The 61,840-nt window shown below is 34.7% G+C and overlaps 1 protein-coding gene and 1 long non-coding RNA gene across 2 annotated transcripts in view; one reads left to right on the forward strand and one right to left on the reverse strand.

Moving 5' to 3' along the window:
* The window catches only part of LOC145269665 (uncharacterized), an 18,949-nt gene extending 14,004 nt beyond the window's left edge, over positions 1-4,945 (reverse strand). The window contains exon 1 of the mRNA XM_080125375.1: positions 4,789-4,945. The gene's annotated coding sequence lies outside the window, so the exon portion shown is untranslated. The remainder of the gene's footprint in view (positions 1-4,788) is intronic.
* A 13,755-nt stretch (positions 4,946-18,700) lies between these two features.
* Positions 18,701-49,028, forward strand: LOC145269667 (uncharacterized). Its single transcript, XR_013865167.1, has 2 exons — positions 18,701-18,921; positions 47,614-49,028. It is a non-coding gene; the product is annotated as an uncharacterized LOC145269667 (long non-coding RNA).
* The last annotated feature ends 12,812 nt before the right edge of the window (positions 49,029-61,840 follow it).

Below are 61,840 nucleotides of genomic sequence, written 5' to 3' on the forward strand. Positions count from 1 at the left end.
CTTGCAAAAGTTTGAATTATTCCACTCAACCTACAAAACAACCTTCAGAAAACTAAAACTATACAGGCCGGTAGAAAATCAAATTTTATTGCATTTGATATAACAGTTATTTATTGTATATTTTATTTGTTTTTGAATTTTTGGTTGTTAATTATATTATATGATTGCCCTAAAATATAAATTATAATTAAAGCTACAGTAAAAATCAATCCAGTTTTCTTTTATAAAATGTATTACTTTTTAATTCTAAAAAATACAAGTCCATGGACCCCCATCCCCACATATATCACATGAAAACAACAAAAATATAGAAAATCATTTTAAGCAATTAATGGTAATTTTAAGCAATTAATGGTCATTTTAATGGTAATTCTTGAGCCTCACCATGCAAAAGTTTAAATTATTTGGAATTATTTCCCTTGACCGGCATCATCATTTAGTTATAAAATTTGATGTTTTCTTTTAAAAAATAAAACATCTGATAACCGCGACGGATAGGAACTCTAAATCTCCTAACTGCATTCTCAGCAATCACTGCCATCTGTAGTTGTTGTCGTCTCACCACGTTTTTGGCCAAGTAAACCTCTGGCCAGCTTTGGGTAGGATTGAAACCGCTATCTTCAGACAATGGTGAGATGAAAAAAACTACGCAATAAGCATATTACTAAATGTTAAAAATTTCAGTGTTTAGAGGAAATATTTTAATTTTTTAGCAAAGAATGCTATAAAATGAAAATAGCTGTTAACCTGTGCTTTAGTTTTCTTATAATAACTTTCTTATTAAAGTGACTTTCACTTTATTTGCATATCTCTTCACATGTGATCTTGCCATCTGTTTTTTCTTTATTTTCTTTCTTTTCATTTTATTAACACGCAGTCCTGGCCACTTGCCGCATTTTCATTGTAAAATTCAGTTGATTAAAGCCTCAGAAATAGGTCTTTCTGCTGCGTCGGTATTACATTAAAGTACATTACAATCTGTTTCTACTATTGTGACTTTATTCCTTTGCTAAACAAATGGCACTCTTCCCAAAGTTTTAATGGCATATAAAGTATTTATATTAGTACACATTAAAAACCGACCTTGTGTCTAACTCTGCCCTTGTGGAGAGGCAAGTAAACAAAAAATAATAAATAAAATAAAAGAATAACTTTCTTATTAAAGTGACTTTCTGTTTATTTGTATACCTCCTCGCATGTGATCTTACTGTTTTTTTTTTCTTTTCATTTTCTTATTTGAACACTTTTTTATTTTATTAACATGCATTCTTGACACGATTTTTTTTGTGTATGATATTTTGTAAACATGCATATTACCATATTCAAGCCTTGCCAACATAAATAGAAGGCCGTTCCATTAAAGCCACATAACCTGCTGATGTCAGAAAATAAAGTACAATGGCCATGGTTAGGTGATAGACAGCTATTAATTATTTTCTGTTTCAATTCTTCAAAGAATTGCCAAGAGATTTATAAAACTGGTTCGAAAGTGATTGTATTTTCTTTTCCGAAAGATAAAGAATTTATATATTATTTAATCGGAAGTCATTATTGATATGAGTATTATATATTAATTTATTTTTATTGCGGACAATTATCCCCATCTTTCTTAGTTATTGTTTCATGACGTTTTGGCCAACTATTCTTCTGGCCTTTGTCAGGTGGTAACCATGACAAAATAGGAACTCCGATCTCCTAACTGCATTCCCAGCAATTACTGCCATCTATAGTTGTTGTTTTCTCACCAGGTTTTTCCTATCCCGTCGCGGTTATCACCTGACGAAGGCCAGAGGAATAGTTGGCTGAAAGGTCGTGAAACAACATCTAAGAAAGATGAGAATAATAGTCCGCAATAAAATAAATTAAAAAATAATACTCATCTCAATTCCAATTAAATAATATATATACCATTCGGTACGGACCTGACAATGGATTGGTTGGTTGGTTGGTTGTTTTTGTCTTACGGCATATCAACCCTTATCGGGTTATTTAATGCCGAATCCAAAGATTCGGAAGAAAAATTTTTTTAATAGAATATATTTGTTGTTTTCACGTCGGTTTCTATTTAACCCATAGTTGGGACCCTAACAGGTACTACCACTCCGGGTCAGAGTGGACCTGGGAGCAATGGTAATTAAAGGGTGGCTTCACACTCCCTAAAGCCCACACGCTGGGGCCTCACCACTGGATATAGTTTAAGGTCATATCCAGGACCCCCATTGAGGGACTTTTACCCTCTGCAGGGGGGCAATTGGTGTATTCTAATGCCCCGCAGACATGGCCCCGACAATGGAAGATCAGATAATAAAATAAACGTGGATTTATGAGACCAGAAAAATTCAACCTTGATCGACCTTCGGGGCCCGTGGCGCAGTGGATAGAGACATTGAATTTCTACGGCTCCAGGTGAGAATTGTCTGAAGATAGCGGTTTCAATTTTTCCCAAAGCCGGCCAAAATCTTACTTGGCCAAAACGTGGTGAGACGACAACAACTATGGATGGCAGTAATTGCTGAGAATGCAGTTAGGAGATTCGGAGTTCCTATCCCGTCGCGGTTACCACCTGACGAAGGCCAGAGGAATAGTTGGCCAAAACATTGTGAAACAACAACTAAGAAAGATGATGAAAGTCTGCAATAAAATAAAAATTAATAAATAAAGAATTGTTTTACATTTGGACACGTGCAATTAAAAGAGATTTTTTTTTTGTCGTGAAGATACTGTAATGAAGTTTTATTTTTTTATATGGCGGACTTTAGGAAATAGCCCCCCCCCCTCTCTCCACCTCTAAATTCTACAATTTACACTTTTTTTTTTCTTTTTCACATTAATCTCATCAATTAAAAAAAAAAGAAATTTTTGATAACTTTTATCGTTTGGGATCAATTTTTTTATTTCATTTTAATGGTAGACGTTTAAGAAATCGCCTCCACCTCTAAATTCCACAACTTACCCTTTTTTTCCCCACATTAATTTCATCGATTACAAACATTAATTTCATCGATTACAAACATTAATTTCATCGATTACAAACATTAATTTCATCGATTACAAACATTAATTTCATCGATTACAAACATTAATTTCATCGATTACAAACATTAATTTCATCGATTACAAACATTAATTTCATTGATTGAGATGGCCACAAAGTAGGTGCTGAATTTAGTATAACGTTATAATTGAAAAATGATCCTCTAACAGTATTTTGCATAATCTTTTTTAGTTTGAACTCATTTTCCTAAACATAACGTATTCAACAGCGAGCATGCAGCCATTTGTTTTTTTCCCATATATTGATAAACACTGTATGTTTTTCAAATCGAATAAATATTTTACATTAAATAAAAAGGTACTTGTACAGTTTAATCAAGACATTAAAAACATGAAAATATTGAAAAAAGGTTAAATTATATCCGTTTTGAACTAAAGATTTCCGGAAAAAAAAATTTCACTTAATTTGATCGAATAGTTTTTTTTTTTTTTTTTTTTTTACAGCGGAAAAACACGTTTTTATGAGAGCGCGTTGAAGGCAGACGTCTTGGATTTGTTCTTAATTTTTGTTTAGAGTTTAGAAACGTCACGGGGAGATAACTCCATGTAAAGCGCCCACACCCCCTCCCCATCTTTAATACTAGCTTTTCTTCCTAAAAATCAAACTTTTTGCTCGGTATCATAACAAATTGTTTTTTCGCTGTGAAAAAAAAAAAATACTTGATGAAATTAAGTGAATTTTTTTTTTTCAGAGAACTTCGTTCCATAGCAGATACATAGAATTTAAACTTTTTTCGACATTTTCATTTTTCAATGTCTTGATTAAACTGCACAAGTACCGATAAAACCCCTAAAAACATATTTAGTTAAGTATAAAAGTAACTTATTTTGCCTTTGATAACATTTATTTGTTATATATTTGTTTTTTGACAATTTTTTTGTACTTTAACACGAAAAAAAAAGTAAATTGTGGGGGGGGCAATTTCTTAAAGTCTGCCTTAAAATGTATTTAATAATTAATTTTAAAAAATGCACCCGTTTTAAAATAATCCCCGTGCTAAGTCGTCTATAGTCGATATTTCCTACCGACGAGTTGGGGGGGGGGGAAGAAAAGACGTTTAGCTTGCAACGAAAAATTACCTCGTTGCTTACAAGCAAACGTATTCTTGTTAAATATAACGCGCTGTTAACAGCTGTCGTACCGGTCTGATAGATCTCTAACAACGACAAGAACAAACTACAACAACAAGCCTACAAAGGTGATTCTTTTTATAATCTCAATCTCTCGTTCAGCGAGATTGAAACGAGACTGGAATGTCTATTTAAGCTATAAGGAATAGACATCCTATTTTCTTCATTAACAAACACCAGGCCGGGCCGTTCACAGCCATGAGTGTCTTTCCCTTCCCACTGACGAGCCACCCTCGGTAAGTCAATCAATTTAATTATCACACTATCCCTTAACCGTGGCCATTAAACTTTATTCTATGATGTCAGCAAGTTACGTGACTTTCTATTTATGTTGGCCACGTTTCAATGCGTGTTTGCTCGATATTTTCTTTCCAGCTCGTGTACGTGTACAATAAAGATTTTAGTTTATTTTCAATATTTGTAACTGGGGAGGGGGGGGGATATGAACTTGCATCAAACCATGAATATCTCGGTGATTTTACATACACGCGGTCTCAACTGCAAAACTGCATCAATAAGGTATTCGATATGAGTATCTAAGATTTTCCTACAACTTCATCGATCCATTCGAGAATCTCGTTAAAAATTAAATATAAAACTTACCTTCAAATAATACGCATTTTAAATCGTAAAACACGAATAACAATTTTGACATCAAGTTGAGCTCAATTCAAGATGACTTCTCATTATCGACTCGTTATCCAATGCAATAAATTGTCCATTGCTTTTTTTCTCTTTCTTTTTTATTATTATTATTATTATTATTATTATTATTATTATTATTATTATTATTATTATTATTATTATTCAATTAGTAAACTACTGTGATAAATAAAACGGGAAAGCATTTTATTTGTAATTATCAAAGAAATCGGCACTGTTTGCAAAATCATACTTTCCTTTAATTTCCGTTTCTAAAAAATTTCTGCGGACCTGATTTTCCTGTCGCCATCTTATTTTTTTTTTAGCTTTGACCTTCAATAGACCGCAATGATTTGTTTTTTTTTTTTAATCACATATTCATTTGCAGTATTTAACACATTCATTCAAAAAAGCGATCGATAAAAAATTGATTATCTGAACATTTATTGGATTAAAATAAAATTAAGAAAGGGTTTGTATTACTGCACTAGGTGTATCAAAACTTTTGTAGGAATTTTTGACACCCCTAAAACGAAACTGCGAATAAAATATAAAAAAAAAACTCGTAATTTCTCTTTTAAAAGTGGGTTGTTTATTTTCTTTATGGATTATACTTCCAAAATACACTATTAAAGTTGTTTTAAAAGTAATAGAAATATTTTTTTTATTTTTTAAAAAACTAATTAATTTTACGAACTCAATATTTTTTAATTTTTAAACTTTAAAAATCTATCAAAATTTTTCTATTGATTCTATTTTTACGATATTTTCAGGGTCAATGTGAAATTTTATGCTCTTTCCAATAACCTAATATAATATTTTGGACAAACGTTTTTTTTTTAATTCACGCCCCCCCCCCATTTTCAAGTGTCTATTAAAAAGTAAATAACTACTTTACGCACCAAATTGTTATATATCACAAATTGAAGAAAAAAGGTCAATAAATAATATATTCAAATTAAAAAAAACAGTAGTGTTTTTTTTTAGAAATTTACCTGTAAAGTTCGAAGTTTAAAACCTTTTTTTTTTTTAAACACGTTGTTTGTTTTTTTCTTTTGTGTGTGTGTTTTTTTAATGAAACCTTGGTCCTTGCTCCTTTAATTGAAAAAAAAAAAATTAGGGCTTGAATTACATGTTTCGAGTAGTTATAAGCTTGGAAAGACAGGGGGTCGAATAATTCACACCTCCCATTTTGAAATGTCTATTAAAAAGTAAATAATTAATTTACCCACCAAAGTGTTATATATCACAAATTGAAGAGAAAAGGTCAATAAATAATATATTCAAATTTAAAACAAAAAAAGTAGTGTTTTTTTTTTTAGAAATTTACCTATAAAGTCCGAAGTTTAAAACCTTTTTTTTTTTAAAAAAAACACGCTGTTTTTGTTTTTTTAATGAAACCTTGGTCCTTGATCCTTTAATTGAAAAAAAAAAAAAATTAGGGCTTGAATTACATTTTTCGAGGAGTTATAAGCTTGGAAAGATGGGGTGGAATTATTCACTATTTTTCACGAAATTTCTGACACACATAGATTCGAAAAAGTTGTCAAACAAATATATAACAAATAAATGTTATCAAAGTTACTTTTCTACCTAACTGGATATGTTTTTAGTGTTTTTATTTAATGTAACATGTTTATTCAGCTCGAAAAACACAGTGTTTACCGATGTTTTGAAAAATTCAAAATGGCGCCCGACTTTCTCTTTGACACGGTAAGTTTGGAAAAAGGAGTTATAAATAAAAAACTAGACAAAATACTGTTAGAAACTCGCTGAATATATGTTACCGTAACATAGGCTGACATATATTCGGTGGGTTTTTAACAGTATTTTGTACATTTTTTTAAATTTTAACTCCTTTTCCCAAACTTACCGTGTTATAGATACAGGCAAAATGAATGCTGACGCTCAAAATGTATAAACATTTTGACCCCTCACTTTACTTAAAAATTCACCAAAAATCAGAAAATTAACCAATTTCAATAAAATTTTCAGTATTTATCAAATAATGATTGCAGAGTATAATGAACTAATTATTTTTATTTAAATCTTAGTGAAAAAGCATTATTCTGTTTAAACAAAAAATACCTTTACTAGAGTTATGGTTTTCAGTAGTAAATAAAAAACGCAAGAATTTACTTTTGCTTTTTTTTTAATATATAAATAAAGCATCGTAATTTGTAATAATAAAAATAAAAAATTTTTTTTATATAAATAAAGCATCGTAAAAATAAAATAAAAATAATTTTTATAGGAACATTACGAAAAAAGCCCCTGAGGTCCGAATTAATGAATTTGATATAACTCGAAGAAAAATCAGTTTCTCGAACTACCGATATTACCATTGAATTAAGCATTGTTTATTTAATATTTTCACACAGGAAAAAAAATTATAATTGAAAAAAATATTTTTACTTTTTTTTTTTTTAATTACAGGTTTCGCATAATTTTTATATGCAAGCTTTTAATAATTTCCTTGCTCGCAAGAAAGTGAAACATAATAAACGCTTTAAAATAAGTGAAACCACTAAGAACTTAGCCAGTTAGGTAGAAAACGGACACTTAGAAAATTGATTTTATTTAAAAAAAAAACAAAAAAAAACATTAAACAAGTAAAAATATTTTTAAAAATATTATGGGGGGGGGGACTATAGTCTATTTTAAAAACCAATATCTACTTCTAGAACGATGATAAAATGTGTTTTCAATCGATATTTATTCAATAAGGGACTAGTTTTCCTACCTAGCGAAAGGGGACGAGTTTTCCGGGGTCAAGTTTTCCGGGACGAGTTTTCCGGGCACCGGCATTAGAATTGCCCGTACCGACAAAAAGAGAGTCGGGCGCCATTTTGAATTTTCCAATACATCGGTAAACACTGTATGTTTTTCGAGCCGAATAAACATGTTACATTAAATAAAAACACTAGAAAATTATCCAGTTAGGTAGAAAATAACTTATGTTGCTTTTGATAACATATACTTGTTTTTTGACAACTTTTTCGAATCTGTGCCCAGTAATACAAACCCTTAAGAAAATTCTAATAACACAAAATAAAATATTAATTATTTGAACATTTATTGAATTAAAATAAAATTAAGAAAATTCTAATAACACAAAATAAAACATTAATTATTTGAACATTTATTGGATTAAAATAAAATTTAAAAAATTCTAATAACACAAAATAAAACATTAATTATTTGAACATTTATTGAATTAAAAAAAAATTAAGAAAATTCTAAGAACACAAAATAAAACATTAGTTGTCTGAACATTTATTGAATTAAAATAAAATTAAATTATTCTAATAACACAAAATAAAACATTAATTATTTAAACATTTATTGAATTAAAATAAAATTTAAAAAATTCTAATAACGCAAAATAAAACATTAATTATTTGGACATTTATTGAATTAAAATAAAATTAAGAAAATTCTAATAACACCAAATAGAACATTAATTATCTGAACATTTATTGAATTAAAATAAAAATTAAAAAATTCTAATAACACAAAATAAAACATTAATTATTTGAACATTTATTGAATTAAAATAAAAATTAAGAAAATTCTAATAACACAAAATAAAATATTAATTATTTGAACATTTATTGAATTAAAATAAAATTAAGAAAATTCTAATAACACAAAATAAAACATTAATTATTTGAACATTTATTAAATTAAAATAAAATTAAGAAAATTCTAATAACACAAAATAAAACATTAATTATTTGAACATTTATTGAATTAAAATAAAAATTAAAAAATTCTAATAACACAAAATAAAACATAAATTATTTGAACATTTATTAAATTAAAATAAAATTTTAAAAATTCTAATAACGCAAAATAAAACATTAATTATTTGAACATTTATTGAATTAAAATAAAAATTTAAAAATTCTAATAACACAAAATAAAACATTAATTATTTGAACATTTATTAAATTAAAATAAAATTTTAAAAATTCTAATAACGCAAAATAAAACATTAATTATTTGAACATTTATTAAATTAAAATAAAATTTAAAAAATTCTAATAACGCAAAATAAAACATTAATTATTTGAACATTTATTGAATTAAAATAAAATTAAGAAAATTTGGCGATTCTACAGAATTAGGTCGAGATTTGTAGTCGATAAATGGAGTTTCAAATAAAAATCAATGGCTTCAACTGATTTTTTTTTGTCAATTTTAATAAATTATAAATGGTAGCTTCCTAATTATGCAGTTGAAATTACATGAATATTACTGAATTATTAAAAAGAACGACTTTTGTGTTTGCAGGTGAAAATTTCCGCCATCTTGTTTTAAACCAAAACGGAAAATTACCCCCTCCCCTTTGAATTCTCCTGTGTTTTACGATCGTTTTCATCAAATTCTATTTTTTATTTTCTTTAATAAATAATTTTCTACCTTTCGATTTTCGTAATTTTTTAATAAAATCATCTTAAAAATACGAGGAATACGTAGATACCATTGTTTTCATGTGATTTTGTTTGCTACAAGATTGGTGACTTCGCCCTCTATAAAGTGGTGACCTCGACATGATTCGAACATGCAACCTGAAGGTCGAACTGAGATAAAGGAAAAAGGTTCTTTTTGAGATCGTTGTTAGTCAGTACATTTCCTTTGTCATCCCCAGCTAATGGCAGTTGTCTCCAGTGTAGACCGTCAATGCTAGAGCAAGGTGTCCAGTGGACAGGGTATAAGTATAAGAGAGGATAGGTGCTAAGCGAGACAAAGTTTCATCCTCCACAATTTTACAAAAAACATTGACAAATTGAAAAAATAATTTTTATTTGAAGCGTGTGGATTTAAATGTTCATAGAATTCGAAAAATAAAAGTATGAACAAAAAGATGAAACGATGTCAGTTTGAAATATGAGGATCTTCATTTTGTGAAAAAATAAACAAAAAACTATCTTGATAAAAAAGGAAACTACACTCTGAAGATTGGGGGAACATGATGAGAATTGGCAGCCAACCGTCAATGCTGAAGGTCGAACTGAGATAAAGGAAGAAGGTTCTTTTTGAGGTCGTTGTTAGTCAGTCAGTACATTTCTTATATCATCCCCAGCTAATAGCAGTTGTCTCCAGTGGAGACCGTCAATGCTAGAGCAAGGTGTCTAGTGGACAGGGGACGAGAGAGGATAGGTGTTGCTTGGCTGAAGGTCCGGTCCCGACTGACTAACGAATCAATGCGCCCTGTTAGCTGATAGGTCCGCTTGTGGCCGAATAGCTCAGCGGGGGGGGGGGGGGGAGCATTGATTCACCAGAGAAAATAGTTCTCTGTAACTGATTCAATGGGATAGGCAATTTCTGGCCCTTAACAATGTTAAATACAGAGTTAAAGATTTTGGATGTTAGCAAATCTTCTACAACTTGTTTGCATCACGTCATATTAAGTTCTGTTAAGGGCCTGACATCTAGGATAATTTACTTATGATACACTTGATCATAGAAAAAGTTGAAACAGAAGCAGCGCTGATCAATTTAGTTCAGTCTAAACCTTTTCGATAGCAGCTTTTCTTTCCTCAGCTGGAGTGATTCCTCAGTTTCGCTCATGGATTCACTTCTTGCATGCAAAACCATAGTAGAGGTAGCACACTGGTAAAGATGACTATTATAATGTTTAAATCTTTCAATTTGTCTGGATTAATTCGTCAGGATTGTTTGCTTTCATCTAGGCTTTATGTGCTGACATTGGAACCTTTCCTTTGCAAGCTTAGAGTGAATCTGCTCCTTGGTACTTATTACTTTGCTTCCACTATAATTACTCCGCCGTGACCATGCATGACAATATGAACAGGGGACAGGGACCAAAATCAACTGTAACAAGTTTGTGGGCTTACACATTAGTGCCTGCAAGGGTCTTTTGTCTGGACAGATGGACCTTGCAAACTACTCGGCATATGGTTTGGTCTTGATCTCCTGTTGCAGGAAAACTGATCAGAAGTATTGAAAGTGGTTCAAGCCATAGATCATGTGTGGTTCTTAAGAAACCTTACTTTGAAGGGTCGAGCGGAGGTGTGCAGTTTGCACATTTACCTATCATCCATTTACCGTCTATCACTGCTTGTTTGTTTCCACTTTCAGAGACCTTACTAGTATTCTTAGTGTGTGTTATTTTCAAGTTTTTGTGGCATCGAAAGAAGGCCATGGTCTGTTGGGAGATCTGTAACCTACGTCCCTCTGAAAGTGGTCTGTATATGCCAAGTGTAGAGATTTATCAACATACACTTCGCTTAACCTACCTAAACCAAATGTGTACACCTTGGGAGAAAAGCGGTGAATTCTGGGAGGAAGACATCAAGAAAGCCTTCTAAGCTTTGAAAAGTTTACACTTGGCTGAAGAGGAGGCATACAGGTTGCCCTGAAACGAGTGCTCCTTTTATTGCGGGTGTCGGCAATCCTTGAAGCTCCTTCTACAAGTGAAAGAAAGTCTTTCTGACATCTGAGTGTTGTCCCATAAGGCACTGTATATATATATATATATATATATATATATATATATATATATATATATATAATATAAAGCTGAACGTCTGTGTTTGTGTCTGGTCACAAATAGACTCCTATATGGTGGACTATTTTAAAAAACTGATTACATATAGTGATAGAAGATGTATCAAGACACAGGAATGGGTATGTTTGATCTACCAGAATGGTGGTTCATAAAAATTGTGGGATCTGCATACACGCCTGGCACCCAAAGTATGGAAATAAAAAATTAAAAAATTAAAAAAAAAACGTTTACAAGTGTTTTTTTATATAGATGTACATAATAATACTTTGATAATATGTTTCAACTTAAATAGGGATGGTATAATAAAATTGTGGGGTCTGCGTTCGTGCCTGGCCTCCATAGAATGGAAATAGGCACAAACTTTAACAAAGACTTTTCATATCTATCTGAGTAAGTATAATTTGATAATTATGTTTCAGTTTGAAGAAATATAGTATAATAAAATTATGGGGTGTTCGTTCGCGCCTGACCTCCATAGAATGGAAATATGTCACAAAGTTTAACAAGGTTTTTTAATATAGATCCACAGAATATTGTGATAAGTGTTTCAGTGTGAACAGGTATAGTATAATAAATTATGGGGTTTATCTATTTTATTTTTACTTTCATCATATTTTGCTTTGGTTTTGATACCCCAAAATTCGAAGCTATCTCTTTACAACCCTTCCTTTTCATAACCTATCATACTTTCATAAATCAGAGTCCATTTTCTGTAGGCTGTTTTTGAACCCAGTCAACGACGGGTACTTTTGCTAGTATATATATATATATATATATATATATATATATATATATATATATGTACAATCATGTATATATTATTATTTTGGGTTTTTATTGATTGGGTGATGTATGTGGTGAGTGAATTGTCCAACGTGCTGACTTAGGGCCGCTAATTTCGAGGAGGAGAATGTTTGGTGCTAATTTGCTGGAATCAAGGCTGCCAGTTTGTGTGGAAGATCGTATTCACTGTAGTTGGAGCCTGATTCGTAAGAAAACCATGTTTGGTTTAATTTTCGATTTTTGAGCGATTATTAGCATGAATCGCTACTTTATTGAGACCAGTGTTGCTAGTTTGTAAGAAGGTTGTGTTGGTGCATCATTGATTTACTAACTTCGTATTAAATGATTGGAAAAGAAAGATTAGTTGTGTTCTTTTTTTCTTTTGAGTTGAGAAACCAAAGTGTAGACCTAAAAAAGGCAGGACTTTTACTAATGCAAGCGTAGGCGAATTTGATGACGGTGTAGGGGACTAAAAATTAGGGGACACCGGGGAGGAGTAATCTGCCCCTGCTCTAAGGCTGGTTGGTTTTTCCCTTTGGTCACGGACAGATGTGTGGACTTTCCCTCTCAAGAAGAGGAGAACCTTCGTTCCACCACGAGGTGAGCCCTGAGAACTTTTTCCATCAGTCGGTGAGTCTTATCGAACTGTCGCTATTGTATTGTGTTTTATTGTTGTTTAAATGTTTGTCAGTGTATAATAAATGTGTAAACGTAATTGGGCAATTGTGTTTATTCATATATTTCTTGTTTAGTTAAAACTAACAACTGTGCCATTTTCCATTCTTGTGCAATGCGAGTGTTCTGGTCCACTGTTCATCCGGTAGTTATTTGGTCACAGTCCGTATACTCCCGTAGTTATGATTTACTGAATTTTGCTGTCGTTATTTATTCCGTGTCGTTATTCAAAATGAGCAACAGTTTCCGGATTCGCGTGCAGAGTCACCAATTATTGCCGTTCCGTGAATTTATATAAAATGAACAATAGTTATGATCGTGTTATTAAGGCAATAAGTGTTTGTGAAGTAATGAGTGTTCATAATGCAGGATTAGCTAAATGAGGATTCCGGGAGAATTGCACGCAGCGTGGAGTTTAAAGTTACTGATTTTTAAGATTTTATGTCACACGTGGCTTGAAGTGAATGCAATTATTTTCTGAGAGAAAAACAATCATTAAATCATGTAATTGTCTATATTTTTTTTTTTTTGATTGAGATTGTCGGACTGACTTCCTCATCTTGGTTGTTATCGTCACAACATTTCGGCCGTTTTTGCCCTCTGGCCTTCATCAGGCATTTTGTATCGAACTAGGGAAACCGTTTGTTAGGAGTCTCGAACCCAACCCTTTATCATTATTACGGGGGTACCGCGTTCGGACTCCAGCTAGGCTCTGGGACATAGTTGCTGATTCTCTGTTTTGAATGTTACTTTTTCACTGCCTTCGTTCAGGATTGAACTCAGCACCTTTGGGTAACTGTAAACTTTGATACAACGTCTAGGATCACTTGGCCATATGTCACTAGGACAATTCTTAGTTGGTTTTTGTTAATGTTAAACCTATGTTGTTATTCAAGGTTTTCTCTCTCTATCAGAGGTGTCCAAATTGAATTCAGCTCTATGCTTGGTTTGCTCAGTAGGTTGTGATGTCCGAGCATGTGAGCTGTTTCTTTAAGTTTTCTCACTTTCCAGTGGGTCTCTCTGTTTATTATTTTTACTTCATCCCATAGGGGGCGATGGTCCCCCCTCTCCATCCAGACATGGTTGGCTATATCCGATTTTTCCGTCTCCCCTTTAGTTACCGCTTTTCGGTATTCTTCCACCCTTACTTTAAGGGGGCGGCATGTTTCACCCTTGTAAACCTTTCTGCAACTGCATGGGATGGAGCAAATCATGTAAGCGAAATGCGTGTGTGTCCATCGCATAAGAAACAGTAGTTTGAAATAACATTGTTTAAAAGATGAATTAAATTCTTGTTCGATGGGGTAATTTTCCATGATGAGAATTTAGATTCATGTGCATGGTGTGTAAATTCAAGACAGGGGATTTTAACACCTCCCAGTAGTGGGGTTATCCTGACATCCAGTCTTGGGGAAAACAAGAAAAAAACTGAAATAAACTGATTTGATTTTTAGCAGCAAATCCTTATATAATGATGTTCTTGAATATTCCAGCCTGTTTACTGTATGCACAGAAACAGAACATAGATCCTTTATATTTTTTGTGTGGCAATTAAATCGCAACAGTATGTGCTTACACATTCTAATACTCGTGGGCAGTGAAAATGATGATAGTTACAAAAATGTTCTCACCGAAAATTTGTTTCGGCTGTATGTAACAGTCGCTGCATAGTCAAAGTCATTGATTCTAACATTTCAATCACCAAAAGACCACAATTATACCGATCACTCTGTTATGTAAGGAGTCAGCTGCATCCGTGGGAGTTGCATCCTTTTGTTTAATGTAGTAAACGTAAAATATCGCACCAAAACATGAATAAAAAAGAAGTCAGCAATCTTGGTCTGAATGATGATTCGTCTTGTCCTGTTTTTACCGATAAAATCATAACAAAACATAGTGTAAGAACAAGGGATTTACAAATGCAAAATATGGAAAGAGTCAAACTAAATACCGAGCCCAAAAGCCATAAAAAAATGAAATTCAATAAAAACCCCTGTATGAACAGACACGTGAGCTCACCAGAACCGTTTCTGTTTAACTAACCCGAGTTATTGGAAAAATAGATCCCACTGTTCTGCCATTACTGGACAGTGTTCAGCCTTGATGAGAAACCAAGTCCTTGTCAGATGGACACCTTGATATATTGTATGGATGATAAAGCCAAAGACATGTTCACCACAAAGTTTCACCTGAGGAAGCTCAAAACATTGATATAGTGGTATGAAAGTTCAATGACCACTTCAAAGATGTGTAGCAGCCAACACTCGCTACAAACACAGGCAGGAGCTACTTCTCACGATTCGAGATTTGAAATCAATTTTCTCCCTGGTTTGTCCAATCACAAGCCAGCGATCTGTCATGTGACAGAATACATAAAACGAGAAATCTGAAATCATTAATTCTCTTTCTCGCCGCTTTGCCCAGAAGCATACATGGCGACCTTTCAAACTCTCATTTGTTTCCACATGCGGTACCTTAACGAACATTCTTTGTCATGCTAAAGAACACACACACACACACACACACACACACACCTCTTCTTTCTTACGACAAGACACTAAACCTTTGCCCTGTCTCTACTATCGGACGCATGCTCCTATGTACATAAACACACTGAAGTCTTTGCCCTTTCTTTCTCCTGTAACTGGCTTCCTTTGTCCTGGCGACTACTAGCTATAAACACATGCGTGCATGAACACTGAACTATTCTCTTCTTCAACTGGCCGGCATGATATTAAATCTATTTTTAAACACATTGAACACGTTTCTCTCATCTACTAACGCAAATGTTTGTTAATATAGAATGAAATTCCATTGCATTCTCTCATTTCTATATTTTGGTGAACTTTACGTGATGTTAACATGCAGACATTTTGTTGTCTCATTCATATATTTCTACCTGGAATGCATACACACACACACACACACACACATATATATATTCTACCTGGAATATATATATATATATATATATATATATATATATATATATATATATATATATATATATATATGATTTACTTGAATACTTGAAATGTACTTGGATTGTATCAACTAATGGGTTAAAAAGTCTTTCTCAAATCTTCGTAGCTGAGAAGGAGCGTAAATGTAATTTATGAATGGGCCAGATTCAATCAAAGACGTCAAAAAAGGTGATTCCATTGATTCTTTAACCACAGACCTTCACCTACTTTTTTTGAGACCTGCACAAGGAATAAATTCTGACAGCAAATCACTAAGCCTGCAAATGATTCCAGATCTGACCTTGGATGGGGCCATCAGACGTGCATGACAAATTGAGACAAAAAAGTCACAATAACGATGGTGTTGAGAGCAGGGGGGGGAGGAGTGTTAAAAGAGGAAGAGAGAAAGTCTAGGTGACTCCCCCTTATCACTCGAGGCTTGCAGGAGGACCGGGGTTAGCAGCTCAATCCTTCGTGAGGGGGAGAGCAGAAAGAGACAGAGACAGTCTTCACTCAGTAGACAGGGCACTGCTCTGCAATTAAGGGGAGAGAACTAGACCATTCCTACTGGAGGAGGTACGGCATGAAGAAAGTAAGTAACAACAAAACTGGAAGAGAGAAAGTGGGTTAGGGTTAATACAGTCTCGATCCCTCGTGAGGAGGAGAGCAGAGAAAGACAAACAAAGTTTGGCTAGGCAGGTCTGAGTGCTGCTTCGCAATTAAGTGGTGAGACTAGACCATTTCATTCGCCGAGAGTGAGGGAGAAACAAAGACAATATTAATCAACAATGAACAAGTGAACAAGGTGAAAAGTTAAGTGAAAAATCGCCTTAAACCTGGTGGATCCCTTCTAGGAGCTGATGGTTCAGAGCAGAAGTTTTGTATCAAGAACAGATACTACATTATGATCGTATTTATATGGTTTATTGCGTGAAAATTTTACAATTTGCAATTAAAAATTGAAAAAAGATTTTTAAAACATCAACAACAAACTTAGGCACAAGGCCCTATAAGAAATTGGGGAGGGGAAGGATGCAGGGTCTTTGTAACTAAAATCATTTTGAATGATTTGGAAGATTACTCTTGACTAGCAACTACTAAAAGCGATCTCCGGAACATCAAGATTGGCCATTATGCCAAGTGCTGCCATGTGAGAAGGCTTGTCGGAAATTTATCTTGTTTCCAGATAAATTTGATGCAAAAGTAACTGCCTAAAAAAAAATAAAAGCATGAAATTAAAGGAGGGGGGGTAAAGAATAAAATATAAAGGTCTTGTTTCAAAACGAAGAAGAGATTTTATTTACAATAAAATTAGTTGCAAATTTTTCCCTTTGCATTAAATTCAAAGAACGGCAAGGTAACATATAATGAAAAAAAATAACGCCGGTTCTTATAATGAAGATGTCGTATCCATGAATGAATACAATATTATGATTCAAAATAGTAGTTCCTAATCACACTCTCATATGTAATACATTTTAGGAGCATACTCACAAATTGAAAGCCAGTCAGGCACGTGCCTTTTTCTTTCTTTTTTTTTCATTTAAAGTCCTTTTAGAAATTTCTCTCCTTCCATTTACGTGCAAACCGTAGCCACGCAAAATAAAGTTTTTTTTAAAAAAAATTACACTCCTTCCAAATACGTGCAGACCGTAGCCACATAGATAGTTTTCAGAAGCATGCCTTGTCGCATGTCCGGGGTATTCTTGTCGGGTTCTCTTCTTTGAAGGAGGCTCGTCAAAATTCCATTTTCAGCATCAGGCAATGAAACGAACGTTCAATATCCTTGTCGGCGGAATTTCAAAAGAGGCCGAAATTCGCACTGGGCTCGTGATGTCATCAAGGAGCTAGCATTTTCCTTTCCTTAAAGGGAGTTTCGTACAAACCCAAAATATACGAAACTAAGAATCATAGAGTATAGAAAATCAAATATAAGAACCAGAATAAAAATAATGAATGTATAAACAGGTGGAGGGTGCACTATTGTTGGTACAAAAAAAATTCTAACAGGTTACATGAAATTAAATATAGCTCGGATGACTGTGAAAGTGACGATATTAGAGATCAACATGAGTAAAGCTTGGTGAATCGATATCACTCTCAATGGAGTGCCACTGAAATTCAAGCTGGACTCGGATACCCACAAAACCCTTCATGGTCCGAGACATATTCCACTCAAAGTCACTGGAATGGTCACTGCAACTGTTTTGCAAAAAGAACTTTCAACAGAACAACGGATATTTATTATCACCAATCTTGAGGAGCTGCTGTTAGGTCAGTCATCAAGGCACTTCAGTTTGTAACCATCCACCCAAACTTAGCTGAAATAAACGAGCTGAATAAACATGTTACACTGAATAAAAACACAAAAAATATATCCAGTTAGGTAGAAAAGTAACTTATCTTGCCTTTGATAACATTTATTTGTTATATATTTGTTTTTTGACAACTTTTTCGAATCTATGGGTACAGTAATACAAACCCGTTTATCCTCAAAAAGGCCAATCTGTGAAGCCTTAGAAAGGCCAAAATTTCAAAACAAAATGGCAGTCTCAATTGTTGTACTAATAAAAAAATAATAAAAATTGCTGTGCATAATAAAAAAATGTTGAAAAAATAATAAAAATTAAATTTTTTCGGGTTTTATTGAAACCTCATGGTCTAATAATGTGTTTTATATAAAAATACATAATTTTTTATAAACTTTTGTTTGTCAAATAATTTACGTCGCTGAAATACACATTTGCCGAATGTTTTATTATATCGAAACGAATGTGTTTAAACACCGCAAAAGAATATGTGATTAAAAAGCAAATCATTGTGTTCTATTGAAGGTCAAAGCTAAAAATAAGATGGCGACCGGAAAATCAGATTCGCAGAAAATATTAGAACCAGAAATTAAAGGAAAGTACGATTTTGCAAAACACTGATCTCTTTAATAATTACAAATAAAATGCTTCCCCGTTTTATTTATCACAATAGTTTACTAATTGAATAATAAAAAAAAGAAAAAGGAAAAAAACAATGGACATTTTATTGCATTCGATAACGATGCGAAGCCATCTTGAATTGAGTTCAACTTGATGGTAAAATTGCTATTCGTGTTTTACGATTTAAAATGTGTATCATTTCAAGGTAAGTTTTATGTTTATTTTTTAACGAGATTCTCGAATGGATCGATGAAATCTAGGCACCTCCAAAATTCACCACAGACCCCCCCCCCTCATATGTAACTTTATTATGAGTTAATATTATCAATAGACACCGCCAAAAATGTCCGAAAAATCGGTAAAACTATACAAACACCGTGACAGCGAATTAACCCTAACCCTAACCCCTAACCCTAACCCTAACCCTAACCCTAAACCCTAACCCTAACCCTAATCCTAACCCTAACCCTAACGCTGTCACGGTGTTTGTATAATAATACCGAAAAATCAAGTTGTTGTTGTTTTTTAAAACGGAATTACATTTATTAAAATCTATTATTTCTGAGTAACTTTTTTTGGTAAATGTTTCGTTTAGGTCCACCTCCACAATTTTCTTTAAAATGACGACATTTAAAGGTTTTCGACTATGCTGAATACGAAAATCGCATTGAAATGTTGCAGAGAAAAGTAGTTATCAAGATAGAAAAAAATGCATGCGCGTAAAAAAAAATGGCCGCCAAAATTACCGTGCATAATGCATTTTTTCTATCTTGAAAATTACTTATCTCTGGAACATTTCAATGCGATTTTCGTATTCAGCATAGTCGTAAACCCATAAATGTCGTCATTTTAAAGAAAATTCTGGAGGTGGACCTAAACGAAACATTTACTCTTTTTTTTTTCCAGAAAGATAAAACTCTGAATTTTATGAAAAAAAAAATTAATTTTCCCTTAAAATCCAATGACTGCTCAGTCGATAAAAGGAAGCAATGTGCACCTACCTTAAGTTGCGGAAAAATTGCCCCCTTCCGCGACGTGACAGTCAGTTAACAATTGCTAGCCAACAAAGCTGAGGTAATCAAAGAGTAGCTTTCCGACACCAGCCACAAATGCATCTGAAAAAAAAAACTTGACCACTAGGAAGAATCTCCCTTTAAATAACCAAAAGGTCATGTGATTAACTGTCACCTGACCTGTGGAAAAAAAGCTTTAAAAAGGCAGAAAAGGCAAGACAATCTCTTTTTTGTTAGTAAGCAAGGTAAGTGCACACCGCTCTTCCTCTCTTGAGCAACCATTAACCCCCCCCTTTATTTTTCACACATTCCCCAGGAAAGAAAAAAAGAAAGAAAATGAAGCAAAACAAAAAATATAAGGCATGCACTTACTCAAGGAAGTTAACCTGTTAGTATAATTTTTTGGTTGTTTTTTTTTTTGTTGGTTACTAATTATTCAGGAAGGAGGCTAGGTCTACCTCACCACCGTCTCCGGGGTGCACAACTTGGACAATACCATTTCTGTCTGGCAGGAGGTGGAGACTCGATTCCCACACACTGGAAGTGACACCAGTCATCACATCCGTCGCAACAATTCATGTCCTGATCACCCTGTGGAGAACCGCATATAGGACAAAGCCAAATTATTTCGTTGGCAGGTGTTGATTGAGAAGGACGAGCGTTAATCGCATCCTCAGGCCTATCAACAGATGCAGGTATGGATCTATTTTGATCCTCTCCACTTAAGGATAATTCAAGGGGGAATAGGTTTTTTAACGAGTGGATACGCACCGCATCACCCCCCCCTCTTTTACCCTTGCTGACCTGACTACCCCATCGTCTCCGTAAAACATCTCCAAAATGATCCCAAGAACCCATAACGGCCTAGGCTTATGTGGGCTCCTCACCAATACCACATCTCCAACCTTTAATCTGTTTTGGAAGGGCACTCTAGAACGCCCCTGGGGTTTCTCCCGGAGGCTCAACAGGTACTCATTATACCACAGAGTGCGGAAACTCTCCAGGCACTGGTCCCAAAACTGCATGGTTCTGAGCAGCCTTTCTCGGCTGGGTAGGAGGTGGGAGGCAAAATCCTCATCGTTCAGATCTAAAAGCAACCCAGGACTCTTATTAGGCCGCAAAAACATGTTAGGAGTTACTCCCTCTAACTCTGTATCTGTAGATTCTCGATAAGTCAGAGGGCGGTTATTGATAGCTCTTTGGATATCCGATATGATGGTAAGTAAAGAAAAATAATCCATCTCACCTCTACCAACCACCTTGTAAAGACAATTCTTAATTTTCTGGATACTCCTCTCCCAGACACCTCCCACCCAACGTGAGTAAAGTGGGATGGAGCAGAACTTGATAGAACAGGAGCCAAACTTTTGTTGGTAATCATGGTTTAGCATCAACCTTTTAAACAATCGACCGCCTCCTACGAAAGTTTTAGCATTATCACTCTAGATGGTAGACAGGATGCCATACGGGTTCGTGAACCGCACCAATGCCTGCAGAAAGGCCAACACACTCATGTCAGGTAGCACTTCGATGTGTATAGCTCTGACACTGAGACACGTGAAGATCAGTAGATACATTTTCAACTCCTTACCACCTTGCCTAACCCAAAGGTGATCAGTGAAATCCACTCCCGTATGCTTGAAGGGAACTTCCAGTTCGATACGGGATACGGGCAGGTTAGCTACATTGGGTGGCAAGACTTGTCTGGCATTGTACCTTCGGCACAGTGCGACAAAGTAAGGATCATCTTCACTGACTGCCTGCCTTTTGGCACCCAGTAGCCACAACGTCTCAGTTCCGCTAAAGTGGATGCAATCCTTTAGTGCTGGCACCTAGCATGCGCATCCATTATGATAAGCTTGGTAATCGGGTGACTCTTTGCCAACAGAATAGGGTGTTTAACTTCCCTGCTAAAGTGGAGAGATCTACCAATTCTGCCACCTGACCTGATTAGACCTTCATCATCAATAAACAAATCAAGGTTGTAACGTGCATCCAGGAGATAAGCGCCCGCGTGTTTGCGTGTTGTGTGGGTACGTGGGAGAGACGGATGAGGGGAAAAAGACTTACCTCGAGACCAGCTCAGCGTTACCGACCAAAAATAGAAAAGAGGGACCAAGATGGCGACCGCCGTCTTTTGTAAAGTATGATGTCTCGCAAAGTCACACGAATTCTCGGAATATGCAAATTTAGCCGGCCTAGAACGACGATAAAAGCGGGTGAGGGGAAAGACGTGGGCAGTGACGATTGAGTTGGCTGGGGAATCGTGTGGCTGTTGCTTCTTGTGCCGTGTTGAGGATATCTTACCATGTTAAAGAGAGAGTCGGGCGCCATCTTTAATTTTTCCTTACATTTTTTTTCTTACAAGCTATCTCGGCCATTTGGCCTCTAGGACTATGACCGAGTCGAAATTTGACTTAAAGCTCATACCCGAGTTTGACGGGTCCACGTCCATCGTCGACTGGGTTGAAAGGGTCGAGCTGACGTGCGACCTTTGTGAGGTGAAAAGGGTACACACTGTAATTCCCCTGAGATTGGCTGGGGGTGCCTTGAGTGTATATCAGCAACTCAGTGCTGCCGAAAAGGGAGATGTCACTGCAATTAAAGCTGCGCTGTACAAGGCATTTGCCATGGATCCTTGTACGGCCTATGAAAAATTTGCTTCCCGAAAACTTCTACCGGAGGAAAGCGTGGACGTTTTCTTCGCTGAGTTAAAGAAACTCGCAGTTCTGTTCGGTGGAGGGGTGTCGGAGCGGACGCTCGCGTACGCGTTTGTGGCAGGCCTTCCCACTCGGGTGAAGCAGCTACTGAGAGCCTCAACCAGCGTTTCAACAACGACCATGGAACACTTGATGGAACGTGCTCGAGCCATCATCAAAGATGAGGAGGACCTGGGGGAACCAGTTGTGATGGTGACACAGACAGGCCAGATTGGCGCTCGGGAGATTCCGAATCAGAACCCTGCAAGCAATGGGAAATGTTTTCGCTGCGGCCGACGCGGACATTTTGCAAGGAATTGCACCAACAGGGGGCGTGTGCGCTGTTTTAAGTGTGGCGGTTTGGGGCATCTAGCCCAAAACTGTGCGGGAAACGTATCAGGGGAGAGGACGTCAGCGCCGCCCTGCTCCCCGAGCAAAATTTGAACAAGGCGCAACCAGTAATAACCGTCTACGTAAACAGGATACCCTGCTCAGCACTTCTCGACTCAGGCTGTTCGCATACTATAGTGAGCACCAGGCTGTGTCCAAGTTGGACTAAGAGGAAGATCAAAGTCACCACGATAGGAGGCGAGACCCAGACATGCTGTGGAGCTGGAACTGTCAAGATCTACACGGACACCGGTGCAGCCACTAAGATCAATGTGCTCGTGACCCAAGGAAATCTCCTGGGGTTTGACCTGTTGCTCGGATACGATGCCATCAAGGCGCTGGGGGGAGTCGCAATTCATCGAGATGGAAAGGTGCGATTCTTAGAGGCCCCAGTGTGTGCAGCGCTCCATATCGATCGGCCGGATTTTACAGTGGACTACGACTCGCGCAAGAGGGCCTGGATTGGAAGTGGACCGAGGGAATGGCACCGACTAAACTCAAGAATGGGGTTGCAGAGTACCCTATACCCAGTGAGGCCCGAGCAGAATACGAAAGGGAACTAAAGGCGTGGATCCAAGATGGCTGGTTAATCCCCTACCCTGAGGACAAGCTTGGGCCTCCGAAGGGTCTAATACCCTTGATGGCAGTAGTCCAGCATAACAAGTCGAAAGTACGGCCCGTGCTGGACTATAGGGAGCTTAACAAGCATATTGAAGCCTACACTGCCGATGCTGACGTATGCGCCAGTAAGTTGAGGGAATGGCGTCAGAAAGGCACTAATGTCTCAATATTGGATTTACGAAAAGCCTATTTACAGGTGCGAGTTGATGAGACGTTGTGGCTGTTCCAGACAGTTTGGTTCCAGGGGCAGAGGTACTGCCTTACACGCCTTAGCTTCGGCCTAAATGTGGCACCACAGATCATGAAGACTATTGTCAACACAGTATTGTCCCAAGAAAAGCCCATGAGGGACTCAACGTCAGCTTACATTGATGACGTATACGTCAATGAAGATGTACAGTCTGCGTCGTGTGTCAAAGAAAAGTTGGCTCAGTTTGGTCTGGAATGCAAGAATCCCGAACGTTTAAGGGAAGGAGCACGTGTATTGGGATTGGATGTTTATGAAGAGGATGGCACCCTACAATGGAGGCGTGGCAGTGAAATTCCAAGCATCCCCAACCTCGTTACAAGGCGGACCGTTTTTTCTTGGTGTGGAAAACTTGTTGGTCACTTACCGGTCTGTGGCTGGCTCCGCGCAGCTGTTGGTGTGATTAAACGCAGAGCAAATTTAACAACCACGGGTTGGGATGACATATCCGATGATGTCCTACTAACTCTGATGATTAAGGAGACACTGGAGAGAGTGAACAAGAAGGACCCTGCCTGTGGGCGGTGGTGTGTTAACGGAGACAACGTAGGTGTGTGGGTTGATGCCAGTTCTTTGGCGTTGGGAGTATCGTTGGAGCAAGGAGGAAACGTGTTCGAGGATGCGTGTTGGCTGCGGCCCGTAACAGATTCTCAGCATATCAACCTGGCAGAGCTGGACGCTGTTGTAAAGGGGGTAAATCTGGCCCTGCAGTGGCAGTCTAAGAAGTTGACCTTGTACACAGATTCTCTCTGTGTCTACCACTGGGTGTCTGACACACTTTCAGGACGGACACGAATCCGTACCAAGGCAGCAAGCGAAATGTTAATACGGAGAAGGCTAGACACGCTAAAAAACCTGGTATCTGAGTATGGGCTATCACTGAGCGTCACTCTGGTGCCATCACATTGTAATCGTGCTGACCAACTGACCCGTGTACCTCACAAATGGTATGAAGCCGCGAAGATGGGAATGCAGATTACTGCTCGATCTTGTGCAGTTGCAATCGACCCATGTCAAATACAAAAAATTCATGCACAGAGCGGACATCCGGGTATCAAGAGGACCCTTTATTTTGTGAGGCGTGCATACCCAGCAGTGACCAAGATGGATGTCAGACAGATCGTCAGAAATTGTGAGGCTTGCCAGTCTATTGATCCTGCACCAGAAGGGTCGCTTGGAAGTTGAGAGTGTGTGGCAGCGGCTGGCCATGGATATTACCCATTACAGTGGCAAGCCCTTTCTAACTCTCATTGATTGCGGGCCTACGAGATTTGCGGTGTGGCGGCAGATGACCAGACAGGATTCAGCAAATGTTGTTCGCCACCTATCATCCATTTTTTTTGAGCGAGGTGCGCCGGAAGAGCTCCTGACTGACAATGATGCAGCGTTTTGTAGCCAGCAAGTCCGGCAGTTGTTAGATGAGTGGGGCGTCCGTCTACGGTTGCGATGTGCGCATGTGCCATCAGGAAATGGCATTGCTGAAAGAAGCCATCGCAGCATCAAGAGAATTGCTGCCAGGAAGCGATGTACTATTGCGGAAGCAACATATTGGTACAACATTACGCCAAAGGACGAGACGTCCCCTTCAACCGCACCTGCGAATGCTATTTACACGTACCGAGTCGGAGTGAAGGGAATCAACACTACGCAGCCAACCGACAAGGGAACATATAACAGATATGAAGTGGGAGATCCAGTGTGGGTGCGGCCTCCAGGAAATCGGTGCACCGACAAGTTTAAGCGAGGACACATATCTGGAGTGATTAGCCAGCAGTCTGTTTTGGTCGATGGAACCCCACGACATGTGCGAGATCTTCGCCCAGCTACCGAGGTGCGTCATACAACTACAGAAGAAAGCAGTGAAGCGTCTAGCGATGAGCTGCCGATGCACAGATTCAGTGAGCCCCTTCCAGAGACTGATAGCGATACTTCATCTGATGAGGCGGAACCAGATCCAGAGCCCGAATCTGAAACAGTGAATGTACCTCTTCGCAGAAGCACACGCACTAAAAGGCCACCCCCCCAGTGCTCTCTATGTGATCATCAGATCAGGGGGGAGTGTAACGTGCATCTAGGAGATAAGCGCCCGCGTGTTTGCGTGTTGTGTGGGTACGTGGGAGAGATGGATGAGGGGAAAAAGACTTACCTCGAGACCAGCTCAGCGTTACCGACCAAAAATAGAAAAGAGGGACCAAGATGGCGACCGCCGTCTTTTGTAAAGTATGATGTCTCGCAAAGTCACACGAATTCTCGGAATATGCAAATTTAGCCGGCCTAGAACGACGATAAAAGCGGGTGAGGGGAAAGACGTGGGCAGTGACGATTGAGTTGGCTGGGGAATCGTGTGGCTGTTGCTTCTTGTGCCGTGTTGAGGATATCTTACCGTGTTAAAGAGAGAGTCGGGCGCCATCTTTAATTTTTCCTTACATTTTTTTTCTTACAACTCAGGTACCATCTTGCCCGAGGGATCTAGCAAAAAATCCAGTTCCTCAGCATATACCTGGCGTTGCATCGTCTGCATAAGCAAAACTGCTGCCAGTTTTTCACTGTCAACTTCTAACTGATGCAAGCAATTGATAAATTTCAGGACTAAGAAAGTCACTCTTAAGAGTTTATTAAATGAAGAGAACCTTTTCTGGGGCAGAACAGTAGGTGTTTCCTCTCCACGGAGGATCGCAGCATTCCAAGACGCATGAGCTATACCTTGGCTGCGTTTGTTGAGGCACGGCAAGTCTTGAGTAGCCCAAGGAGTGCTACCGCCACTCAACCAACCTGGACCAAAGCACCAGAATTGGAAGCAGGTTTTGAACCTTTCCAGCGTCATTCCCCTTGTGATCAAATCCGCGGGGTTCTCTGCCGTTGGAATGTACAGAAATACATATATCCTTTAGCGTATTTCGGGCAAACAGGTTCTTGCTCGTGATGGTACGCGAGAAAAGCCAAGAGAGGACCACTTGAGAATCTGTGGCCACGTGAATTTCAGAAGGAGTGAATCCTCCAAAGTTTCTTAGAATCGTAGGCAGGCACTTCATGGCCAGGAACACAGCCATGAGCTCCAGAGTAAGAAGTGTTTTCTTTTTCAAAGGAGCCACCCTAGCTTTGGCAAATACCAAACAAGATCGACACTTCTGAACCACATATGCCACGAACCCATAGGCTTCCGGGAAGGCATCACAAAATAGGAAGAGTTCGCCAGGTTCACTCTCACTGAGTGCCTTACGGGGAAAGGAAATGGTCCCCAATCCAGAAAGATCTGAAGAAAGTTTCTTCCATAAGGAAAAAAATTCAGGTGGAACCAGCACATCCCACCCTAATCCTTTCTCCCAAAGCTTGCTTAGCAGAATTCGACCTCGCAATGAAACGGGCAAGCACAATGATAAAGGATCATAGACTCTTGCGGTCTCCCCGAGAATTTGTCTTTTAGTAGAAGCATCAGGGTTTCACTTAATCGCAGCCAATCGAAAGGTGTCGGAGAGAGGACAGTACTGATAACCAAATACCTTTTCACAACCACTGCCATGAACACTCAGTGTACCATGCTCCTCTATCTTGCTTCGAATTCCTGCAGTTTGAAGCCTCCTTGATGTAACCGCTCCCGAGAGAGAGTGTATAATCCACACAGCTCCTCTGGACTATCACTAGATATGATGAGATTATCCACATAAAAACGATTTTCCATCATAAATCAGCAGTTATCCATAGGAAACTGTGCAGCATGATTGTGTTGTACCTAAAACAACGTAGTCTTTGCCATCCTTCAAAAAAAAAGCAGAACCTGTTCTTATCTAATTCCAGCTTCAGGCGGATCATCAAAAAGGCCTTCTTGATGTCTGCCAACACAACATGATTATTGGAGCGGAAAGTGAGTAGCAAATCCAACAGGTCAGTTGTTAAGTTTACTTCCTGGTAAGTAGCTTCATTCAAAGATAGAAAGTCCCCAACTTAGAGGCTACAGTTGAATACTAGCCGAATTTTGGTGGTCGTAGTCGGGTCAGCTTTCACAACCGGTCTATGCGGAATCCAAATAAATTTGTTAAATCTCTGAGGAGGCACAAAAATCTCCTCTATTATACCCTCCCATTCTTGCTGCTGAAAAACCTGCAGATAGTCCTGGTAAAGCTGTTTCCTCTCCAGGTTTCACGCTACATGTTCTAATATGCTGAAGGCGACAGCATGGTTGGATGGGACACGTGATATTTTATCTTCCTCCTAGGGCAACTGGACATAATACTTGTTATCTTTAAACAAGATGGATTGTTGGAAGAGCGCAATCTTCCGCTCATCATATTCTGTTAATCCTTGTTCTCTTATTCTTAGTGACTCCACCCTGAACATTTTCTCTAACCCCCTTTGCACGTGACTGTCGGGGGAAAAATCACTAAGTGGATCCTCATACGTGCTCTGTGACTCCAGCACGAAACAAAGGTGAGAGGGGTGACTTCAGCCGTTGATGCTAGAACAGAATCAAAGGTAAGGCTCTCTGGGTTCGCATCCAGAGAATGGTCTAAATCAAGGAACTGCTTCACCTCACCAAAGGGAACCAGTCCTGTTGGAGTAATAAAGGCTTGTCCATACAAACAAGGAACCAGTTGGAGAGTTCCCAAGCTTTGAATAAAATCCAATCCAATTATTCCATGAATTGGAATGAAGTTTGTGCCTCTCACAAATCTACCCGCTAGAGGGCAATTATGACGTTGGAACCCATCTAAAAGAGTGTCTAACTCCTCAATGTGCACAGATATATCCAGATCCTCCTGTACTAGTACAGGAAGAGAATATGGAGAATGAGATCCAGCACTCACCTCCAATTTTACTTCCCTAAAGTGCCTATTACAGTCTCCAAGTATGGTAGTCAATTTTAGTTCGCAATCCAGTCCAATGGACGCTAAGGGACCAAGGGGTTCCAACACCTTACCCGACAAATAAGTCCGGCCACTGCCAGTGTCCAACAAACAGTTGGCGGAAATCTGGTTGCCATCCTTGCCAAAGGTAACACACAAAACAGGGGGGAGGCATGAGAAGTTTCCACCTGGAGTGCGACAAGTGGAGTTAGCCTGAAGTGAAGAATCCCTTCGAGAGGGACCAGGCCTTGGCCTAGATGAAACATCCCCCAATGACCCCCCGACTAGTATTAAGGGTGGAGCCAGGGAGCTCGTCTCCATTGATGAGAAAACGTTTAACCGCTTCCCTAGTATCCTGCAAAATGGATGACAAGGTGGGGATTCTCTTCCCAGAAATTTGAATCAACTCCCCTTGGACCTCTCTGGGGAATTTGGAAACGAGAATCTTCGCCATAAGTCGAGCCCCCGAAGAATGGTCCTTAGAGAAAGAACAGCCAAATGAACCTTCCAGCTCTGCCAGAAGAGAGGCTGCTTTGGTAATGAAGTTTGTCAGAGTGGTATAACCTCTATCTCGTTTATAGGTGAAGTCCAAAATGTCTTGGAATATGTGGTCTATTATTTCATCCTCATCGAGGTATTCGCTCTTCAGGACAGAAAAGGCCACCTCATAATTCCTATTGCAAATAGTTATATGATTGATGAGCAACAACGGTTGACCAGACAGCGAACATCTCAGGAAATCCAGTCTTTTGGCATCGTTAGCCATGCCGGCCACACAATTTTCAAATCTGGATAGGAAATTCCTGAAACTCATGGGGTTGGATTGCATCTCCAACCCATCAAAGGTCGGTCCAGTAATCTGAAGCTGAGGCGGCTTCACAATAAAAGAAGACGCACCTCTTTCAATTCCAGGGGAACATGGAGCAGAACTTATGGACTCAGATGTAGTAGGGAGGAACTTTAATTCGAGCTGCTCAAGTTACTTTCTGAATCGCAGGGCACGTGCCAGAGATTCTTTCTCAATTTGAACCTAGTCCTCCTCCTCCTCCTCCTCCTCCTCCTCAAACAACAGCTGAATCTTGCTAACACATGTCAACTTCAGTCAAATATTCGGTAACAGATTTCTGCAATGCAGCAAATGATTTACTGGAAAGTTCATCTTCCAAATGAGCCATCTCCAGAATAGTTCTGATTTTGGTCCATAGAAGAGAAATTCTTTTCTGTAAATCTGCCTGGTTTCTATCCATGTTAGTAAAGGTTTCTTCCACAAAATGTGAAAAAAATTAATTTTCCCTTAAAATATAATGACTGCTCAGTCGAGGAAAGGAAGCAGTGTGCACCTACCTTAAGTTGCGGAAAAATTGCCCCCTCCCTTCCGCGACGTGACAGTCAGTTAACAATTGCTAGCCAGCAAAGCTTAGGTAATCAAAGAATAGCTTTCCGGCACCAGCCACAAATGCATCTGAAAAAAAAACTTGACCACTGGGAAGAATCACCCTTTAAATAACCAAAAGGTCATGTGATCAACTGTCACCTGACCTGTGGAAAAAAAGCTTTAAAAAGGCAGAGAAGGCGAGGCAATCTCTTTTTGTTAGTAAGCAAGGCAAGTGCACACTGCTCTCCCTCTCTTGAGCAATCATTAATCCTCCCCCTTTTTTTTCACAATAGAAAGCAGAATAATGTAAAACTTTTTCTACCATTTTTAATTAAATTTTAAATGTTACATTTTCTCCAAAAGTTAACAATTGACATTTTTTGTCTTGCACAAAAAACGTATATAAATAGTTTAAAAAAAAAAAGACGTTTTTGAAAGAATTAATTTGTTTATTTCTTGTCTAACAAAGATTTAGGGGGATTTTCTATGAGAATATGCAAAAATATTATAATATAAGTACCTGGATTTCAAATAATTCCACTTATTCATATAGGCAACCAGTTACTTTACGTCGATTTGATATAATGTTTACATTTATACTTGATAAAAGCAGATTACGGAAGACCAAACAGACCAAAAAAAAACTTATTTTTCGGTGACAAAAATTTCAATGTATTATTAATGCTGAGGCTGGCCAGTATCAGATGGGTGACCATTTGTATGAGTTTGGTTTTTAATGTGTATGTGTGTGGGGGGTCAGGCTCCCCAATATGGGTGGGGGCAATTTAAAGCTGAATAAAAAAATTATTTCAGCATGGTTGGTCCACCATAGTCGTTTTCAAATGGGATCGAAAAAAATGATGATATTTTTAACACAAAGGGCACAATATTTATCGATTTTCTTTTGTATCGATTCTTCAAAGCATTCCCTGTTTAATAATGGTCATGCATTATTCGGCTCACTAAAAAAAAAATTGTTAATTCATTTATCAAAGATTTTAAAATGGCTTTTTTCGTATAAATATTTAAAAACAAATTTTTTGTTTTGCTTAAATTAATTTTTTTACTTCACCAAATTTCACACTTCAAAACTCAAAAGTGGAATAATTAAACACAAACGAAGTTCTGATATTCAGACGTCAAATTAAGGTATGCAAACAAGTTTTTTTTTAAATCTATTATCCTGTCCCTTACAACAACACAATATGTTTTGTTCAGTTTCAGATGATTATTTTAAGCATATTTGGAACCCACTCAAAACAAGGGGGAGGGTTGTAAGCAAAAAAAAAAATATATATATATTAATATCGTTTATGAAAAATAAGTACACTGTTATAAAGTTCATTCTTCTCTTAATAATCGCTGAAAATTTCGTATTGATTGGATAATTACCTGATTTTTGGTAGATTTTTAAAAAGACGGTCCGTCAAAAAGTACTTACCTGCCCCCCCCCCCAGTTTTGGCAGTGCCTAATTATCAATATAACTTTTGTATGAATGGCAAAATAAACTAGTAGCAATTAAAAAAAAATTTTTTTCATCAAACGAAAATAATGAAATTGCGAGAAAAAAATCGTGTTTATATAATTGGCGCTTTAAAATAACGTTCCCATGTAGTAGACATTCCGAATGTGAAAACATATCTGTGTTTAATAAATCTAGAAAAAATCAACTAATGGTCAGATTTTTGTGAAATTTTCGATGCTTATCCATTTTAGAATGAACTTACATATAAAATGCAGTTTCCGTAAAATATACGAGTGGAATTTTTTATTTAAATCTATCGAAATTTCTATTTATTGTAAAACATAAGAGTTCAAATAAGTAAAACATTTATTTTTTTTTATAAAATTTAAATACACGTATTGAACAAAAACTTACCCTGAAATTGCAATTAAAAATTGATATAAATTTAATGTTATTATGCTTTTATAGCGCTTTTTTCTAATTAATATATGCAGTTGAATTGCCAAGAAAAAGAAACTTCGTAAACATTAATTAATTTTTAAAAGATTAAAACGATTAAAATTCTATTATTTCAAAATGTTCCGTTACAACCTAGATTTTTAACTAATGGTGTTTAAATTTTTTAAAAATATTAAGGTATAATATAAACATAACTTTTGACACCTATTTTATCGCCAGATTAAAACCGATTAAAAATATTATTGCACAAAAAATAAACATTTTGTAGACCCACTACGATATCTCATTTTACTAAACAAAAGTATGGAAGCCGGTAATTAACCAAATGAACACTTGTACATATTTAGTAAAACTGTATCTCTAGTTGTATCAGAATTGTTGTAGGAATTTTTGACACCCCTAACACAAAACTGCGAATAAAATATTAAAAACACCCGTAATTTCTCCTTTAAAAGTGGGTTGTTTATTTTCTTTATGGAATATACTTCCAAAATAATCTATTAAAGTTGTATAAAAAGTAATAGAAATATTATTTTTTTTGTTTTTTATAAAACAGTAATGAAATTAATTCAATTTTATGAGTTTAGTATTTTTCAATGTTTAAACTTTAAAAATCTATCAAAATTTTTCTATTGATTCAATTTTTACGATATTTTCAGGGTCAATGTGAAATTTTATGCTCTTTACAATAAACTGAATATAATATTTTAGACAAACGTTTTTTTTTTAATTCACGCCCCCCCCATTTTTAAATGTCTATTAAAAAGTAAATAATTAATTTACTCACCAATGTTTTATACATCACAAATTAAAGATAAAAGATCAATAAATAATATATTCAAATTTAAAACAAAAAAAGTAGTGTTTTTTTAGAAATTTACCTGTAAAGTCCGAAGTTTAAAACCTTTTTTTTAAACCACAGTGTTTTTTGTTTTTTTAAATGAAACCTTGGTCCCTGCATTGAAAAAAAAAAATTAGGGTTTGAATTACATCTTTCGAGTAGTTATAAGCTTGGAAAGACGGGGTCGAATTAATTCACCCCCCCATTTATAAATGTCTATTAAAAAAGTAAATAATTAATTTACTCACCAAAGTTTTATATGTCACAAATTGAAGATAAAAGATCAATAAGTAATATATTCAAATTTAAAACAAAAATAGTGTTTTTTTAGAAATTTACCTGTAAAGTTCGAAGTTTAAAATCTTTTTTTTTTAAATCACGTTGTTTGTTTTTTTGTTTTTTTAAAAATGAAACCTTGGTCCTTGCTCCTTTAATTGAAAAAAAAAAAATTAGGGTTATCTGAGAAAATAGACCACATCCTTAGGGTATCAGAGAAAATAGATCACATCCTGTCTGCACATCCCTCGGCTAACATCCACATCTGTGGTGACTTCAACGTCCATAACGTGGAATGGCTGACCCATTCAAATAAGACAGACGATGAAAGGAGGTTTTGTCATGATTTTGCCATTGCTTATGACATCATTCAGATTGTTCGCGAACCCACCCGTGTGGCCGATACTACCAGTCAATATGCAAGCCTCCTAGACCTTTTTCTCTCAACTTCCCCTGAGCTATGTTCATGTTCCGTTCATTCTCCTCTAGGATCCTCCAACCACTCCATTGTATCAGTTAAGATAAAAACGAAATGTAATAAGTCCCCAGACGTACTCCTCCACCGTACTGTATACCGATACTTTATGGCTGACTGGGATAGCTTCCGTACATTCATATCTGATTTACCTCTGCATACCATGTTTAAAAAGGAAGTGTCCTCCATAGTATCCGATCTGACCGAATGGTTAATTATAGGCATAGACCAATTCATACCATCTAAAAAATTCCAACAAAGACCTAATCGCCAGCCATGGTTCGCCCCAGAATGTGCTGCTGCTATCGCGCACAGAAATCACTTTTTCCATAGCTACCAACGTAATAGATGCACTGAGACTAAAGCTGCTTTCAGGACTGCCAGCAACCACTGTAAAAGAGTAATAAAAAATGCAAGAGAGCTATATGCCCAGTCTGTTAAATCCAAGGTAGCTGATCAGCAGCTTGGTTCCCACCAATTTTGGCAAATAACAAATAGGATCCTGAACAGAAGTGTGCATTCTATCCCAACCATTATCAATTGACCAGAGGTCATCTCATCAGCATCAGACAAGGCCAAACTATTTGCAAAGAACTTTGCAGCTAATTCTACCCTATGCGACGAAGGCCATCAACTCCCCATATGTTTTCCTATAACACAGAACACGTTAGGTAACATACAAATATCCGTGCATGAGGTCACCAAGCTAATCAAGAACCTTGATTCCAGTAAAGCAACTGGCCCTGACGGCATCCCAATTATAGTGTTAAAAAAGCTTCAACCAGAACTTGCTCCCATACTTACAAAACTGTTTAAGCACTGCCTTAAGGAGAAGTGCTTTCTGACTCCCTGGAAGACCTCATCAGTTTTCCCTGTATTTAAGAATTCAGGTGATAAGTCATCTCCCTCTCAGTACAGACCAATAAGTCTCCTGTGTGTTATGAGTAAGTGGAATCCATATTAAATAGAGAAATAGTCAACCACCTCAGCAGAAACAACCTTCTTAGTGACACACAATATGGTTTCCGCTCTGCAAGATCTACCGCAGATGTGCTAACGGTTATATCTCACAGGATTAGTGAATCTCTTGACAAAGGCTTCCTTTCTAGGGCAATTGCTCTTGACATATCAAAGGCCTTCGACAAGGTATGACATAAGGGTCTACTTCACAAGATTTCCAGCTACGGTATAACTGGAAATGTTTTCTCAATCATTAAATCATTTCTCTCCGATAGGCTCATAAGAGTAGTGGCCGATGGACAAAAATCAGAGGCCTGCAGTATTAATGCTGGAGTCCCTCAGAGTTCAATCCTGGGCCCAACTCTCTTTCTGATCTACATCAATGACCTCCCTAAACACATACTTAAATCATTCGTTGACATCTATGCTGATGACACGACCATCTACGGCAACACATCAAAGGCTGTAAATGACAAAGTTCTCTCTGATTCTCTCTCCTCTGACCTCGAGTGCGTGGTTCAGTGGGGGAAGTCGTGGCCGGTTACCTTTAATGCATCTAAAACCAAACTCCTATCCTTACATCATCAACGCTCTGATCCCCATCTGGCATCAATTGGGATGGATGGCTCTTGTCTGGGGAGGCCCCGTGTTTTGACAAGCTTCTGGGTTTGACCTTTACTCCTGATCTGAAATGGAACATGTACATCAAGTCTGTTGCCAAGGTCACTGGAAAGATGGTGGAATCCTTCTACCGCTCCAGAAGATATCTCACTACTGATGCAATTCTCTATCTATATAAAAGCCAAGTACGTCCAAGGATGGAATACTGCTGCCATATCTGGGCAGAAGCTGCTAAAAAAGCCTATCCTGCCTTGACAGAGTACAAAATATACTTTGTGGCTTAGTGGGGGATACCCTTTTCTCTACCTTGCAACCTCTCTCCCACAGAAGAGACGTTGCGAGCCTTTCCTTGTTTTATTGTTATTTCCATGGCAGGTGCTCGTCTGAACTTTAATCTCTGGTCCCCCCTCGCCAATCTTTCATGAAAAACACCAGTTTAGCCGAATCCACTGTGAAAAATTTCCCCCACTCTTTATCTGTGCCTAAATCAAAACGTGGATTCCATGAACAAAGCTTCTTTCTTAGAACTGCACGCCTGTGGAACTCTGTTCCATCTGCCTGCTTCCCACCTGACTACCACTTGCATGTGTTCAAGTCCAACGTTAACAAATTCCTAATGAACCGCCCCTTAAGTAAACACTTCATCAAATCTCCACACTAACGTAATATACTCGCAATAACCCTTATCCCTGAGTGGCTTCCGGGCCTTGATAAGTGGTGACCACTGTGTAAAAAAAAAAAAAAAATTACATTTTTCCAGTAGTTATAAGCTTGGAAAAACAGGAGGGTCAAATTAGTTTTCTGACACACCCACCATATCTCATATTTAGTATACAAATGTTTATAATATTATTAATCGTTAAACTGTGTAAATCTTAAAACCTAACAAAATTATAACAAAGATTAATTATTAATTGCAGTTTGAAGAAGATAAACCAAGGTTTTAAAAAATCATTAAGTCGCCTCTGCTTTTCCATAGTTCGTATAGTTAACACAAGTCTGACGTCACGAGATTATGTGTTCCGTTCTTCACAATTCTTCACATTCGTTTGGCAGTCCCTAATTATTGGAAAATCTTTAAGAACCATATCACATACCTAACTGAGGTAGTTGAGATTGCGTGTATGCCAAAAATCACCAAGATAATTTTAATTGCTAGTGGCAAAAGGTAAAGAATTCTGGTACTCATGCAGAGAGTGATCCGTGCTGAAATAATAACATTATTTAAAAAGCCATTCTTACCATGGGGAGGGGAGGGTGTTTTGTACCTATTCTGTACTTTAACGTTACAATTGAATAAAAAAACATATCATAAAACTTTAATTAAACGTGGAAATACGGGTAAAAAAATAGCGTGGATCTCTCTGCAATAGCACCAGAATTTTTTATCTTTTGAAAAAAAAAAATGCAATCACATTTGACCGAGTTTTATAAGTTTTTTTACCTACTGACGTCACAGCAAAAAGTACAAAAAAAAAAAAGCCAGGGTTGATAAACAACTATTACGAGGATTATTATTTTCTGGTTTAATTCTAAACTTGTCCAAAAGTGAACATATTTTCTTTTCCAAAAGATAAAGAATTATTTTACATCTGGGCACGTGCAATTAAAAGGGATTATTATATTGTAGTGATGTATTATTTTTTAAAAGTGTATTTAATTGTTAATTTTCAAATGTGCCCGTTTTAAAATAATCCTCGTAATAATTGAACCAAGTTGTTGTGACTTCTTCATTTAATAAAAAGAAACGGAGAAATCATTTCTTTTTATTAGATGAAGAAATTACAACAATTTGAGTGTGCCATGGAAAATAACTTGTTTCAATTATATCATCCTCAAGTAATTTAAGAGTTTCTTTTTCAATGAACCAAACATCCTCAGCATGGTAATAGCGCAATTGATTTTAATAACAGCGCAGATTTTTAGAGCATCCTGCGACCTGCACCCGAAAAACAGTAATACTCCAGTGCATTTTTTAAAAGTGTATTCCGAATATAATATCCATGCATCTTTGTTTTATCGTTATTTCAATGGCAAGTGCTCGTCTGAGCTTCGATCTCTGGTTCCCCCTCGCCAATCTTTCATGAAAAACACCTATCTAGCTGAAACCACTGTCAATAATTTTCCCCACTCTCTATCTATGCCTAAATCAAAACATAGATTCCATGAACAAAGCTTCTTTCTTAGAAGTGCACGCCTGTGGAACTCTTTTCTGTTTGCCTGTTTCCCACTTGACTACAACTTGGATGTCTTCAAGTCCAACATAAACAAATTCCTGATAAACCGCCCTTTTAAGTAAGACACTTTATCAAATCTCCATTACTAACGATTACTACAATATTATTCTATTGATTACTATACACGCAATAACCCTTATCCCCGAGTGGCTTCCGGGCCTTGATAAGTGGTGACTACCATGTAAAACAAAAAAAGAAAGAATTAGGGAGTATCGTGAAGTCAATGTCTTTATACTCGAAACAATTGAATGTGATATTCTCAGTGCACTATTCAGATAGTTTGAGAAAAAAGGGCGGATGATGCCATAGAAATTACAGAGGATCGTTTCCGAGTAGAGAGGTTCAAGGTTTTAATGAGACTAGCACTAATAAAATTAGGTGGTAGAGAGGCTTAACAATTAATATTAATTAAAAATGATTATGAAAGTAAATTTACAGTTTGCTTATGTATTTTTACAGTAGCATTGCGTGTTCAGACAACATAAATGAATGAAAACAAATATTGAGTTTATTTATTTACAAGCGTAGACTTTATTTAAAACAAGTAAAGAATATTTATACATTCATTTAATACAGACAATACCTTTTGGTGAAAAATGCATAAGACTGCATGTGTATGCATGTCTTTGTTGATCTCTGTGATTGTGTAAGGGTAGCATTTTTTGCTTACAGAGTTAATTCAGTAATTGAAACCATTCATTGTTCATGATTTTTACAAAGTTTAGCTTACCTAGATCTACAGCAGATGTGCTAACAGTTATATCTCATAGGATTAGAAAATCTCCTGATGAAGGTTTCCTTTCTAGGGCAATTGCTCTTGACATATCAAAGGCCTTTGATAGGGTATGGTATAAAGGTCTACTCTGTAAAATCTCCAGCTATGGTATAGCTGGAAATGTTTCTGCAATTATTAAATCATTTTTCTCTGATAGGTTTATAGAACATTAGTGGTTGATGGACAGAAATCAGAAGCTCACAGTATTAATGTTGGAGTCCCTCAAGGTCCCATCCTGAGCCCTACTCTCCTCCTAATCTATATCAATGATCTCCCAGATCATCCATAAACATTTATGCTGACAACACTACCATCTATGGCAACACTTCAAAGGCTGTAAACGACCATGTTTTCTCTGATTTTCTCTTCTGCGGTGTAATTGGAAAACATGTGGCTGGTTACTTTTAATGCATCTAAAACCAAGCTTCTATCTTTACATCATTAACGCTCTGATCCCTGTCTGGCATCAATTGAAATGAATAGCTCTCATCTTGGTGAGTCTCCATGTTTTGACAAGCTTCTAGGTCTGACCTTTACTCCTGATCTGAGAATCGACAAAATAGAAAACAGGATTGTTACATCAGATTGAAATAAATCGTGACCGACTGGAAAAATGTCTTGCAAAACATTTGCCATGAGTATTTCTTTAGGAATCTCTGGCTAATCCTTCCCATTATAAAGAAATATATTCTGCTGGTGACCATGGCAATATCCAACTGTTAGAAAGCCTAGACTATAACTTTAATAGAAAAAAAATACAGAGTAGAAAAAACAAACATTTTTTATAAAAAATTTTGGGAGAATGCCTTTTCTACAAATGCTGGTGGGAGCTCAGCGAATACTAGACAGATGATGACGATCAAGCTGGCTTTAGTGTTGTAGGAGGTCATGTTGGTGATGTTCTCAATATATAACCAAACAAAGTAGTCCAGCGGGTTTCAGGTCGGAGGAGGAGGGGAGAAGTGAGAGAAGGGTATAAAGTCATAGTACACCTTCTGAAGGCAAGTCTGTGTCTCTGGAATTTTGGGCCAGCGCTGAGTTCTGCTGCCACACCCAGGGTCTGCCAGTGGCCATCTGATTCGACCAAAGGATCACCACACTCTTCAGCACATCCAGGTACACTTTGGTGTTGACTTTCAAACTGACTTAAAAGATGTGAAGTGGCATGATGTGGCCCTCACTTGAAACCCCACCAAAGACCATAACCGTGGGCAGAAACTGTTTTCATTACCTTGGGCTCGTCTCTGTTATTTGTGACAATCCAGTGATGCATTTGGAGGGTGCTGGCAATGGTCCTGTTGTCATAATTTGGATCGGTAGAGAGTATGAGTTGTACAGTGGCGCATCTCCGATCTTGCTCATTAAGCATTGTGTCACTTTCAGACATGATAAAAGGCTCCTTTCACTCTTGGGATTTGTACACAACTGGCAAACTAGTAGATAGTTTGCAACAACAAAAAAAAAAAGAACGGGTTTTCATCAAACAGAAATGGAATCATGTCGTCTTTTATAGGGCAACAATTTCATCATTCCACCCTGTATTCACTTGCTGGCTAAATAGATCTTTCATGTTTGGGGTCTGTGTCTGCAGAGTCCTGCATATTGTGGCTACTATAAAATTTTGCATGTGATTTGCACAAATATATTTGGAACAAATGTATTAATCATTCAATCATCTATATATATATATATAAAACTCACTATGTCTGTCTGTCTGTCTCCATATGTTAAAACTCTATCTCTTCTGAAACTAAAAGTCACAGAGTGGCACTATGCGTCTCAAATGATTGAATGTTTTTATGGACCGTACTATTATAGGTCTTTAGCCAGTTAAAATAGTTTTTAAGGACTCAAAAAGGGGTCAAAATTTGAAAAAATCGTTAAACATTTCATACATTCATCTTAGTTTATTTTTAATCAGTTCATATAAAAGCCATGTACGGGTCACATCTTTGAAGGAGCTGTTCAGAGCATCCTTTCCTGCTTTTATATGGTACAAAACTGACTTCGAAATCTAGTGGGCAGTGTCTTTTTTTATTCTCTGCTCTTTCATTAAATTTATGGCAGGTGCTTGACTGAACTTCACTCTATCATTTCTACCCCGATAAGTCTTTCAGGGCAAACACTCGACTAGCTATAACAACTATCAGAAATGTGGGAAAATCTAAAGCAAAAATTCTATTAGCCAAGTTTTTTCTCAGAACTGCTCATCTGTGGTACACAATACCACTGAGCTGACTTCCCGACTGAATATAAAATGGTCATTTTCAAGTCCAACATAGAAAGGTTCTTAAAGAACCGTCCTTTAAATTGAATTATCAAATTTTCGTTACAGTAACCATTAGTCCTTATCCTTGAGTAGCCGTCAGGCCTTGATGAATGGTGATATAAGATGTAAAAAATACAGAAAAATCTTTATAATATATGAGAAATATTCATTAGGTCACCATTCTTGTAAAACATCATACCAATCGGTGGAGGAATAGGAAGATCTGCTTGTTTTTTATGACTGGTAATTAGTTTTAGTATATTGTTTTTATGACTGGTAATTAGTTTTGTATATTGTTTTTATGACTGGTAATTAGTTTTGTATATTGTTTTTATAACTGGTAATTAGTTTTAGTATATTGTTTTTATCACTGGTAATTAGGGAATTCCAAATTAAACAGTATGAGAGAAGAAACTATTTACATAAAAGAAACTATTTACATAAAAAGCTTTCCAGCATTTACGAACGCATATCTAGGCATAGGATTTTGCTGCGTGTCAGGTTAGTCAGAGGTATGTAGATCGAGAGGATACGAATGCTTTTAATTTATTGGGGTACATTCCATTAAAATGCTTGTTTTAATGACAGGGATGCAACATTTTGGTGATGGGACACAGGTTGGAGTTTGGTTGATAATGTCACCCTATTAGGTTTAAGTCTTTTTGGACCCTGCCTAAGAGCAAGAGACTAGTGACAGATGCACCAATACAATACTCCATGCATGAGCGAATAGTCACAATATATATATATATATATATATATACATATTCTGAAAATTATATTGTACATTTTATGTATTCTATTTATTTTTTTATTCTTTAATATATTCTTATTCTGAGAGTTTTTACCAAAAAATCACATACATAAAATTTTATGTATATATATATATATATATATATATATATATATATATATATATATATATATATATATATATCATACTATATAAATATAGAATAAACAAGCAAGATGCTGTATGTGCTCTACACTTATCTGAGCATTGTTTCCAGGTGTTCTGGACTTCTTGCCACTACACTCAAGCCGATTCAGGAGAGGTATGATTAAATGTTGAACAACCCTTTACCACATGATTTCCTGCACAGCTGTCTAATATCGAATACACAATCAGTTATTAAAAAAAGAACATGTTTTATCATTAATCGATGCATGACTCAAGTTCAAGTCTGGTATCAGTCAATTTTGTTGTTAACTTCCTTCATCAGAGATTGAACTCACTACCTCTAGATAGAATTCACTTTGTAACATTACCCAACACGCTGTAGCCTCAGTCACAAAGTAGACAAAGAATAGAAAAGAACTTAAACTCGCTTTTTTTGTTGTACAACAACATTTATTTTCTCATTCTCCTGCCATGCATTACTTCTGGTCATGGCTGTGACGTCTCTCACTGTGCTCTTGAATCTTATCTATTTTGCTAACATGATTGTCTTCTCGAACGTGCTCTCTCACCCTTTTTTATCATCTTCTTTTTCCTTACCGTGACTTCATTTTGCTCACAGCTCAGTATTTGCATATAGCCGTTTGCACTATGTTACAACTTGAGAATATCTTTTAGCCAAGATCTTCAACTTATCCATTTGACCATGGAGTAAAAAAAAAATGCCAGATAATTTTCGTTCATTTTTTTTTTTTTGTCGGGAGAGTGAGATTATAAATGTAATGTCTAGTATAATTATCTACCTACATACATATTTTATGTTTATTTTATTTAAATTGTAATTTGTCATTATTATTTCTACTTTTGGATTATCCGAGTTGGTTCAGGTGTAAAAAGTTATGAAAAAGTGCCTGGTCAGCTCCGTCGATTAGCAATAAACTAAAGACTGAAAGAAGGAATCGGTATATATATATATATATATATATATATATATATATATATATATATATATATATATATATATAAGAGCAAATATTTAATAAAACATGTTAAAAACACTTTGAAAAAGAGTTAAAAACATATTTAATTTGAAAAGGAACACTTGATAAGTGGATAGTCCTTAATCCCCAGAGTTTCGAAGAAATACTTTCCTTCTTCTCATCAGAGGGTAGGAATTAGCAAAATGCAGGATCGGATTTTGCATGCAAAAGTATTTGATGAAACAACAAGTAAGTCAAAGATCTTACTTGATAACAAAAAGTGAAGCAGAGGGAATATGGTGAAGAAAAAAGTGATTACACGTGAATTGATAGTCTGGTGAAAGGTAAATAATCCAATGACGGTAAAATCCAAAATCCTGAATTTGCAGATACTGGCCATCCTCTCCCCTTACATTTTTTTTAATATTATATTTTATTATTTATTATTCATTTTTTATTTATTTATTAATTTATGTTTTCCATTTAGTGTCTTTTAACAACTCTTGCTGACATTTTCTTAAGTAATAACCTGTACATTTCAGTTGACCTATTTTTTTGCCCTATATTGTTTTCGTGCCTTTTAACATCCTTTTTGTCTGGGTCATTTTGACATTTGCTTTTCTATCTTATATTTAATTCTACCACCATTTAATTTTTTTTCCTCTTCTTCCCTGATCTTTCTTATTATGTCTCGGCAGTCGTGTGAAAAGCATATCTTATTTTTCTTTTATTAATATTATTGGAATTTTCCTCTTTTCTTTTCTTTGTACATATTTGTGAATTATTCCATGGATTTCGGCCTTTTGGATTATTTTGAACCGTCTTCCAATTACGTGATTTCCTTGGATTTTACTTGTGCAAATGGAAACTCAATTAACTTTCTTGGAGTTATATTTTTGGATTTTACCGTCATTGGATTATTTACCTTTCACCAGACTATCAATTCACGTGTAATCACCTTTTTCTTCACCATATTCTCTCTGCTTCACTTTTTGTTATCAAGTAAGATCTTTGACTTACTTGTAGTTTCATCAAATACTTTTGTATGCAAAATCCGATCCCGCATTTTGCTAATTCCTACTCTCTGATGAAATGGAAAGTATTTCTTCGAAACTCCACAGATTAAGGACTATCCACTTATCAAGTGTTTTCTTTTCAGATTAAATATGTTTTAAACTCCTTTTCAAAGTGTTTTTTAACATGTTTTATTAACTATTTGCTCTTATTATAAGCTCTATCTCCTATTTGGTTTTATCGAGCTTTTACATCTGGTTGAGATTACTTTATAAATATTAATTCTTTAATATTTATAATATACTTTAGTTTTACCATCTTGGATCATTTTGGTAAATTTAATTGTAATTTTTATTTTATATATATATATATATATATATATATATATATATATATATATATATATATAAATGAAAATTTGGAATTTAATTCAGTAATATGTATGTATAATGTATACTATATGTATGTATAATATATATCTTATATATCTATAATATAAAGCTGAACGTCTGTGTGTGTGTCTGGTCATGAATAGGCTTCTATATAGTTGACTATTATAGAAAACTGATCCCATATAATGATAGAAGATGTACTATACTATGTACCATCCTTATTTAAGTTGAAACATACTTATCAAAGTATTATTATGTGCATCTATATCAAAAACACTTGTAAACTTTTTTTTTAATTTTTAAATTTTTTATTTCCATACTTTGTGGAACAGGTGCAAATGCAGACCCCCCAATTTTAATGAACCACCATTCTGGCAGATCAAACATACCCATTCCTGTGTCTCGATACATCTTCTATAATTATATGTAATCAGTTTTTTAAAATAATCCACCATATAGGAGCCTATTCATGACCACACACACACACACACACACACACACACACACACACACACACACACACACACACACACACATAGATACACACAGACATTCAGATTCAGCTTTATATTATAGATATGGTAAATTGTATTAAATCTTTGTGTGCTTTTATTTATTAATTAAAAACCTTTATGGTATATCTATATGTCACAAAATAAACATGTTATAGTAAAAAATCATGAAAATTGATCAACTATTTTTTATTTAAGAAAATCAAATTTAAATATTTTAGCGATTAAATATTTTTAGCAGCTATTGATGGAGAAGTTTGTTCTAATTATATTTTATAATTACATAAACGGACCTTCCTATAAATGTCTTGTTTTGTATATATTATTTCTTTTAAAAAGGAATGAAATTAAAACCTTTCATGCTTTTCAAATCAAATTTTGCTAATAAATTTTTATTTTGTTTTATATTATACTAGCGGGGGTACCAGTGTTGCCCGGGTGTGGTGAGGTAATATATCTGATATTTCGGCTCAAAGTGCAATCTTAAGATAACAACGTTGCCACTATAATGACTGGTCTATGATCGCATGAGCGAATTTAGGTCGTTTGTTTTTATATTTAAATTAATTCAAGAAAGAACGTTTTTTGCACATACGTATTTGGCTAAATTCTCATTAAGGAACGATTTTTTGCTACCACTCTCTGTAGCCATTGATCCTGGAGAGGTATTTTGTTTTATAATTACATTAAATGACCATTCTACAAATATCTTGTTTTGTATCTTTTATTTTGGTTTAAAACTTTCACGGTTTTCACATTATGATTATTTATTTCATTTTATATTGCACGTTTATGATGTCTTTCCAATTGAAAAGAAACGAAAGTAGCCAAATTGAGTTGTTGGCCCCTCCTAGTTGTCTACCTTTGAATTCAATCAAATATTGCAACTGGTTTCTCTTACAGTGAGGACGGCAAATAATTTTTTTATACATGAATAATTAATCGATTTATAGATTTTTTTTTACATAGGCATCACCACTTATCAAGGCCCAGAGGCCACTCGTGGATAAGGGTTAAAGAGTGTAAAGTAGTCAGTTGGACAATATAGTAATTGTCAGTAATAGAAATTCAGTAAATTTGTTAACTTAAGGTGAATGGCTTATCAAGAACTTGTTTATATTGGACTTGAAGACAACCATATTGTAGTCAGCTGGAAAGCAGGAAAACGGAAGACAGTTCTACAGGCGTGCAGTTCTAAGAAAGAAGCTTTGTTCATGGAATCTACGTTTAGGTTTAGGCACAGATAAAGAGTGGGGGGAATTACTGATGCTGTCTCTGTTCCATGACCAGTATGTCCATCATAAAGAAGTTTCTGTATTAACTAAAAAGTTTTAGCAATTACATATTTTTTAGCAGCAATTAATTTCATCTTATATAATATGTTTTATTTTGCATATTTTATTTGTTTAACTGTTTTGCTGTCATATGCTTTTAATGCACACAGGAAATATTTTTGTAATATTCCACATTTAAAATCGCGTGCAAACATTATAGAAACAACTGTACTCGTGAGAAAGAAGCTCAAAAACTATATGGCAAATATCCACAAATGCAAGAGAGATAAAAAAAAAATTGAACTTAAAGGGATGGGCAGAATCTTAAAAAGATCTCTCGGTTGGAATGCCTGAGTTAGCAGGTAAATGTTTGGCATCCAGTAGGATGCTCCATCCATAGCTTGGACAAACTAATAAGAAAATTAAAATAAAAAATATTTTACTGCAAAATTTCTTGAATATTTCGCATTCTCGTACTATTCTACATATGACTAAAACAGCACTGAACACTTTTTGAATCTACATTTTTTCATATTACAAATCCCAGACGAATACATACAATCTGAATTACCCACAAGAAATCATTCTTGAATGTCTTTAATCTATTTGTACAAAGGTTTGTTACAAGAAAACTTGACATGAAGGTACTTGCATATACAAGAAAACCCTGACCAAATATTCAAAATAACAAAGAATTCAAAGCTCACATCAGATTCTCTCAGCATGTCTATATACTGAGTCATCCGAGAAAGTCTCGTACTATTCTACATATAACTGAAACAGCATCCAACACTTTTTGAATCGACAAAATATTCGAAATAACAAAGAATTCAAAGCCCACATAAGATTCTCTATACAAGAGATGGTAATCTTCTCCCACACATGTTACCTCCAGTAACAGCAGTTCAAGAAAGATTCAAACAATTCGACTTAAAGAGATGGTCAGAACTTTAAAAAGATCTCTTGGTTGGAATAGCTGAGTTAGCAGGTGAATGTTTGGCATCCAGTAGGATGCTCCATCCATAGCTTGAACAAACTGATAAGAAAATAAGGAAAAAGGAAATATTTTCTTGCAATCAGATTCTCCCAACAATACAATCTGAATTACCCACAAGAAATCACTCTCGAATGTCTTTGGTCGCTTTGTACAAAGGTTTGTTAGGAAACCCTGACATGAAGGTACTTGCATATACAAGAAAACCCTGACCAAATATTCAAAATAACAAAGAATTCAAAGCCCACATCAGATTCTCTCAATATGACTATATACTGAGTCATACGAGAAAGTCTCGTACTATTCTACATATAACTGAAACAACATCCAACACTTTTTGAATCTCTCAACACATTTATATACTGACTAATACCGGCCCTGTCGGTGGGGCATTAGAATACGCCGACTGCCCCTCTGCAGAGGGTAAAAGTCTCTCAATGGGGGTCCTGGATATGATCTTAAACTATATCCACTGGTTAGGCCCCAGCTTGTGGGCTTTGGGGAGTGTGGAGCCACCCTTTAATTACCATTGCTCTCAGGTCCACTCTGACCCGGAGTGGTAGTACCTGTTAGGGTCCCAACTATGGGGTCCTGGATATGACCTTAAACTATATCCAGTGGTGAGGTCCCAGCTTGTGGGCTTTGGGGAGTGTGGAGCCACCCTTTAATTACCATTGCTCCCAGGTCCACTCTGACCCGGAGTGGTAGTACCTGTTAGGATCCCAACTATGGGTTAAATAGAAACCGACGTGAAAACAACAAATATATTCTATTAAAAAAAATTTTTCTTCAAAATCTTTGGATTCGGCATTAAATAACCTGAAAAGGGTTGATATGCCATAAAACAAAAACAACCAACCAACTGACTCATACAAGAGATGGTAGATTTTCTTCCACTCTTATGATTATGTAAATGTTTTATTTTGTATATTTTATTTGTTTAACTGTTTTGTTGTTGTATGCTTATATTGTCTTCCTATTGAAAAGAAAAGAAAAGAAAATAGTCAAATTGAGTTATCTGCTCTTCTGAATTGTCTGCCTTTGAATTCAATCAAATATTCCAACTGGTTTCTCTTGCGTTGAGCACGTCATAAAATTTTATTTTATTTTCTTACTTAAAAGAATACTTGATAAAATTACATGATTTTTAGAATATGATGTCTCCGTTCTATGACTGGTCCATACATCATAAAGACTTTTCTGCTTTTTCTTTATTTTTCTTTTCAAAATAAGTGCAATTCTAAATAAGCACCTTCCTTTATTTACAGGTTCAAGATACAATGGAAAAGAAATGGAATTTTGAAAGGAATTTCAAAAAGTATCTGGCAAATATACCCGGTGAATCAAGTGCAAGAGAAATTTAATCAATTGCACTTAAAGGGATACTCAGAATACTAAAAAGATCTCTCGGTTGGAATATCTGATTTAATGGACGAATGCTTGGCATCAAGCAGAAGCTTCCATCTCCCAGCTTGAACAAACTGATGGAAATAAAAAAGAAAGGGAAATAGTCTCTTATAAAATTCCACATTTAAAATTCCACATTTAAAATTCCACATTTAAAATTCCACATTTAAAATTCCACATTTAAAATTCCACATTTAAAATTCCACATCCACATTGAAATCAACACAGGAAAGTATTTTCTTGTAAGATTTCTTGAATATTCTACATAGAACTGAAACAACACCCAACACTTTTGGAATCTACAAACAAAAAAATGATTTCCCTATAAATGTGTACTTTGTGTAATTTTCCTCATTGAAAATTCTTATAAAATTGCACACAAAATATTTTCTTAGAAAATTTGTAAAAATATTCCCCCTTCCCATAATATTCCACATTCAAAATCAAATTCAAATGCATACAAGAAAATATTTCTTGCAAAATTTCTTGAATATTCCACATTCTCGTACTATTCTACAAATAACTGAAACAACACTCAACACTTTTTAAATCTACATTTTTTCATATTACAAATCCTGGACGAATACATACAATTTGAATTACCCACAAGACATCATTGTTCAATGTCTTTGGTCTATTTGTGCAAAGGTTTGTTAGGAAAACGTGACATGAAGGTACTTGCATATTCAAGAAAACCCTGACCAAGTATTCAAAATAACAAAGTTTTCAAAGCTCACATCAGATTCTCTCAACACATTGATATACTGACTCATGCGAGACGGTAGATCTTCTCCCATTCATGTTACCTCAAGTAACAGCAGTTAATTTGATACTCCACAAGACTAGATAAATACTTCCTTAAAAGTCCTATAAAAAATATCATATTAAAATCTTGTAAAACTTGTTAAATATTCTACATTCTTGTAATATTTTCAATACACTGATAACTGAAATAATTTTGTAAAGTGTTTTCATATTACAGCACTCTGACATGAATACGGTTTGAATTACCTACTAATGCGAAAATGCACACAGGAAAAATGTTCTCATAAAATATGTTCAATAATCTACATTCACATAATATTCCTGACTTCAAATTACGTCCTAAACAACACTCATCAAATGGTGGGATCCACATTTTCAGTTTGTTAGAAAACCTGACATGAAGATACTTCCATCTACAGCACAGAGCTGGATACTCAACCAGACTAGATGAATTCTTGCCCTTAAATCAATCTACAAGAAAACCAAATATTCAAAATAACAATTCCAAAAATTCAAAAGACCATATAAAGTTCTCTCAACATTCAAGCAGTTACTCTTCTTCTACTCTTAAGTAACAGCACTTAGCTGCATACTCAACCAGACTATTGGAAGTGTAATTCTCATGAATAGACCACCTTTGATGTTTGAAGTAAAAAAATAAAACAGAGATTCAAATACCTGTGTATCTCATAATTGCCCTTAATTCCATCTAACAGAAAACCAAATATTCCAAATAATATAGTATTCAATGGCCACATCAGATTCTCTCAACATTTAAGAGATGACTCCTCTTCTCCCATTTATGTTACCTAAAGTAAACAACATTAGTTGGATACTCAACCAGACTAGATGAATTCTTGTCCTTAAATCGAGTAACACCAACAAATAATCATGAAGTAAAATCAAACAAAATATATATGTCATAGAGAGATAAATTATTAGTTGCACAAAAGAGCAGCTTGATTTATGAGAATTAAAAAGATGGAGGAAAAGAGTGAAAATCTTTAGTTTATTTGTACAAGGATAATCTGGTACGAGGATACTTGATTTATAAAAATTATCTACATCTCCCATCAATTGTTAATCTCATGAATGGTCTTCTGATTTCTGAGAACTTTGTCTGAAGTAAAATCAAACAAAACACATGTCATAAAGAGATAAAGTGTTTCACAAAAGAGCAGCTTGATTTATGAGAATTAAAAAATGGACTTGGAGTAAGATAGAACAAAAGAGTGAAAATCGTTAGTTTATTTAGATTTTTAAGGATAATCTTGTAGGAATATACTTGATTTGTAAAAATTAGAGAACATCTACATATCTCATCAAGAACTTTGACTGAATTAAAATAAAACAGAAATTTAGATATTTATTTATTTATCTCATAAAGAGATTAAGTGTTAGTTTCTCAAAGGAACACCTTGATTTATAAAAGAAAATTAATTTTAAGGATTTGTAAGGGTGGTATGAGGATAATTGATTTATAAAATTATAGAATATTAAAATATCTCATCAAGAACTTTCACTAAAGTAAAATAAAACAAGACATCTCGAGTATTTGTAGTTTATTTGTACAAGGATTTTTCAAGATAATCTGGTATGAGGATACTTGATTTATAAAAATTATAGAAGTAAAATAACACAAAACAGAAATTTAGATATTTATTTATCTCATAAAGAGATTAAGTGTTATTTTCGCAAACCTATTTTTTCTTTCCTTCTCATGACATTTCATCACCCCTCTCTCTCTCTCTCTCTTCAAGTCTCGTTTTTCCTTTATGTTTTTTTATTCCCACTCTCCCTCTCCTTTAACTGAATATAAAAAATTGATTCGACAAAGATGGAACAAAAGAGTGAAAATCCTTTAGCTTGTAAAACGTGTGGTTCAATATTTTCTAACAGTTCTAATTTAAAAACTCACCAGCGAATACACACTGGCAAAAAACCTTATGTCTGTGAAATATGTTGTGCAGCATTTTCACAAAAGTTTAATTTAAAAACCCACATGCGAATACACACTGGAGAAAAACCTTATGCTTGTGAGTTATGTTCCTCGGCTTTCATAAAAAGCTCTGATTTAAAACGACACATGCGTGTACACACTGATGAAAAGCCATACGCTTGTGGAGTGTGTGGTGTAGCATTTGCGAATAAGATCAATTTAAAAACTCACCAACGCAGACACACAGGAGAAAAACCATATGTTTGTGAAGTGTGTGGCTCAGCTTTTGCAAAAACCTCTGGTTTAAAAAGACACATGATTAGACACTCTGATGAAAAGCAGAATGAAATGAGAACTTACACTTGTGAAGTGTGCAGAGCAACGCTTAAAAGCAAGTTTGCTTTAACAGTTCATCTGCGAAAGCACACTGGTGAAAAGCCATATGATTGCAAGGTGTGTTGTTCTACGTTTTCACATATCTCAGCTCTAAAAGTCCACCTGCGAACACACACAGGTGAAAAACCATATCATTGTGAAACATGTGGATCTGCATTCTCAACTAGCCATGCTTTAAAAATCCACCTGCGAAAACACACTGGTGAAAAGCCATATGATTGCAAGGTGTGTGGCTCTGCATTTGCACAAAACATTCACTTAATAATCCATTTGCGAACACACACAGGTGAAAAACCATACGGTTGTGATATGTGTACGGCTGCATTTTCAAACAGCTCTGCTTTAAAAATCCACCTGCAAAAACACTCGTGAAAAATCATTTTTATGGCAAGGTGTGTAGCTGAGCATTTTTAAGAAACTCATGTCTAAAAATTTATATGTGCGTATCATGTAAAAACCTATCACCTGTGAAACTTGTGGCTCAACATTTTTTGGCAAATACGAACTAAATATTAAATGGTGATAACAAATAAATACCTTCATTGAAAGATCTGACGACCATCTGGGAACATGAACCATCACCGATAACATCAAATGGAAAAGTGACCGTGTTCTATAACAAAGACATACAGGCGGGCAGATACATAAAAGACAAGGCCATCAAACCAGATATAGTAATATGGAACCAGCCTAAAAGAACTGCTCATTAGTTATGTCACAGTCTCAAATAATTTTGGCCTTAATAGAGCTGAACGGGAAAAAATAACAAAATATCAGAACCTAAAAAATGATCTAAAAACGACATGGTCTCTGAAAGAAATAATCATTATACCAGTTGTGATAGGAGAAACTGGTTTAATAAAAACTAATCTTCGTAAATACTTAGAAGCAATCCCTGGAAGACCAAGCTGTAATGAAATACAAATAGCAGCCATAAAGGGAACAGCATCTATTCTTAAAAGAGCCCTCGGATATAAATTTAAATCATAACAGAATCAAGTGTTAGCTCCAGGAGGGAGTCCCTTGATCTCTTAAAACTTACTAAAGTAAAATAAACAAAAGTGAAATGCCTACTAGACACTATCCTCGAGCGTCTAAGGTCTCTCTGTACAAGGGTTTCTCAGAACAACCTTGCATGAGAATACTTTTGCTTAGAAGTAAACCCTGACCAAATATTTAGACCTTTCCATGGCTTATGCACATTAGCTTTTACGAGGAATGGTGCACCTTCTTCAAGTGATGTTATCTCAAGTAATAGCACAAAGCTGGATACTCCACCAGACTAGATAAATTCTTGTCTTGGAATCAAGTAAGACCAAGAAACTAAAACGAAATATAATCTAAAACATAAGTGGTTAATTGGATTAAGAAAAATTGTTCTCAATTTCTTTACTAACTTTCCGTGGCTTATGCACATTAGCTTTTACGAGGAATACATAGTATTCGCAGCCCAAATAAGATCTCCTTTCTATGGCTAACCCACATTAGCTTTTACAAGAAATGGTGCACCTTCTCCAAGTGATGTTACCTCAAGTAATAGCACAAAGCTGGATACTACACCAGACTAGATAAATTCTTGTCCTGGAATCCAGTAAGACCAAGAGACCAAAATAAAAGATATACTACAACGTATGAAAATGGTTAATTGGGGAGAGGAAGATTACGTTCTCAATCTCTTTACTAACTGTATTAACCGTTCCTCTTAAGTTATCCAATTTACCAAATTTACACTACTAACGATTAATGATATTGTCCCATTGACTACTGTACACTCTTTAACCCTTATCCTCGAGTGGCCTCTGGACCTTGATAAGTGGTGACTCCTATGTAAAAACAATAAAATAAAAAATTCAGTGTTTGAGAAATAAAGAACTTTAATGGAACATCTGTATAACAGGTAACGGGCCCCTTGATTTCTGAGAACTCGAGGGAGTACAAGTGCTTGCAGTTCGTCAGAGCATTCACTGTTAAAGTACTTGTAGAACAGGCAGAGGGATGCAACATTTCGTTCATGGGACAGGCTGAAGCTTAGATGCCAGTTCAGGGCCTATCAGGTTGGCGACTCTCTTTTGAACCGTGTCTAGGAGTGAGAGACTAATAGCAGATGCACCAGACCAAACGTGACAACAATACCCCATGCATGGGCGAATGGTGTCCTCCTAGAGGTATAGGATACTTTCGGGCATTAGTAGCTTTCTAGCACGGTATAGAGAACCTACCTTCTTCACAGCAGTCCTGGCAATGTTCTCAATGTAATTGTTCCAACTCATGTTTCCTGTGAACGTTAGGCCGAGAAGTTTAAAAGATGTACTTTTAGATAAAGAGTCTGTGGCCATTGCTATTGGTGGTAGAGAAGATTTCTTGTAATTATTGAAGGAAACAAGTTTAGTCTTAGCAGCATTGAATGTGACCATCCATTTTTTGATATGAATTTTAATCATGAAGAAAAACATGTGGATCTTAAAGAAAATTTTAAGAAGAAACTTTTTCCCCGCAATGTATGTGGTTCAAACATTTCAAGAAAATCCTGATCAAGCTATCTTCCCCTAATAGAGGAACATTCTAGGTAATATTAAATTCACACGTTTTGGTAATGTAACATTTCTGCAGCTACTTCACAAGGATTTTTTCAGTATCTGCTCATATATGGTACCTGGTATTCTCAAATAGCCTCCTATCTGATATACACATCGAATGACAAACAGCAAAAAGACATATAAGCTAGCAGATAAAAAAAAACAAGGTGGAACTGAGGTCGATCAACTGGCAAAAATCACTACACACAAATTCTCCCAACTGATTTTGCCGCTTCTCAAACGTCAAATGATTTCTCCATCCTTTCCCACCGACAAGTGACCTGTTTTTATAAGGCATGCACACGTGATCTCGCGAGACTTCGTTCACTACAAAACATCACGGCCGCCATGATGGACTTTTTCTTTCTTTCTTGATGCGCGCGACTCACAGGACAGACAGACAGACATGAAGACGTTTGTACAGTTAGGCTCATTAAATCTCCACACTAACGTACTGTACTTACAATAACCCTTATCCCTGAGTGGCTTCCGGGCCTTGATAAGTGGTGACCACTTTGTAAAAAAAAAAAAAGTTAGCCATTTTCCCCACAGACTGCAAGATCTGCGCTCATTATGTATGTTACTGCTAATAATGAAATCAATACATTTTGCCAACGCAAAAGAAGTATATTTATGCCAAGAGTGTAAAAATCTTGCATTCTGGTGGCGATGAAGTTGCTGAAGGTGCTTTTGATATCGTATAGGTTTCTTGAAGCCTTTCTTATGCAGACAGTTGTCAGGGTTAGGGTTGTCAAGATGCTTGAAAAAGTGTTAGTCGGTAGGTGAGAAGTCTGGAATATATCGCATATGAGGCAGAATTTCGGATCCTAATTCGTTCAACTTCTGCAGGTTTGGTTTAGCAACATGTAGTCAGGTATTGTCGTCGTGGAGGAGAAGTAAAGATGGATGTAAATGACGTTTCTGATACGTTTCATTCATTTGTTTACATTATTTCTCCACTGTAATGGTTTCGCCTGCATTCCAAAAACTAATGACTAAGATCGGTTGCAGACCAACAAAAAGCGTGACCTTTTTTTTTGTGCAACAATGGTTTTAAGAAACGTTGTTGAGCTTTGTCAGACTGTAACCACTGAGCAAAGCATCGCGAGTTGTCATAAAGAACCCAATTTTCAGAGACAGTCACAACTTGGCCAAGAAACAGGTTGTTCTTGTGTAAAAGATGGGAACATAACACTTCATGACAACGTTTCTTTTGCTTCAATTCGTGATGCACCCATTTATCAAGATTTTTGTTTTTACAATCTCTCTCAAGTGATTGGACATCATATATATTACGCTTAATTCCGAAACAAGTTTTCAGACGGTTGTGCATGGATTGGCTTTTTATTGATGGCCAACCACTATGCTCATTATTTTCACGACTCACGTCATGAAACAACCATTGTGTTGTGCATTCAGTAGTGGTTCCTGAGCCAAACGCTTCATTGATATCAGAAGCAGTTTCAGCAGCTTTTCTGCTTAGCTTTAATTGAAAAAAGAAAATTGTGCAAATTTGCTCTTTTTTCCATCTTGTATTCAATGTTCTGAAAAGACAAAGTGTTTTAAAATGATTTCAATTTGAATAGAGAGAAAATGATTGTTCTTCAAATGATTGTTATTCAAATGATTGGATAGAGAGAAAATGATTGTTCTTCAAATGATTGTTATTCAAATGATTGGATAGAGAGAAAATGATTGTTCTTCAAATGATTGTTATTTAAATGATTGGATAGAGAGAAAATGATTGTTCTTCAAATGATTGTTATTTAAATGATTGGATAGAGAGAAAATGATTGTTCTTCAAATGATTGTTATTTAAATGATTGGATAGAGAGAAAATGATTGTTCTTCAAATGATTGTTATTTAAATGATTGGATAGAGAGAAAATGATTGTTCTTCAAATGATTGTTATTTAAATGATTGGATAGAGAGAAAATGATTGTTCTTCAAATGATTGTTATTTAAATGATTGGATAGAGAGAAAATGATTGTTCTTCAAATGATTGTTATTTAAATGATTGGATAGAGAGAAAATGATTGTTCTTCAAATGATTGTTATTTAAATGATTGGATAGAGAGAAAATGATTGTTCTTCAAATGATTGTTATTTAAATGATTGGATAGAGAGAAAATGATTGTTCTTCAAATGATTGTTATTTAAATGATTGGATAGAGAGAAAATGATTGTTATTTAAATGATTGTTCTTCAAATGATTGTTATTTAAATGATTGGATAGAGAGAAAGTGATTGTTCTTCAAATGATTGTTATTTAAATGATTGGATAGAAAGAAAATGATTGTTCTTCAAATGATTGTTATTTAAATGATTGGATAGAGAGAAAATGGTTGTTCTTCAAATGATTGTTATTAAAATGATTGGATAGAGAGAAAATGATTGTTCTTCAAATGATTGTTATTTAAATGATTGGATAGAGAGAAAATGATTGTTCTTCAAATGATTGTTCTTCAAATGATTGTTATTTAAATGATTGGATAGAGAGAAAATGATTGTTCTTCAAATGATTGTTCTTCAAATGATTGTTATTTAAATGATTGGATAGAGAGAAAATGATTGTTCTTCAAATGATTGTTATTTAAATGATTGGATAGAGAGAAAATGATTGTTCTTCAAATGATTGTTATTTAAATGATTGGATAGAGAGAAAATGATTGTTCTTCAAATGATTGTTCTTCAAATGATTGTTATTTAAATGATTGGATAGAGAGAAAATGATTGTTCTTCAAATGATTGTTATTTAAATGATTGGATAGAGAGAAAATGATTGTTCTTCAAATGATTGTTCTTCAAATGATTGTTATTTAAATGATTGGATAGAGAGAAAATGATTGTTCTTCAAATGATTGTTATTTAAATGATTGGATAGAGAGAAAATGATTGTTCTTCAAATGATTGTTATTTAAATGATTGGATAGAGAGAAAATGATTGTTCTTCAAATGATTGTTATTTAAATGATTGGATAGAGAGAAAATGATTGTTCTTCAAATGATTGTTATTTAAATGATTGGATAGAGAGAAAATGATTGTTCTTCAAATGATTGTTATTTAAATGATTGGATAGAGAGAAAATGATTGTTCTTCAAATGATTGTTATTTAAATGATTGGATAGAGAGAAAATGATTGTTATTTAAATGATTGTTCTTCAAATGATTGTTATTTAAATGATTGGATAGAGAGAAAGTGATTGTTCTTCAAATGATTGTTATTTAAATGATTGGATAGAAAGAAAATGATTGTTCTTCAAATGATTGTTATTTAAATGATTGGATAGAGAGAAAATGGTTGTTCTTCAAATGATTGTTATTAAAATAATTGGATAGAGAGAAAATGATTGTTCTTCAAATGATTGTTATTTAAATGATTGGATAGAGAGAAAATGATTGTTCTTCAAATGATTGTTCTTCAAATGATTGTTATTTAAATGATTGGATAGAGAGAAAATGATTGTTCTTCAAATGATTGTTATTTAAATGATTGGATAGAGAGAAAATGATTGTTCTTCAAATGATTGTTATTTAAATGATTGGATAGAGAGAAAATGATTGTTCTTCAAATGATTGTTCTTCAAATGATTGTTATTTAAATGATTGGATAGAGAGAAAATGATTGTTCTTCAAATGATTGTTATTTAAATGATTGGATAGAGAGAAAATGATTGTTCTTCAAATGATTGTTCTTCAAATGATTGTTATTTAAATGATTGAATAGAGAGAAAATGATTGTTCTTCAAATGATTGTTATTTAAATGATTGGATAGAGAGAAAATGATTGTTCTTCAAATGATTGTTATTTAAATGATTGGATAGAGAGAAAATGATTGTTCTTCAAATGATTGTTATTTAAATGATTGGATAGAGAGAAAATGATTGTTCTTCAAATGATTGTTATTTAAATGATTGGATAGAGAGAAAATGATTGTTCTTCAAATGATTGTTATTTAAATGATTGGATAGAGAGAAAATGATTGTTCTTCAAATGATTGTTATTTAAATGATTGGATAGAGAGAAAATGATTGTTCTTATATGATTGTTATTTAAATAATTGGATAGAGAGAAAATGATTGTTCTTCAAATGATTGTTATTTAAATGATTGGATAGAGAGAAAATGATTGTTATTTAAATGATTGTTCTTCAAATGATTGTTATTTAAATGATTGGATAGAGAGAAAGTGATTGTTCTTCAAATGATTGTTATTTAAATGATTGGATAGAAAGAAAATGATTGTTCTTCAAATGATTGTTATTTAAATGATTGGATAGAGAGAAAATGGTTGTTCTTCAAATGATTGTTATTAAAATGATTGGATAGAGAGAAAATGATTGTTCTTCAAATGATTGTAATTTAAATGATTGGATAGTGAGAAAATGATTGTTCTTCAAATGATTGTTCTTCAAATGATTGTTATTTAAATGATTGGATAGAGAGAAAATGATTGTTCTTCAAATGATTGTTATTTAAATGATTGGATAGAGAGAAAATGATTGTTCTTCAAATGATTGTTATTTAAATGATTGGATAGAGAGAAAATGATTGTTCTTCAAATGATTGTTCTTCAAATGATTGTTATTTAAATGATTGGATAGAGAGAAAATGATTGTTCTTCAAATGATTGTTCTTCAAATGATTGTTATTTAAATGATTGGATAGAGAGAAAATGATTGTTCTTCAAATGATTGTTATTTAAATGATTGGATAGAGAGAAAATGATTGTTCTTCAAATGATTGTTATTTAAATGATTGGATAGAGAGAAAATGATTGTTCTTCAAATGATTGTTCTTCAAATGATTGTTCTTCAAATGATTGTTATTTAAATGATTGGATAGAGAGAAAATGATTGTTCTTCAAATGATTGTTATTTAAATGATTGGATAGAGAGAAAATGATTGTTCTTCAAATGATTGTTCTTCAAATGATTGTTATTTAAATGATTGGATAGAGAGAAAATGATTGTTCTTCAAATGATTGTTATTTAAATGATTGGATAGAGAGAAAATGATTGTTCTTCAAATGATTGTTATTTAAATGATTGGATAGAGAGAAAATGATTGTTCTTCAAATGATTGTTATTTAAATGATTGGATAGAGAGAAAATGATTGTTCTTCAAATGATTGTTATTTAAATGATTGGATAGAGAGAAAATGATTGTTCTTCAAATGATTGTTATTTAAATGATTGGATAGAGAGAAAATGATTGTTCTTCAAATGATTGTTATTTAAATGATTGGATAGAGAGAAAATGATTGTTCTTCAAATGATTGTTATTTAAATGATTGGATAGAGAGAAAATGATTGTTCTTCAAATGATTGTTATTTAAATGATTGGATAGAGAGAAAATGATTGTTATTTAAATGATTGTTCTTCAAATGATTGTTATTTAAATGATTGGATAGAGAGAAAGTGATTGTTCTTCAAATGATTGTTATTTAAATGATTGGATAGAAAGAAAATGATTGTTCTTCAAATGATTGTTATTTAAATGATTGGATAGAGAGAAAATGGTTGTTCTTCAAATGATTGTTATTAAAATAATTGGATAGAGAGAAAATGATTGTTCTTCAATGGATTGTTATTTAAATGATTGGATAGAGAGAAAATGATTGTTCTTCAAATGATTGTTCTTCAAATGATTGTTATTTAAATGATTGGATAGAGAGAAAATGATTGTTCTTCAAATGATTGTTATTTAAATGATTGGATAGAGAGAAAATGATTGTTCTTCAAATGATTGTTATTTAAATGATTGGATAGAGAGAAAATGATTGTTCTTCAAATGATTGTTCTTCAAATGATTGTTATTTAAATGATTGGATAGAGAGAAAATGATTGTTCTTCAAATGATTGTTATTTAAATGATTGGATAGAGAGAAAATGATTGTTCTTCAAATGATTGTTCTTCAAATGATTGTTATTTAAATGATTGAATAGAGAGAAAATGATTGTTCTTCAAATGATTGTTATTTAAATGATTGGATAGAGAGAAAATGATTGTTCTTCAAATGATTGTTATTTAAATGATTGGATAGAGAGAAAATGATTGTTCTTCAAATGATTGTTATTTAAATGATTGGATAGAGAGAAAATGATTGTTCTTCAAATGATTGTTATTTAAATGATTGGATAGAAAGAAAATGGTTGTTCTTCAAATGATTGTTATTTAAATGATTGGATAGAGAGAAAATGGTTGTTCTTCAAATGATTGTTATTAAAATGATTGGATAGAGAGAAAATGATTGTTCTTCAAATGATTGTTATTTAAATTATTGAATAGAAAGAAAATGATTGTTATTTAAATGATTGGATAGAGAGAAAATGATTGTTCTTCAAATGATTGTTATTTAAATTATTGAATAGAAAGAAAATGATTGTTATTTAAATGATTGGATAGAGAGAAAATGATTGTTCTTCAAATGATTGTTATTTAAATGATTGAATAGAGAGAAAATGATTGTTATTTAAATGATTGGATAGAGAGAAAATGATTGTTCTTCAAATGATTGTTATTTAAATGATTGGATAGAGAGAAAATGATTGTTCTTCAAATGATTGTTATTTAAATGATTGGATAGAGAGAAAATGATTGTTCTTCAAATGATTGTTATTTAAATGATTGGATAGAGAGAAAATGATTGTTCTTCAAATGATTGTTATTTAAATGATTGAATAGAAAGAAAATGATTTTTCTTCAAATGATTGTTATTTAAATGATTGGATAGAGAGAAAATGGTTGTTCTTCAAATGATTGTTATTAAAATGATTGGATAGAGAGAAAATGATTGTTCTTCAAATGATTGTTATTTAAATTATTGAATAGAAAGAAAATGATTGTTATTTAAATGATTGGATAGAGAGAAAATGATTGTTCTTCAAATGATTGTTATTTAAATTATTGAATAGAAAGAAAATGATTGTTATTTAAATGATTGGATAGAGAGAAAATGATTGTTCTTCAAATGATTGTTATTTAAATGATTGAATAGAGAGAAAATGATTGTTATTTAAATGATTGGATAGAGAGAAAATGATTGTTCTTCAAATGATTGTTATTTAAATGATTGGATAGAGAGAAAATGATTGTTCTTCAAATGATTGTTATTTAAATGATTGGATAGAGAGAAAATGATTGTTCTTCAAATGATTGTTATTTAAATGATTGGATAGAGAGAAAATGATTGTTCTTCAAATGATTGTTATTTAAATGATTGAATAGAAAGAAAATGATTGTTCTTCAAATGATTGTTATTTAAATGATTGGATAGAGAGAAAATGATTGTTCTTCAAATGATTGTTATTTAAATGATTGGATAGAGAGAAAATGATTGTTCTTCAAATGATTGTTATTTAAATGATTGGATAGAGATAAAATGATTGTTCTTCAAATGATTGTTATTTAAATGATTGGATTGAGAGAAAATGATTGTTCTTCAAATGATTGTTATTTAAATGATTGGATAGAGAGAAAATGATTGTTCTTCAAATGATTGTTATTAAAATGATTGTTCTTCAAATGATTGTTATTTAAATGATTGGATAGAGAGAAAATGATTGTTCTTCAAATGATTGTTATTTAAATGATTGGATAGAGAGAAAATGATTGTTCTTCAAATGATTGTTATTTAAATGATTGGATAGAGAGAAAATGATTGTTCTTCAAATGATTGTTATTTAAATGATTGGATAGAGAGAAAATGATTGTTCTTCAAATGATTGTTATTTAAATGATTGGATAGAGAGAAAATGATTGTTCTTCAAATGATTGTTATTAAAATGATTGGATAGAGAGAAAATGATTGTTCTTCAAATGATTGTTATTTAAATGATTGGATAGAGAGAAAATGATTGTTCTTCAAATGATTGTTATTTAAATGATTGGATAGAGAGAAAATGATTGTTCTTCAAATGATTGTTATTTAAATGATTGGATAGAGAGAAAATGATTGTTCTTCAAATGATTGTTATTTAAATGATTGGATAGAGAGAAAATGATTGTTCTTCAAATGATTGTTATTTAAATGATTGAATAGAGAGAAAATGATTGTTCTTCAAATGATTGTTATTTAAATGATTGGATAGAGAGAAAATGATTGTTCTTCAAATGATTGTTATTTAAATGATTGGATAGAGAGAAAATGATTGTTCTTCAAATGATTGTTATTTAAATGATTGGATAGAGAGAAAATGATTGTTCTTCAAATGATTGTTATTTAAATGATTGGATAGAGAGAAAATGATTGTTCTTCAAATGATTGTTATTTAAATGATTGGATAGAGAGAAAATGATTGTTCTTCAAATGATTGTTATTAAAATGATTGGATAGAGAGAAAATGATTGTTCTTCAAATGATTGTTATTTAAATGATTGGATAGAGAGAAAATGATTGTTCTTCA

This window comes from Euprymna scolopes, chromosome 45 (genome assembly GCF_053919585.1).
Source record: "Euprymna scolopes isolate OS-2025 chromosome 45, ASM5391958v1, whole genome shotgun sequence".
Classification (NCBI taxonomy): Eukaryota; Metazoa; Mollusca; class Cephalopoda; order Sepiida; family Sepiolidae; genus Euprymna; species Euprymna scolopes.